The following is a 72,089-nucleotide window of genomic DNA, read 5'->3' on the forward strand; positions in this document are numbered from 1 at the left end:
ATTGTTTTTCTGTTCTCTAATTCATTTAGTTCAGCTCTAATTTTTATTATTTGTTTTCTTCTGGTGCCTGATGGGTTCTTTTGTTGCTCACTTTCTATTTGTTCAAGTTGTCGGGACAGTTCTCTGATTTTGGCTGACATACAATCTTAACCATCACAGTCCACCCCTTGTCAGCTTAGCATATGTACACATCTCCTTAAACCATACATAATCTCTGAAGAAAGAGAATTGTAGTCATACTTTCACCTAACATGACACTATTAAAATGCATATAGCCAAAAATGCAATAGGCCCATTTTACACCATATATTTTATAAGTGAAGAAAACAAAAATATTTAATGCACACATGTTGTTGTTGTTAGGTGCCGTGGAGTTGGTTCCGACACATACCAACCCTATGCACAACACAATGAAACACTGTCTGGTCCTGAGCCATCCTTACAATCATTGTTACGCTTGAGCTCATTGTTGCAGCCACTGTATCAATCCACCTCACTGAGGGTCTTCCTCTTTTCCACTGACCCTGTACTTTGCCCAGCATGATGTCCTTCTCCAGGGACTCATCCCTTCTGACAACATGTCCAAAGTATGTAAGACTCAGCCTCGCCATCCTTGCTTCTAAGGAGCATTCTGGTTATACTTCTTCTAAGACAGATTTGTTCGTTCTTTTGGCAGTCCATGGTATATTCAGTATTCTTCACCAATACCACGATTCAAAGGTGTCAATTCTTTTTCGGTCTTCCTTATTCATAGTCCAGCTTTCACATGCATATGATGCGATTGAAAATACCATGGCTTGGGTCAGGCGCACCTTAGTCTTCAAGGTGACATCTTTGCTCTTCGACACTTTAAAGAGGTTCTTTGCAGCAGATTTACCCAGTGCAATGCGTCTTTTGATTTATGGACTGCTGCTTCCATGGCTGTTGATCATGGATCCAAGTAAAATGAAATCCTTGACTTCAATCTTTTCTCCATTTATCATGATGTTGCTCACTGGTCCAGTTGTCATGATTTTTGTTTTCTTTATGTTGAGGTGCAATCCAAACGGAAGGCTGTGGTATTTGATCTTCATTGATAAGTGCTTCAAATCCTCTTCACTTCCAGCAGGCAAGGCTGTGTCATCTGCATAACACAGGTTGTTAGTGAGTCTTCCTCTAATCATGATGCCCCGTTCTTCTTCATATAGTCCAGCTTCTTGGATTATTTGCTCAGCATACAGATTAAATAGGTATGGTGAAAGAATACAACCCTGACGCACACCTTTCCTGACTTTAAACCAATTAGTATCCCCTTGTTCTGTCTGAACAACTGCCTCATGATCTATGTAAAGGCTCCTCATGAGCACGATTAAGTATTCTGGAATTCCCATTCTTCACAGTGTAATCCATAGTTTGTTATGATCCACACAGTCTAATGCCTTTGTATAGTCAATAAAACACAGGTAAACATCCTTCTGGTATTCTCTGCTTTCAGCCAGGATCCATCTGACATCAGCAATGATAACCCTGATTCCACGTCCTCTTCTGAAACTGGCCTGAATTTCTGGCAGTTCCCTGTCGATAGACTGCTGCTGCCATTTTTGAATGATCTTCAGCAAAATGTTGCTTGCGTGTGATACTAATGACATTGTTCTATAATTTCCACATTCGGTTGGATCATCTTTCTTGGGAATAGGCATAAATACGGATCTCTTCCAGTCAGTTGGCCAGGAAACTGTCTTCCATATCTCTTAGCATAGATGAATGAGTACCTCCAGCACTGCATCTGTTTGTTGAAACATCTCAATTGGTATTCCATCAACTCCTGGAGCCTTGTATTTTGCCAATGCCTTCAGAGCAGCTTGGACTTCTGACTTCGGTACCATCGGTTCCTGATCATATGCCACCTCTTGAAATGGTTGAACATCAACTAATTCTTTTTGGTATAATGACTCTGTGTATTCCTTCCATCTTCTTTTGATGCTTCCTGCATCATTTAATATTTTCCCCATGGAATCCTTCACTATTGCAACTCAAGGCTTGAATTTTTTCTTCAGTTCTTTCAGCTTGAGAAACACTGGGCATGTTCTTCCCTGTTGGTTTTCTATCTCCAGCTCTTTACACATGTCATTATAATACTTCATCTTCTCCAGCCACTCTTTGAAACCTTCTGTTCGGTTCTTTTACTTCGTCATTTCTTCCTTTTGCTTTAGCTGCTCGACATTTGAGAGCAAGTGTCAGAGTCTCTTCTGACTTCCATCTTGTTCTTTTCTTTCTTTCCTGTCTTTTCAATGACCTCTTCCTTTCTTCATGGATGATGTCCTTGATGTCATTCCACAACTTGTCTGGTCTTTGGTCACTAGTGTTCAGTGCATCAAATCTGTTCTTCAGATGGTCTCTAAATTCAGGCGAGATATACTCAAGGTCATATTTTGGCTCTCATGGACTTGCTCTCATTTTCTTCAGTTTCAGCTTGAACTTGAGTATGAGTATTTGATGGTCTGTTCCGCGGTGGGCCCCTGGCCTTGTTCTGACTGATGATATTGAGCTTTTCCATCATCTCTTTCCACAGATGTAGTCCATTTGATTTCTGTGTGTTCCATCTGGTAAGGTCCATGTGTATCGTGGCCGCTTATTTTGGTGAAAGAAGGTATTTGCAATGAAGAAGTCATTGGTCTTGCAAAGTTCTATCATTCTATCTCCAGCATTGTTTCTATCACCAAGGCCATATTTTCCAACTACTCATCCTTCTTCTTTGTTTCCAACTTTTGCATTCCAATCACCAGTAATTATCAATGCATCTTGATTGCATATTTGATCTATTTCAGACTGCAGCAGCTGATAAAAATCTTCTATTTCTTCATCTTTGGCCCTAGTGGTTGGTGCGTAAATTTGAATAATAGTCGTATTAACTGGTCTTCCTTGTAGGTGTATGGATGTTATCCTATCACTGACAGCATTGTACTTCAGGATACATCTTGAAACTTTCTTTTTGATGATGAATGCAATACCATTCCTCTTCAAGTTGTCATTCCCAGCATAGTAGACTGTACGATTGTCTGATTCAAAATGGTCAATACCAGTCCATTTCAGCACACTAATGCCTATGATATCGATGTTTATGTGTTCCATTTCATTTTTGACGATTTCCAATTTTCCTAGATTCATAACATCATACTTTCCAGGTTCCAATTATTAATGGATGTTTGCAGCTGTTTCTTCTCATTTTGAGTCATGCCACATCAGCAGATGAAGGTCCCAAAAGCTTTACTCCATCCACGTCATTAAGGTTGACTCTACTTTGAGGAGGCAGCTCTTCCCCACTCATCTTTTGAGTGCCTTCCAAGCTGGGGGGCTCATCTTTCAGCACTGTATCAATGTTCCGCTACTATTCTTTTTTTTTTTATTAACTTTTATTAAGCTTCAAGTGAACGTTTACAAATCCAATCAGTCTGTCACATATATGTTTACATATATCTTACTCCATACTCCCACCTGCTCTTCCCCTATTGAGTCAGCCCTTTCAGTCTCTCCTTTCGTGACAATTTTGCCAGCTTCCCTCTCTCTCTATCCTCCCATCCCCCCTCCAGACAAGAGCGGCCAACACACTCTCAAGTGTCCACCTGATATAATTAGCTCACTCTTCATCAGCATCTCTCTCCCACCCGCTGACCAGTCCCTTTCATGTCCGATGAGTTGTCTTCAGGGATGGTTCCTGTCCTGTGCCGACAGAAGGTCTGGGGAGCATGGCCGCCGGGATTTCTCTAGTTTCAGTCAGACCATTAAGTATGGTCTTTTTATGAGAATTTGGGGTCTGCATCCCGTTGATCTCCTGTTCCCTCAGGAGTTCTCTGTTGTGCTCCCTGTCAGGGCAGTCATCGACTGTGGCCAGGCACCAACTAGTTCTTCTGGTATCAGGATGATGTAGATCTCTGGTTCATGTGGTCCTTTCTGTCTCTTGGGCTCCTAGTTGTCGTGTGACCTTGGTGTTCTTCATTTTCCTTTGCTCCAGGTGGGTTGAGACCAATTGATGCATCTTAGATGGCCGCTTGTTAGCATTTAAGACCCCAGACGCCACATTTCAAAGTGGGATGCAGAATGTTTTCATAATAGAATTATTTTGCCAATTGACTTAGAAGTCCCGTCAAACCATGTTCCCCAGACCCCCGCCCCTGCTCCGCTGACCTTTGAAGCATTCATTTTATCCCAGAAACTTCTCTGCTTTTGGTCCAGTCCAATTGAGCTGACCTTCCATGTATTGAGTGTTGTCTTTTCCTTCACCCAAAGCAGTTCTTATCTACTGATTAATCAATAAAAAACCCTCTCCCTCCCTCCCTCCCTCTCCCCTTTGTAACCACGAAAGTGTGTGTTCTTCTCAGTTTTTACTATTTCTCAAGATCTTATAATAGTGGTCTTATACAATATTTGTCCTTTTGCCTCTGACTAATTTCGCTCAGCATAATGCCTTCCAGGTTCCTCCATGTTATGAAATGTTTCACAGATTCATCACTGTTCTTTATCGATGCATAGTATTCCATTGCCGCTACTATTCTTAAGGTTTTCACTAGCTAATGCTTTTCAGAAGTAGACTTCCGGGTCCTTCTTCCTGGTCTGTCTTAGTCTGGAAGCTCAGCTGAAACCTGTCCTCCATTGGTGACCCTGCTGGTATCTGAATACCGGTGGCATAGCTACCAGCTTCACAGCAACACGCAAGCCCCCACAGTACGACAAACTGACAGACACATAAATGTGATGCATGCATACAAAGCAGAAACACTCATAGCAATTACAGTCCTCATTTCTGCAACTGGTTGCATGGCCATAACTGGTGTTTAAAACTACCTTCTTCAACCACCCATTCCATATTCCCTTTGCCCTCAGCTAGTTCCTCAGCAGGTCATGGTTCTTTGCCTGGTGGGGTGACCCAAACCTTCATTCCTGAAGGGTCTGGGTCATTAGTAGCCATTCTGGAATTGGGTTGCTGTAGTTTTCCACTGACTTTAATTACAGGGCATGATAATACTGAGAGACACCCTAAGGCATCTCCTGCATTTCAGACATACTCTTTTTTACCTCCATCATGTAATATCAATTCAATTTCCTCTTGGTAATCAGGATCAACCACACCAGCCAGTATGGTAACTCCCTTCTTTGCCTGTTGGTCCAGAGGCATAAGGAGCCCAAAGTGGCCAGGTGGCATTCTTACCTTCCAGTTTAATGGAATCAGTGATGGTTTTCCAGGTGGGAACATTCTTCTCTTTGGAACTAAGACCTCTAGACTTGCAGAGTATAAAGTTATGGGGACAAGAAGCAAAAATCTTGTGAGTGGGTCATTAGGGGTAATAGTGAGTGGTGCCACTTCCATTTCCATCCCTTGATTCCTGGACCCATGAATCCTGGCTATTGGAGAAACAGCAACATATGTTTGATGCTGGTTTAGAGCATATACAGCCTCCTGGAGAACATTGCCCCAATCCTGGAAGGTATTGCCACTTAGCTGACACCGTAATTGTGTCTTTAGAAGGTCATTCTGTCATTCTATCAAGCCAGGTGCTTCAGGATAATGGGGATCATGGTAAGACCAGTGAATTCCATGAGCATGGGCCAATTGCCAAACTTCATTTACCATGAAGTGAGTCTCTTGATCTGAGGCAATGCTGTTTGGGATACCATGATGGTATATAAGGCATTCTGTAAGTCCATGGATGGCAGTTTTGGAGAAGCACTGCATACACAGAAGGCAAATCCATATCCAGAGTGTCTATTCCAGTAAGGACAAAACACTGCCCTTTCCATAATAGAAGTGGCCCAATGTAATCAACTTGCCATGAGGTTGCTGGCTGATCACCTCAAAGGATGGTGGCATATTGGAGATTCAGTGTTGGTCTTTGCTACTGGCAGATTAGACACTCAGCAGTGGCTGTAGCCAAGCCAGCCTTGGTGAGTGGAAGTCGGTGCTGCTGGGCCCATGCATAACCTCCATCCCTGCCACCATGGCCACTTTGTTCATGAGCCCATTGAGCAATGACAAGAGTAGCTGGGGAAAGAGGATGACTGCTTTCCACAGAATGCATCATCCTATCCACTTGATTGTTAAAATCATCCTCTGCTGAGATCACCCTTTGGTGAGTGTTCACATGAGGTACAAATATCTTCACTTCTTTGGTCCATTCAGAGATGTCTATCCAAATGCCTCTTCCCCATAAATCCTGGTCTCCAATTATCCAATCATGTTCATTCCAAGTCCTTGACCATCCAGCCAAACCATTGGCCACAGCTGAAGAATCAGTATACAATGGCACAAGTGGCCATTCCCCTCCCAAGCAGAGTGAGGTGCACTGCTCAAAGTTTTGCCCATTGAGAGGATTTCCCTTACCACTGTCCTTTGGGGAGGTCCCAGAAAGGGACTGTTGTGCTGTCACTATCCACGTTTGAGTGGTACCTGCATATCACGCAGAACCATCTGTAACCAGGCATGAGTTTTCTCTTATTCAGTCAAGTGATCATAAGGAACTCCCCATGAGACCATAGGTGCAGGCTAGAAGATGGAAGGTAATGGGACAGGAGTAGAGGCCATGGGCATTTGGGCCACTTCCTTGTGTCTTAGTTATCCAGTGCTGCTACAACAGAAATACCACAAGCGGATGGCTTTAACAAAGAGAAATTTACTCTCTCACAGTCAAGTAGGGTACAAGTTCAAATTCAGGGTATCAGCTACAGGGGAAGCCTTCTCTCTCTATTGGCTCTGGAGGAAGGTCCTTGTTATCAATCTTCCCCTGGTCAAGGGGATTCTCAGCACACGGACCCTGGGTCCAAAGGATGCACTATTCTCCTGGCTCTTGTTTCTTGGCAACATGAGGTCTCCGTGCCTCTCTGCTTCATTCTCTCTTTTATATCTCAAAATGGATTGGCTTAAGACACCCTAATCTTGTAGATCTCATCAATATAACAGCCACTAATCCAACTCATTAACATCATAGTGATAGGATTTACAGCACATAGGGAAATCACATCAGATGAGAAAATGGTAGACAATGGTACCATACTAGGAATCATGACCTAGCAAGTTTGACAGATACTTTGGGGGAGACAGTTCAATCTGTGACACTCTCATACACAAACGATGGGCGTAAAAGGGTACAATCCCTTTGGAAAATAGTTCCATTATTTCTTACAAAGTTAAACATGTACCTGCCATATGACTCAGCCTTTCTACTTTTAGATATCTATGCATGAAAAATGAAAGCATCTGTCCATTCAAAGGCTTTTGCATGTACATTCATAGCAGTTTCATTTGAAATGGTCAAAAACTAAAAACAACCTAAATGTTCATCAACAGTTAGTGAATGCATAAAAAAAAAAACTGTGGAATAGTCTTGCAATAGAATACTTCCAATGAAAATAAATGTTTTGAAACATCCAACAACATGGTTGAATCTCAGAATTACTACACTGGTTGAAAGATGCAGATGGTAAAAGATTTTATTTATATAAACTTCTAGAAAATGCAAACTAATATATAGTGACATAAATGCAAACTAACATATAGTGACATAAATATGATCAGTGGTTGCTTGGAGGATGAAAGAGAGCATGAAGGGACAAAAAGAATGGTCTAAAAAAGGGGGCATGAGGAAGCATTTGGAGTTGTGGTAATGATTTCATGGGTGTATATGGATGCAGAACTTATCAAATTATGTATTTGAAATATATTTAACTAATTGTATTTCAATTATACCTCAATAAAACTGTCAAAAAATCTACTGGGTGCACTTAACAGTATATTGGAGATGACAGAAAAAAAGTGTCAGCAAATTTCTGGATAAATTAATTAAAATTATCTAATATGGAGAATGGGAAAAAGAGGTGAAACAATGAAAAGATCCTCACAGATATATGGGAGAAAATCAAACTATAATACTCAAAATAATAGTTCCAGAAAGAAAGGGAACAAAAACAATTTTAAGAAGTAATTGCTGAAAATCTCCCCCATTTGGTCAAAGACATAAATTTATAGATATAAGAAGCTCAGCAAGCTTAAAGAAAGATAAATACAAAGGAAATCACATCTAGGCACATCATATTAAAACTGCTGAGGTTCAAAGATAAGGAGAATATTTTGAATGTACCCAGAGAACCAAGGCATATCATATACAGGAGAACAAAATATGAATGACTGCTGATTTCTTGTGGGAAAAAATGGAGGCCAGAAAAATATGGTGCACAACCTTTGAAATTCTTGAAGGAAAAAAAAAAAGTTATCAACTCATACTCCCACATGCAGCAAAAATAGCCTTCAAGAATAAAAGCCAAATAAGCACACTTTTTAGACAAATAAAACTAAGCTGATTCATCACCACAAACCTGCACCAAAAGAAATACTTAGAAGTCCTTCAGGCTAAAGGAAAATGGTACCAAATAAAAACCTGTATCTTTAGAAAGGAATGAAGAGCACAAGAAATGGTGAATATGTAGATTATAAAAGAATTAAAGTGGTGAATATGTAGATAATAATTTATAAAAGAATTTTTTCTTTAATTTCTTTAAAATACATATGACACAGTAAAGCAAAAAATATAACATTGTATAGCATAACATATACTGTGGTGGTTGTTGTTGTTAGGTGCCCTCGAGTCGGATCTGACTCGTAGCAACCCTATGCACAACAGAACGAAACACTGCCCAGTCCTGAGCCATCCTTACAATCATTGTTATGCTTGAGCTCATTGTTGCAGCCACTGCTGTGTCAATCCACCTCGTTGAGGGTCTTCCTCTTTTCCGCTGACCCTGGGCTCTGCCAAGCATGATGTCCTTCTCCAGGGACTCATCCCTCCTGACAACATGTCCAAAGTATGTAAGATGCAGCCTCATCATCCTTGCTTCTAAGTAGCATTCTGGTTGTACTTCTTCCAAGACAGATTTGCTTTTTCTTTTGGCAGTCTATGGTATATTCAATATTCTTTGCCAACACCACAATTCAAAGGCATCAATTCTTCTTTGGTCTTCCTTATTCATTGTCCAGCTTTCACATGCATATGATGCGATTGAGAATACCATGGCTTACTCCTGAGGTTCACCCTTCTGCCAAAGATTGAACAGGCCCATGGAACAAAACAAGACCAAAGGGGTGAACCAGCCCTAGGGCAGGGACTGAAAGGCAGGGGGAAGAGGAAACCTGGTAATAGGGAATCCATGGTTGAGAAGGGAGAGTGTTGACATGTCATGGGGTTGTTAACCAATGTCCAATATCATACAACAATGTGTGTACTAACTGTTTGATGAGAAATTAGTTTGTTCTGTAAGCCTTCATCTAAAGTTCAATTAAAAAAAAAAAAAGAAAGGGAAAACAAAAGAAAATAGCATGGCTTGGGTCAGGCGCACCTTAGTCTTCAAAGTGACATCTTTGTTTTTCAACACTTTAAAGAGGTCCTTTGCAGCAGATTTGCCCATTGCAATGGGTCTTTTGATTTCTTGACTGCTGCTTCCATGGCTGTTGATTGTGGATCCAAGTAAAATAAAATCCTTGACAACTTCAATCTTTTCTCCATTTATCATGTTGTTGCTCATTGGTCCAGTTGTGAGGATTTTTGTTTTCTTTTATGTTGAGGTGCAATCCATACTGAAGGCTGTGGTCTTTGGTCTTCATTAGTAAGTGCTCCAAGTGTTTTTCACTTTCAGCAAGCAAGGTTGTGTCATCTGCATAATGCAGGTTATTAATGAGTCTTCCTCCAATCCTGATGCCCCGTTCTTCATATAGTCCAGCTTCTCGGGTTATTTGCTCAGCATACAGACTGAATCGGTATGGTGAAAGGATACAACCCTGAAGCACACCTTTCCTGACTTTAAACCAGTCAGTGCCCCCTTGTTCTGTCCCAACGACTGTCTCTTGATCTATGTAAAGGTGGTTCCTCATGAGCACAATAAAGTGTTCTGGAATTTCCATTCTTTGCAATGTTATCCTTAATTTATCATGATCCACACAGTCGAATGCCTTTGCGCAATCGATAAACCATAGGTAAACATCCTTCTGGTATTCTCTGCTTTCAGCTGGGATCCATCTGATATCAGCAATAATGGTTCCCCATCCTTTTCTGAATCTGGCCTGAATTTCTGGCAGTTCCTTGTTGATATACTGCTGCAGCTGCTTTTGAATGATCTTCAGCAAAATTTTGCTTATTTGTGATATTAATGATATTGTTCAATAATTTCCACATTCGGTTGGTTCACTTTCTTTGGAATAGGCATAAATATGGATCTCTTCCAGTTAGGTGGCCAGGAAGCTGTCTTCCATATTTCTTGACATAGACATATGAGCACTTCCAACAATGCATCCATTTGTTGAAATATCTCAGTTGATATCCCATCAATTCCTGGAGCCTTATTTTTCGCCAATGCCTTCAGGGCAGTTTGTACTTCTTCTTCCCCCACCTTTGGTTCCTGATCATATGCTACTTCTTGCAATGGTTGTACGTCGACTAATTCCTTTTGGTATAATGACTCTGTGTATTCCTTCCATCTTCTTTTGATGCTTCCTGCATCATTTAATATTTTCCCCATGGAATCCTTCACTATTGCAACTCGAGGCTTGAATTTTTTCTTCAGTTCTTTCAGCTTGAGAAACGCTGGGCATGTTCTTCCCTTTTGGTTTTCTACCTCCAGCTCTTTGTACGTGTCATAATACTTTACTTTGTCTTCTCAAGCCGCCCTTTGAAATCTTCTGTTCGGTTCTTTTACTTCATCATTTCTTCCTTTTGCATTAGCTGCTCGACATTTGAGAGCAAGTTTGAGAGTCTCCTCTGACATCCATCGTGGTCTTTTCTTTCTTTCCTGTCTTTTTCAATGACCTCTTTCTTTCTTCATGTTTGATGTCCTTGATGTCATTCCGCAACTCATCCGGTCTTCACGTCAAATCTACCCTTGAGATGTTCAACACATCAAATCTATCCTTGAGATGGTTTCTAAATTCAGGTGGGATGTACTCAAGGTTGTATTTTGGCTCTTGTGGACTTGCTCTGATTTTATTCAGTTGCAGCTTGAACTTGCATATGAGCAACTGATGGTCTGTTCCATAGAGAGAGAGAGAGAGAGCCCTGGTGGTGCAGTGGTTAAACATTCAGATGCTAATCAAAAGGTCTGCAATTCAAATCCACCAGCCACTCCTTGGAAACCCTATGGGGCCATTCTACTCTGTCCTATAGGGTCCCTATGGGTCAGAATTGACTTGACAGCAATGGGTTTGGTTTGCCAAGAAACCAAACCCACTGCCCTTGAGTTGATTCCGACTCGTAGCGATCCTATAGGACAGAACAGAACTGCCCCATAGGGTTTCCAAGGCTATAAATCTTTACAAAAGCAGACTGCCATATCTTTCTCCCTTGGTGCAGCTGGTCAGTTTGAACTGGGTTTGAGCAGGCAAACTTTTGGTTAGCAGCTGAGTGCTTTAACCACTGTGTCACCAGGGCTTCTTAAAAAATATGGAAACCCAAACAAATTTGGCAGCACATATACTCAAATTAGAAAGATACAGAGAAGATTAGCATGGCCTTACACAAAGGATGACACATAAATATGTGGTATATGTATGTATATATATATATGCACATTACCACTATATCACAATAAATATACATATGTATATATAGATATATTTACCACTATATATATACATACATATATAGAGAGAGAGTATTATCCAACTATATGATGTCTACAAGAGATGCACTTTAAATACAAAGGCACAGATGGGTTGATAATAGTTATTAAATAAATAGTCATAGTGACCCTATATGACAGCGTAGAACAGCCCCATAGGGTTTCCAAGGAGTGGCTGTTGGAGTGGCTGGTGGATTTGAACTGCAAACTTTTTGGTTAGCATTTGAACCCTTAACCACTGCACCACCAGGGCTCTCTCTCTCTCTCTATATATATATACATATGCATGTTTATTGTGATATATATATATATAAAACAAAACGTTTGCCATTTCAACATTTTTTACATGTACAATTCCATGACATTAACTAAGTTCATCATGTTTGCAACAATCACCACCGTTTATTATAGTTATGCGAACACACATAAGAAGTCTGGCATGGCTATATTAATATCAGATATAGACTAAGAGTACTACCAGAGATAAGGAGAGAGATTTTATAGAAATAAAGGGGCCAATTCATCAGGAAGACACAACAATTGTAAAAGTGTACCACCCAAATAACAGATCCTCAAAAACACATGAGGCAAAAATTGTCAGAATCAAATGAAGAATAGACAAATCCACAGTTACAGCTGGATATTTTAACATATCTCTCTCAACTATTGATAGTAAGCTCCATCTGTCCACCTGTTGAGGTCCTTCCCAGAAGCCAGAAAGCAGCCCACACAGTCTAACCAGTGGAGATTATGACAGGACAGTCTTACTTCATTCTGGACACGGACTTATTAGTAATGAAAGAGCTGCCAGTTTTGAACATCTACTGTGGGCAGACACTGTTGTGTTAGTCACTTTAGTTTTATTACAATGATTCTCAGCATGACTGCACATTAGAATCGTGTGGTAAGATTTTTAATAAGACTTGTGCCTGTGTCCTACCACTAATGAATTTGATTCGATTGGTCATTTGGTGGCCCCAAGCATCTGTGCTTTTCTTAAAGCTTCTCAAGTGGTATTAATGTGCACTCATTGCTATATTAAGGAGCACTGGTGGCACAGTTGTTAAATGCTCTGCTGTTAACGGAAAAGTCAGGAGTTTGAACCCACCCATCACTCCATGGGAGAAAAATGTGGCAGTCTGCTTCTGTAAAGATTACAGCCTTGGAAACCCTAGAGAGAAGTTCTACTCTGTCCTCTGGGGCTGCTACGAGTTGAAATCAACTTCATGGCAATGGGTTTAGTTTTTTGTTGCTGTTGTTGCTGTTTTGGTACTGCACCCCATTTAATGACTCCTGAGCACAACTTAGACTTGTCGCACACATCATCATACTGGGTATATGTCGAGTTTTTCAGTATATTCCTATGTTTGGCACTGTCTCCTCCACACTTCTCATGGACAGTTGAGGTTTTGGATACAAGTCCATAAGTTTATATTTTTTCATGTTGCATGTTTTTTATTACAACCAATGCTTCTCATTGTCAAGATCCTCTAAGATCTTGCTTCTACTATACTCAGTCCTCTCGTCTTGTTTTATGTGAAACATACAAGTATCCAATGGTCTTTCCTACCTCAGAGTTGCTAAAATTGCTAAATTCTGCCCCGAATCAAACTCCTCCACACTTGTGTTCTCTTCCTATTCAGGACCAAGGGTCTGTTCTCCATTCTGCCACAAATTTCCTTCGCTCCTCTATATCTTTCTGGATAATTCTTTCAAAATCAAGTGTAAGATCTATTTTATTAAGAAGGCCTTCCTGGGCCCAACCTGTATTACTCCCTCCTTTGCCCAATCTTTAAACCCAGGGCATTCCTCTGTCATAGTACACATCACGATTTAGAATAAATTATTTGTTTACTACTTTCTGTCCCTCACTAGACTATGAGCTGTAGAAAGGAAAAGACCTGGTCTAGTTCTTCTTAGCTTCCCCAGTATCAAACCCAAAGTAAGTGTCCATAAACATGTCTCTTTCCTGGAAAAAGAAACACACAAAGGTTATGGTTGCAAAAGGAGGCTTCATGGGAGATGGAATGTGAGATGAGTCTTAGTAGATGGTTAAGTGGCTACTTGGAGAGGAATGTGGAAAGTACTTGAGGCAGGAAGAAAAATTTAGTAAAACAAAATTGCCAAGGCAGCAAAGTCCATAATTGGCCCTCAGGGTTTATAAAGACTATCACAAGTTGCCCCCACGTGTCTGTCAGTTTATCATACTGTGGGGGCTTGTGTGTTGCTGTGATGCTGGAAGCTATGCCACTGCTATTCAGATACCAGCAGGGTCACCCATGGAGGACAGGTTTCAGCTGAGCTTCCAGACTAAGACAGACTAGGAATTAGTCAATGTTCAACCATTTCAAGAGGTAGCATATGATCAGGAACCAATGGTACTGAAGGAAGAAGTCCAAACTGCTCTGAAGGCACTGGCAAAAAACAAGGCTCCAGGAATTTATGGAATATCAATTGAGATGTTTCAACAAACAGATGCAGTGCTGGAGGTACTCATTTGTCTATGCCAAGAAATATGGAAGACAGTTTCCTGGCCAACTGACTGGAAGAGATCCGTATTTATGCCTATTCCCAAGAAAGGTGATCCAACCAAATGTGGAAATTATAGAACAATGTCATTAGTATCACACGCAAGCAACATTTTGCTGAAGATCATTCAAAAATGGCAGCAGCAGTATATCGACAGGGAACTGCCAGAAATTCAGGCCAGTTTCAGAAGAGGACGTGGAACCAGGGTTATCATTGCTGATGTCAGATGGATCCTGGCTGAAAGCAGAGAATACCAGAAGGATGTTTACCTGTGTTTTATTGACTATACAAAGGCATTAGACTGTGTGGATCATAACAAACTATGGATAACACTGCAAAGAATGGGAATTCCAGAACACTTAATTGTGCTCATGAGGAACCTTTACATAGATCGAGAGGCAGTTGCTCAGACAGAACAAGGGGATACTGATTGGTTTAAAGTCAGGAAAGGTGTGCGTCAGGGTTGTATTCTTTCACCATACCTATTTAATCTGTATGCTGAGCAAATAATACTAGAAGCTGGACTATATGAAGAAGAACGGGACATCAGGATTGGAGGAAGACTCACTAACAACCTGTGTTATGCAGATGACACAAACTTGCTTGCTGAAAGTGAAAAGGAATTGAAGCACTTACTAATGAAGACCAAAGACCACAGCCTTCAGTATGGATTGCACCTCAAGACAAAGAAAACAAAAATCCTCACAACTGGACCAATAAGCAACAACATGATAAATGGAGAAAAGATTGAAGTTGTCAAGAATTTTATTTTACTTGGATCCACAATCAACAGCCATGGAAGCAGCAGTCAAGAAATCAAAAGACCCATTGCAATGGGCAAATCTGCTGCAAAGGACCTCTTTAAAGTGTTGAAAAACAAAGATGTCACCTTGAAGACTAAGGTGCGCCTGACCCAAGCCATGGTATTTTCAATTGTATCATATGCATGTGAAAGCTGGACCAAAGGAAGACCAAAGAAGAATTGACACCTTTGAATTGTGGTGTTGGCAAAGAACATTGAATATACCATGGACTGCCAAAAAGAATGAACAAGTCTGTCTTGGAAGAAGTACAATCATAATGCTACTTAGAAGCAAGGATGATGAGGCTGCATCTTACATACTTTGGACATGTTGTCAGGAGGGATGAGTCCCTGGAGAAGGACATCATGCTTGGCAAAGTACAGGGTCAGGGGAAAAGAGGAAGACCCTCAACAAGGTGGATTGACACAGTGGCTGCAACAATGAGCTCAAGCATAACAACGATTGCAAGGACGGCTCAGGACCGGGCAGTGTTTTGTTCTGTTGTGCATAGGGTGGCTATGAGTCAGAACTGACTCGATAGCACCTAACAGCAACAACAGCACAAATGGGGCTACTATGGGTTAAAGAAGCCCCACACTCCATCCCCAAGACCACCATTTTGATCTCTCTTCCCAAACATGTGTTGTCCATTCACCTTGGAGATGAACCTGAACGTGACTTTATTCAAACAGGTAGCTTTGGGGGAACAAGAATGTCTCCAGCTGTTGATTCAAAGTCAGAGGAAGTCCCCACCTTTGAACAAGAAGCTCCCTGCTGTACCTGTACAAGTATCAGCTTGAGTCATCCTAATGAGTCAGCAGGTGCTCACTCTCCCAAAAGGAAGCCCCAAAACTTTATGGAGCATTTCAAAATGTTCAGTCATTTTTTGAAAATTCCTGCCTATGCACTGAAACCTACCTGCATCAGAATCACTATGGGAATTTTTTTTTAAAGTATACACTTTCCCAAATTTCTCCTATGGTAATTCTGACTCAATAGCTATAGAATGGATCTTTCAAAAATATAGATTCTCAGGCCCCACACCAGACAAGAATACAACTGGAATGTACCTTAGTAGTGCACATGATGAAACTTTGACTCACTTACTTTGGACATGTCATCAGGAAAAGCCAATCACTAGAAAAAGACATCATGTTTGGTCAGGTAGACTGCTAACAAAAATGCAGGAAACTCTCAAAGAGATGGACTGGCAAAATGTCTACAACAACGGACTCAAACACACCAATGATCACAAAGATGGCACAGATCCAGGCAATGTTTTGTTCTATTATATGTAAGGCCATCATGAGTGGGAGCTGACACAACAGCGATTAATAACAGCAGCCAGGGAGAAGAATGTTGTTGTTGTAATTGTTAGGTGCCATCAAGTCAATTTCAACTCAGAGCAACCGTAATGTACAACAGAAGGAAATATTGCCTAGTCCTGAGCCATCCTCACATTCATTGGTATGCTTGAGTTCATCACTGCAGCCACTGTGTTAATCCATCTAGTTGAGGGTCTTCGTCTTTTTCGAAGACCTTCTACTCTACCAAGCATGATGTTATTTTCCAGGGACTGATCCTGCCTTATAATATGTCCAAAGTATGTGAGACAGTCTCACCCTCCTTGCTTCTAAGGAGCATTCCAGTTGTACTTCTTCCAAGACAGATTTGTTCACATTCTTTTGGTAGTCCATGGCATATTTGATATTCTTCACCAACACCACGATTCAAAGGTGGCAATTCTTTTTCAGTCTTCCTTATTCATCATCCAACTTTCATGTGCATACAAGGCCGTTGAAAACACCACGGCTGTGTCAGGCTCACCTTGGTCTTCAGGATAACATCTTTGCTTTTTAACACTTTAAAGAGGTGTTTTGCTGCAGATTCGCCCAATGCAATGCATCTTTTGATTTCTTGGCTGCTGCTTCCATGGCTGTTGATTATAGATCCAAACAAGATGAAATCCTTCACAACTTCAATCTTTTCTTCATTTATCATGACATTGCTTATTAGTCCAGTTATGAGGATTTTTGTTTTCTTTATGTTGAGGTATAATCCATACTGAAGGTTGTTGTCTTTGATCTTCATCAGTAAGTGCTTCAAGTCCTCCTCACTTTCAGCAAGGAAGGCTGTGTCATCTGCATAAGGCAGGTTATGAATGAGTCCTCCCATAATGCTGATGCCTCATTCTTCTTCATATAGTTCAGCTTCTCAGATTATTTGCTTAGCATACAGACTGAATAAAAAAAAATTTTTCTTTTTTTTTTTTTTTAAAGGATACAACCCTGACCCACACCTTTCCTAATTTTAAACCATGCAGTATTCCCTTGTTCTGATGACTGCTTCTTGGTTCCTCATGAGCACAATTAAATTAAGTGTTCTGGAATTCCTATTCTTTGCAATGTTATCCATAATTTGTTATGATCCACACAGTCAAATACCTTTGTACACAGTCAATAAAACATAGGTAAATATCTTTCTGGTATTCTCTGCTTTCAGTCAAGATCCATCTGACATCACCAATGATATCCCTGGTTTTACATCCTTTTCTGAATCTGGCTTGAACTTCTGGCACTTCCCTGTCAACAGACTGCTGCAGCCACTTTGAAAGGATCTTCAGCAAAACTTTACTTGCATGGGATATTAATGATATTGTTCAATAATTTTCACATTTGCTTGGGTAACCTTTCTTGGGAATAGGCATAAATATGTATCTCTTCTAGTTGGTTGGCCAGGTAGCTGTCTTCCAAATTTCTTGGCGTAGATGAGTGAGCACTTCTAGTGCTGCCTCCATTTGTTGAAACATCTCAATTGTTATTCCATCAATTCCTGAAGCCTCATTTTTTGCCAATGCCTTCTTTGCAGCTTGAAATTCTTCCTTCAGTACCATCGGTTCTTGATTATATGCTACCTCCTGAAATGCTTGAACACTGACCAATTTTTTTTGGTATAGTAACTCCATGTATTCCTTCCACCTTCTTTTGATGCTTCCTGCGTTGTTTAATATTTTCTTCATAGAATCCTTCAATATCACAACCCAAGCCTTGAATTTTTTCTTCAGTTCTTTCAGCTTGAGAAATGCCTAGGGTGTGCTTCTCTTTTGGTTTTCTGTCTCCAGGTCTTTGCACATGTAATTATGATACTTTGTCTTCTTGAGCCGCCCTTTGAAATCTTCTGTTCAGCTCTTTTACTTCGTCATTTCTTCTTTTAGTTTTAGTTACTCAGCGTTCCGTAGCAAGTTTCAGAGTCTCTTCTGATATCCATTTTGTCTTTTTTTTTCTTTTCTGTCTTTTTAATGACCTCTTGCTTTCTTCGTGTATGATGTCCTTGTTGTCATTCTACAACTCATCTAGTCTTCGGTCATTAGCATTCAATGCATTAAATCTATACTTAAGTTGGTCTCTAAATTCGGGTGGGGTATACTCAGGGTCATACTTTGGCTCTTGTGGACTTGTTCCAATTTTCTTCAGTTTCAACTTGAACTTTCACATGAGCAACTGATGGTCTGTTCCCCAGTTGACCCCTGGCCTTTTTCTGACTGATAACATTGAGCTTTTCCATCAGCTCTTTCCACACATTATTATCAATGCATCCTGATTGCACATTCAATCAATTTCAGACTGCGGAAGTTGGTAAAAATCTTCAATTTTTTCATCTTTGGCCTTAGTGGTTGGTGCGTAAATTTGAATAATAATTGTATTAACTGGTCTTCCTTGTAGGTATATGGATATTATCCTATAACTGACAGTGTTGTGCTTCAGAATAGATCTTGAAAAGTTCTTTTTGGCAATGAACAAAACGTCATTCCTCTTCGAGTTGTCATTGCTGGCATAGTAGATCATATGAGTGTTTGATTCAAAATGACCAATACCAGTCCATTTCAGCTCATTAATGCCTAGGAAACCCTGGTGGTATAGTGGTTAAGACCTACAGCTGCTAACCAAAAGTTTGATAGTTTGCATCCACCAGGCACTCCTTGGAAACTCTATGGGGCAGTTCTACTCTGTCCAATAGGGTTGCTATGAGTCAGAATTGACTCGACAGCAATAGGTTTAGTTTATAGGTAATACCTAGGATATCACTATTTATGCATTCCATTTCATTTTTGATGATTTCCAATTTTCCTAGATTCATACTTGGTACATTCCACATTCCGATTATTAATGGATGTTTGCAGCTGTTTCTTTTCATTTTGAGTTGTGCTGCATCAGCAAATGAAGGTCCCGAAAGCTCGACTCCATCCACGTCATTAAGGTTGACTCCATTTGAGGAGGCAGCTCTTCCCCAGTCATATTTTGAGTGCCTTCCAACTTGAGGGGCTCATTTTCCAGCACTGTATCAGGCAATGTTCTGCCGCTATTCAGAAGGTTTTCACTTGTTAATTCTTTTCAAAAGTAGACCACCTGGTCCTTTTTCCTAGTCTATCTTAGTCTGGAAGCTCAGCTGAAATCTGTTTGCCAAAGGTGATCCTGCTGGTATTTGCATACCAATGGCATAGCCTTTAGCATCACAGCAACATTCAAGCCCCCATAGTACAACAAACTGATAGATGCACGGGGGAAGAGAAAGGTACAGATAGTGGTAATTTTTAAACCTTCCCAAGTGGTTCTACTGCTCAACCCAGTGGGAACTACTAAGTCTCTTCCTGGTCCCTCTGTCTGTCTCCCCTTGCTTTGCCCTCTGCAGCTACCATGGAACCCAGTACTTCCTCTTCAAGACAGCTGCTCAATGTTTGAAAAATAAAAGCCATCATTGCCCCCCTAAATCTTTTCTTTTCAAGACTAAAAAGAACATCACAGCAAGAAAAGGAGTGATTTGCCTACCAGGAGCCTCCAGAAATTAGTCTTAAAATAGTATTTGCTTCAGGGACATTTTTAGTACTATTCAGAAACAAAGTGTTGAAAGTGTAGGGAAAATTCAAACTGATTTGTGTCACCTATGTATCAGTGTGTTCAAAACGCTAACCAATTTCTTTTCTCAGCATCAGTTTTGTTTTGGCAAGTAACCCTGTAGAAAATCAAAGAAGTGGTTCAGGCAAATCCATCAATTGTCCCCAAGAAAGGCCATCATTTGATGGGTACGGGGCTCCTGGTTCTCTCAGCCTGGAAGGAGCTCCATTTTTTCAGAGGCATCCTTGGTGCAGAGCCACAGTACCGCAAGGTGAGATGTCCAACTTCATTAGGGTTGAGCTCTGGATCTTGGAAGAGAGATCATCAGTAGATTCATGCCTGGGAACCTAACTGGAGTGGAAAGCTGACAGGGAAAGCCAGGGGCTGCAATTTACCAATCTCATCTCTCAACCAGAGCCCTGGTGTGTGAAAGTTAACTAGTACAGGGAAGGGAAGACTTGAAAGGCACAGTTACCTTTAGGCAGCTGTTAAAATCACAATGGTACAACGTTAAAAGCAGGTTACACCTTACACTGTTATCTGTTCATTGGTTGAGCATTGGTCCAATAAATCCCAAATGTGTGCTGGCCATGTTTTTTCATGACGAGCTTGATGTTTACCCATTACTCATTGCCACTGAGTCAATTCTGACCCTACAGGACAGAGTAGAACTGCCCCATAGGGTTTCCAATGCTGTAATCTTTACAGAAGCGAAATGTTAAATCTTTCTCCCATGGAGTGGTTGCTGGATTTGAACTGCTGACTTTTCAGTTAGTAGACAAGCACTTGACCACTGTGCCCCCAGGGCTCCCTTTAGTAGGGACTTAACACCAAATGTTGAAGAAATAAAGGAGGACTTTAAAGTAAGTCATCAAACATAAACAATATTTCTGCTCTGTGACCTCGGTGAAGAAAGTCAATCTAAATCTAAAGCTGCTAGGCCTCAAAATTGCATTACTGCCTGAAAGAGGAGGGGAAGAGGAACAGTTAAGAATTTCTGCCATGGATATTGGCACTAATCACCATTTTACAATTCTCAAAACTCTTCCCCATGCTTTATCCCAACTTAGCCTCATAAAAATCCCATTCTACAGGCAAAGTAAATACCATTATCTCATATTACAGATAAGAAACTTGAGGTTCAAAAATTATCACTACCAAAGTTAAAACAGATGGAAAGTAGCAGAGCCAGGACTCAAACACTAGCTCTCTAGCTGCTAGTCCAATGCTTTCTCCAAAAGGTTATCTTTTTCATGAAGGTTACAGGGACTATATATTAGGGCACACCCAGGGCCAGAGGGTCCATCCTTAAAAGAGTGCCCTTAGTGTGGTGAACAGGACTATGTTTCTGAAAATTAGCTGGGGCTATAACCTAGATGGATGTGGAAAATCCTAAAGAGACAGAATCTGGCACCTCTTCTTGTCATCAGTTAATCTCATCCAAGGCTTCTGGATCCATAACCAACCATAGTGTCGATTCTGACTCATGATGACCGCATGTGTGTCAGAGAAGAACTGTACTCCATGGGGTTTTCAGTGGCTGATTTTTCAGAAGCATATCACCAGGCCTTTCTTCTGAGGTGCATTTGGGTAGACTCAAACCTCCAACTTTCATTAACAGCTGAGTACATTAACCGTTGGCACTGGCCAGGGACTCCTCTGGACCCTTGGTGTTGTTGTTGTTGTATGCCACCAAGTCGATTCTGACTCATAGCAACCCTATATCAGTCTGCTCCCATAGACCCAGAATTACCACTTACACACATAAGAGGACCTCTTTTCTGGAGTCAGGAATGCCTATGGAGGATGGGCTTTCCTTTTGGAAGGGAGAGGAGACTGAAGTCTTTTCAACCCCAAGAATATTTGACAAAAGAGACTAGATAAGGAAGGAAGGGCTCCTATTTAAGAAATCAGAAAGATGAGAGGCCAGAAATGAAAACTGTCAAGGAAGGGACTCAGCTCCATTACATCCTCCCAAACGTAAGTAAAAAATGAGATAGGGAACACGTTACTACTTCTTGTAGTTGTATATCATCCCCTACGCCTATTAATTTTACCTATCTGATCCTTATACTCACTAAGTGAAAATCTTAGAGGTAAACCAGGATTCGAGGGGCAAGGGGGAGAAGGAAGGATGATGTGGCAGGGGTCCTGGAAGGGGAGGGAGTGCAGCCAAGTTTGGAGAGCAGGATGGCAGACACAGACCTGGCCTGAGGGGTGGCAGCAAAAGGAAACCCAGACTCAGAGGACTCTTTTAATGCCCCACGCTAGCCAATATGGTGGCCTCGTGCAAATTATAAAAGAAGAAAAGGGCCTTGCTTTCTCAAGGGACTTTATGGCCATCTGCTAGAAAATTGTCATAATGGTGTTATAAATTTAGGGTGACTACAAATGGGTTTTACACAAATGGGAGTGGTGTCTCTAAGGTTGTACTAAGTGTAACTTGAGCAAACAAGAGTGGAGTCCTGCCCCTTCGGACCAAAGTTGTACCTGCCAGGGGTAAAGTCACCAAGGCACAGCTATGTTATTTATTGGGCGGGAGGGGAGTTCCTGGATCTTGGGGTAGCTCATCCTTTAGGGTTCCCTACAGTCCTTCCTCAGATAAGGGCACTGTGTCCCACAGCAATGAGCCGTGACCTGGAATTCTGAGATCTCCATCTCTGGTTCTGCTTAGATTCCGTCTTTCCAAGCTCTTCCTCACCAGCCCAGCCTGCTGTTTCAGGTACTTACCTCTAGATTCACTCTGATGTTCAGTTTCTGCAAAGCCAGAGCCACAAGATGCTCAGAGGACAGAACACACTTCAGCTACAGTAAGATCCCCCAGGGTACACACCATTCATCTATTGTTTCCTACCTGCTAACATATTCTCTTTAGAAGGAATGGAAAAGTAGGACTGTATAAGTGGTGGGGAAAGTGCAGAAAAGAGAGACCAGGAATGCATCAAAACTTAGAAATCATAGAACCTAATGAGTGGTAGAGTTGTGAGGGATCTGGGGTTCATCTGGTCCAACCCCTGGTTTTACAGATGATAAAATTAAGGCACTCTGAGGAAAGGGGTCTTGTCAGAGCCCCAGTTTCCCCTGGTGAGGAGCCAGGATTAATTCAGGTCTTTTAACTCCCCGGCCAGAGTTCTACCCTGAAAACTGAGTTTTCTGAATACACCAGGCAGCTCAGTTCCAGGAGAGATGTGAACTGTACTTGAAGATTTTGAAGGAGCTATGAAGAAGCCTGACTAAGCCTCAGGTTCCAGCCCACAGACAGCCAGCAATAAACATATGTACCAAATCTGAGCACCTATGTAAGACATACTAGATTCGAACAGCACACAGGCACACATATAGATACATACAACGCATGTTTTCACAAGCTAATTAAAATAACAATAAAAAACCCTGTTGCCATTGAGTCGATTCCAACTTATAGCAACCCTATAGGACAGAGTAGAACTGCCCCATAGGGTTTCCAAGGGGTGGCTGGTGGATTTGAACTGCTGAGTTTTGGGTTAGCAGCTAAGCTCCCATTTATGGAGCTTTTTTGGTTCACCAGCCTTTGTACTGAGGAATTTATATCCATCATCTCATTATCCACACAACCATCCCCCTTGTAGCCCCGCTGCACAGATAGGAAATTGAGGCTGAAAGAGATGAAGTAATTCATCAGAAACCACACAAATACTAAGTGTCAGAGTGAGGTTTCAAACTTCCTGTGTCCAAAGCCAGTGTCCTTTCAATGACACCATGAGCTTCATACATATAATGATAATCATAATTGCTAACTTTTTAAGGCACTGTTCTAAGCCACTCTTCGTTCTATGCCCTTTCCATGAATTAAGTCATTTAATCCTTACAGCAACACTATAAACTGGATACAATTTCATAGTTGAGAAAACTACAACCCAGAAAGGCAAGGTCATTTTCAAGGTCCCAGAGCTGATAAGTGGAACCCGCACATGAACTCAGTTACACTGCTTCACAGAGGATTGGGAGGAGAAGCTCAGGTCAGTCCTGAGGATCACCCCTTCCATCTGCCAAGGCCATCCTTCTTGGGAGATGTCACTCTCCTACCCTTGTCCTTGACCCCTGCTCACCTTTGCTGGACTTGCAGCTCCAATAGGCCAGATCAAAGACAGAACTCTGAGTCTCCTGGGAAGGGAGCTGCAAGGCAGCCACAATGAGAGCCCTGGAGTCTCAGCATCCCCTGGGAAGGGAGTCAGCACTGCTTGGCCAGCACCTGAGGGCTTTAACTCTTCAGAAAACAGAAGCACAAGGCCATGTTCCAGGCGGCTGAGCCCAGGCCTAGGGAAAGCAAGGCTGCTGGCTGGGCTGTCCCCTGCTCCAGCCCCGGCTCCAAACCGCTGCCCCCCTCTGTTGCCCTTTCCTTGCACCTGGCCTCTCAGCTTTTTGTTTTCACACCCTCCCCTCTCTTACTGAGACAGCCCCTCTTCTGGCCCTTCTCTTTCAGCAGATCAATCCATTTTGTATGAGCAGAAGAGTGAGGAGGAGATCAAGCTACAGAGACCGAATGCACGGCCCCGATAAGAGAAGCAAGGAGAACCATCTGTGGCACAAGGGGTGTGGAGGGAATAATAGCCCAGACCCTGTGTTCTGTTCGGCCACACAATGGACCGCATTCAGCAGGCGCCCTCCTGGTCTCTAATCTAGCGGGAAGGGCATATGTTCAGTCTATTAGCATTTATTATTTTCCCTTTCTGCATTGTACTGATAACCCAGTTTCTGACACAACCTCTCACTTTTCTTTTCACTCCACATTATAATTCTACTTTCTTAAAATCCTATTCAGCTATATTTAAAAAAAAAAAAAAACTCAAACTCTACCTTTTCAAAGCACATCAGTAATTATTTTCCAGCTGAACCAAGGTGACTCCTACAAAGGATTTGCCATTCTGGATCATAATGATGGTTCAAGAGCTAAGGGGCAGGCAGCATTCCTCAGGCTGTATTTACAAATGCACTAATAGAAATCAACATAAAAGATGAACCTCCGCAGAGAAATGCACAGCTGTCGCAGCAACCAGGTACCCAGGACAGGCAAGAGGTCCACAATTCGCTCAGCTTTCCAAAGAGCCTGAAATTGAGCACAGCACAAACTCAGGCCGGGCGGGCCACCCAGCAATTGCTCAGTGGTCAGCGCTGTTATCCACCATGTTATTTGTTTTTAACAGACCTTGACCAGAATAAAGTGGGGAGTTTAACCCATGGTTAATGATTCTCCAAGCAGACGTTTCATGAAATCCTACTAAGCCTCTTCTTCTGAGAAAACTAGGAAGTTGCTTGTGACCCTAGAAAGTGGTATCCTTCCTAGCCAGTGCCTTTTATTCATAACGGAGCCTCCATATTGGTCATTGGAATGTTATAAAACAGCAATAGGATAAATGAGAAGGTGGATGGGATGTGACCACCGTGTGCAATGTCATATTTGCACTGAGCAGGTCAGATGTGGACCTCAGACCATCAGTATGCAGCCTTGGTCCAAACAAAAAAAGTCCATGCTCTTTATCTTTACCAGACATCTCCTCGGTATTCATTTGGACCAACAACTTGTTTCTCCAGAAAGGTTGGTTAAATAATTCCGCCTTCCTAGAGCTTGGTGTCCCATGTGTAGAAGATATTTAATTCCCAACTATGATCCCAGGTATTTTCTTTCAGGGTTTATTCAGAGATTCATGGTGTTCTAAGCACCGAATACAAAGTTGAACAGGATAGACAAGGTCCTTGTCCTTACAGAGCTCATATTCTAGTGGAGAGGGTGGGAAGAGAGGCATAAACTATATATCCATCTATACATATATATACATGCATAAACGCATACACACATATATATACACACACACAGATGTGCACCCATATGCATACACATACATACATTCACTTAGTAGGTCAATTGTGGTATATTTTGTAAGTAAAGCCAAAAATAAAATACAAATGTTTTGACTATGGAGAATGAAAGAAGTAAGAAAATCAAAGATGGTGCCTAGATTTGTAGCTTTGAAAAAGGCGAATGAGTAAGACTGGGGCATGAAGAGCATTGAGGGAGAAGCAGGAGTTCAATTTTGAACTTGTCCAGTCTGAGTTGTGGATTGGACATCCAAGTGGAGACATCAAGTAGGACTCTGCAGACCATGCCTATGAAAATAGAAACATGGTTGATGGTGTCCTCAAAACTGCCTAAAATGTCAGTGGAAGTGGACTGAAAATTCACAACATTGTAATAACACTGACAATCATCATATCTACTGGCAAAATTGACACAGGAGTTCATGCTCTGTATCACCGGCATCTCAATCATGTTATACTACCAGTAGTACCAGAACATTTTATAAATGTTATGATAAAGTTATGGGAAATATGCCTATTTAAGCTTTTATGGATCTATTTAGACATTTTACTAAAGAAACTGTATCTGTCCTTCACTAGGAATAGGCCCTGGAGATAGCTTTTCTTCCTTCATAGTCATAGGTCAAACCCAAGTCATAGAGTCACCTTGACCCTATGAGCCATGGACCAACAGAAATAAAGGGTAGACCTCTCTGTCCTGCTTGTCTCTAGAAGCACATCCTCCTGAGGTCTGAGTGAATGGCCATATCTGTGAGCATGAAAAGGTACACATTGATCATTATTAATTAAAATTATTATTACTCTACAAGGAAAAGAGGCCCATTAGCTCTGGCATTGTAACCATGCCTACAGTGTTTCTACCTAATAGCACTTAGGGATTTACAGTAGCTACAGTGCTCTTTGCAGTAGCTGCTATTTTTGACAAGAGTACACACTCACTGCATCCTCCTAGTCTACTGAGCCTTTTTGCCCTCCAAGGTACCTGGTCAGTGTTCAGTGGTGTCTCACCACTCCTCCCAAAAGAACATTGGGATGTCAGGGTACAATGGAGTGGAGTTCTAAACCTGAACAAAGGCAGATTGAGCCTCCAGAAGAAGACAGATCCTAGAAGAGAAGCTATTCTTATGTCAGATGGGTGGTGAATATTGGGAATCATTAGAGTCAGTTGTCACAGACCACAGAGCAAAGAAAAACATAAGAGGGCCTAGACAGCTCTTCTATTTTGTGAAACTGTCCTTCTCCCCAGATAGTAGGCCTAGTCTTAGCAGAAAGGGGCAGGATGAGTGCCCCAATCTTTACATTCCTGCAGAATTGGTTCAAACCACTGCTCAAAGTTAGGGAAAAAAAAAATATTTGCTGTATTAAAACCCTCTGGAAAAAAAAAAAAAAAAAAAAAACCAAAGCTGGCCTATTTAGATTAACATTGCTTCCTGATACTGCTTTCCAAATGTTAGGAGCAATGACCTGGAAAAGTGAAAAGTTTTATTTAAGAGTGTTGATGTCTGCTTCTATATGGATGGACCTTTGGATGTCAGAAGAACACAACATCCATTGGTTGGAGTTTAATAATGGTTCATTGTCCAGATATGAAACTTGCTATTGCCTCAGTGAAGGCTTTTAGGGAGCAGAGCTATAACACATGGCTGGCCTTTTTAGGATGTAGACAGTCTCAAGGGAGTATTACTCCCATTCTAACACTAGAGCAGACCAGATTAGCGAAAAAGTTATAGTGTTCTTTTTTTTTAACCCACCAGAGAGCTGAGGATGCCATAAGCCTAACGAATTAAATTCTATAAAGCTATGCACCATTACATGGAAAGAAGAGACCCACAGCTCCTCTCATCCTTGGTGGAATGGTAGAAGAAGGAGGAATTCAGCCTAGACAAAGGTAAGAAGAAATCAGCCAAACATTTTATAAAACTTTCACAGCCATTCAAGCTGGTTGAGACAGGAAACAAATGGGTCCCAGAAACACAGAACAATTCTGCACCTGTGTCCCTCATATTTCCCATATGCCTTCACCAAGTGCATGGGAGTTGTATATAAAAAGCTGGGAGTGGAGCAGAGGCCTGAAAGAGATGCCTCCTGTCTTAGTTACCTAGTGCTGCTATAACACAAGCACGACAAGTGGGTGGCTTAACAAACAGAAATTTATTTTCTCAGCTTTGTCAGGCTAGAAGTCTGAATTCAGTGTGCCTGCTCCAGGGGAAAACTTATCTCTCCGTCAGCTCTGAGGATGGTCCTTGGTGATCATGTGGCGTGTATTTTCCATTCTGTTTGTGCTTACTTGTTTGCTTAGTCTGATCTTTTATATCTCAAAAGAGATTGATTTAAGACACTCCCTACACTAATACTGCCTCATTAATATAACAAATAAAGCCCATTCCCAACTGGGATTATAACCCCAGGAATAGGGGTTAGGATTTACAAAACAATTTCTGGGGACAAGATTCAATCCATAACACCCCCCAAGCCATGTGGGGCCTTCCCTAAGTGAAGGCAATGGCCCACTGCAGGCTGGGGCAGAGCAAGAAAGCTGAGAAACATCTCCCGGAGACACCATCGAGTTTCATCCCTGAGATACCATGGTCTTTCATCAAGTGCATATAGCAGTCCACTGGAGGCTAGGAATGTGGCAGGAAAGCTGGTAGAAATCCCTTCAAGGTGCTCTGAGTCTTCACTTAGTGCACAGCAGTAGCCCTCCAAAATCTGGGAGCAGGGAAGCAGGATGGAAAGAAACTTCTCAAGGAGTAGAAAGCCAGGACAAGGACTGGAGAAAACAGAAGATTCTCCAGTCACCCAAAAAATTGGCAAGTGGCTTATAAAATAGATTGATACCTTGCATTGTTCAGAAAGCTATAAAGCTTACTCTGCTCAGATCCCCAGTCGAGCTAAAGGGAAAGGGCTGATCACACCCTCAAAACATTTAAAGCTAAAGGTGAACTGAATCTAACCAAAGCTGCAAAAAAGCCCAAGCCCAGCTCAAATACATATTGGCTTAATTTGTAACTTCACACCATCAGGCTGACAGCAAATGGATCTCCTTTTTCTGGAAATAAAGTTTATTTTCGTCCACCTGTCAGATCCTTTTATATATAGTTTCTGATATACAGTAAAAAAAAGAAAAAATTAAAATAAAAAAATTAGAGACATACAAAGAAGCAAGAAAAACTGTCAACATGTGGTCAAAATAAGAAATAATCAATGGTATTAGATGCAGAGAAGGTCCACATGGTTGCATCATCATACAAGGAATTTGAAAGAAAAAAAAAAACTATAATAAATATATTTAAAAAATTGTGGAAAATATGTGTGAAAAGATGGGAAATTTGATCAGAGAGATGAAAACTATAAAATTGAACCAAATGGAAATGCTAGAAATAAGAAATACTATATTAGAAGTGAATAATCCACTTGATAGGTAAAAAAAAAAAAGGCACAGTAGAAAAGAGGATTAGTGAAGTTGAAAACAGGACAACAGAATTTACCCAGGCTAATTTTTAATATACATGGGGAAACATGGGGAAACCCTGGTGGTGTAGTGGTTAAGAGCTATGGCTGCTAACCAAAAGGTGGGCAGTTCGAATCCACCAGGCGCTCCTTGGAAACTCTATGGGGCAGTTCTGCTCTATCTTCTAGGGTTGCTATGAATCGGAATCGACTTGACGGCAATGGGTAATGTACATGGTAGACATCTTCTTGTGAATGTGGCTTGAATTTCTGGCAGTTCCCTGTGGAGGTACTGCTGCAACCGGTTTTGAATTATCTTCAGCAAAGTATTACTTGTGTGTGATATTACTGATATTGTTTGGTAATTTCCACGTTTTATTAGATCATCTTTTTCTGGAATGGGCACAAATAAGGATCTCTACCAAGATAGCTTCTTTGGTAGCTGTCTTCCAAATTTCTTGACATAGATGAGCAAGCACCTCCAGCGTGACATCTCAGTTAGTATTCCATCAATTCTTGGAGCCTTATTTTTCACCATTCTTCAGTGCAGCTTGGATTTCTTCCTTCAGCACTACTGGTTCTTGATCGTATGTTGCCTCCTAAAATGATTGACTGTCGACCAATTCTTGGTACAGTGGCTCTGTGTATTCCTTCCATCTTCTTTTGATGTTTCCTGCGTCATTCACATTTTTGCCCATAGAATCCTCCAAAATTGCAGCTTGAGACTTGAATTTTTTCTTCATTTCTTTCCAGCTTGAGAAATGCTGAGCGTGTTCTTCCCTTTTGGTTTTCTAACCCCAGGTCTTTGCACATTTCATTATAATACTTTACTTTGTAATCTTCTTGAACTGCCGTTTGAAATCTTCCGTTCAACTCTTTTACTTCATCATTTCTTCCATCCACTTTAGCTGTGAGAGCAAGTTTCAGGGTCTCTTCTTAAATCCATTTTGGTCTTTTCTTTCTTTCCTGTCTTTTTCATGACCTTTTACTTTCTTCGTGTATGATATCCTTGATGTCATCCCACAAATCATCTGGTCTTTGATAATTAGTGTTCAATGTGTCAAATCTATTCCAGAGATGGTCTCCAAACTCAGGTGGGATATACTCAAGGTCATATTATGGTTCTCATAGAGTTGTTTGTTTTTCTTCAGCTTCAACTTGAATTTGCATAACAGCAATTGATATTCTATTTCACAGTTGTCCCCTGGCATATCACTGGTGATGTCAGATGGATCTTGGTTGAAAGCAGAGAATACCAGAAAGATGTTTACCTGTGTTTTATTGACTATGCAAAGGCATTCAATTGTGTGACTCATAACAAATTATCGATAATATTGCAAAGAATGGGAGTTCCAGAACACTTAATTGTCCTCATAAGAAACCTGTACATAGGCCAAGAGGCAATAACTCAAACAGAACAAGGGTATGCTGCACGGCTTAGAATTAGGAAAGCTGTGCATCAGTGTTGTATCTTTTCACCGTATTTATTCAATCTGTATGCTGGGCAAGTAATCTAAGAAGTTGGACTATATGAAGAATAACACAGTATCAGGGTTATAGAAAGACTCATTAACATCCTGCAATATGAAGATGAGACAACCTTCTTTGCTGAAAGTGAAGAGGACTTGAAGCACTTACTGAAGAAGATAAAAAAACACAGCCTTCGATATGGATGACACCTCAACATAAAGAAAACAAAAATCCTCACAACTGGACCAATAAGCAACATCTTGAAAAATGGAGAAAAGACTGAAGTTGTTAAGGATTTCATTCTACTTGGATCCACAATCAATACTCATGGAACCAGCAGTCAAGAAATCAAATGACGTACTGCATTGGGCAAATCTGCTTCAAAAGAGCTCTTTGAAGTTTTGAAAAGAAAAGATATCACTCTGAGGACTAAGGTTGGCCTGAATCAAGCCATATTTTCAATTGCCTCTTAATGCATGTGAAAGCCGGACAATGAATAAGGGAGACTGAAGAAGAATTGACACACTTGAATTATGGTGTTGCTGAAAAATATTGAGTAGTCCATGGACTGTCAGAAAAACTAACAAGTCTTTCTTGGAATAAGTACAGCCAAAGTGCTCCTTGGAGGTGAGGATGGTGAGACTTTATTCATCTCGTGTACTTTGGACACATTATCAGGAGGGACCAGTCCCAGGAGAAGGGTATCATGTTTGGTAAAGCAGGGGGTCAGTGAAAAAGATGAAGACCCTCAAAGAGATGCATTGACACAGTGGCAGCAATGATGGGCTCAGACGTAGCAATCATTGTGAGGATAGTGCAGGACTGGTCAGTGTTTCGTTCTCTTGTATATAGGGTCACTATGAGTGGCAATCAACCACATGACAACTACCAACAGCAACAATATATATGGAGCTAAGATTGGTGGAAAAAACGGGAACAGAGCATCTGAGATTTGTGAAACAATATCAAATGATCTACTATATGTGTTCCAAAAGAAAAAGAAAAAAATGATTTAATATACTTGTCCCAAAAGAAAAGGCAACAGATAGGAGCAAAATAAATATTTGCAAAGATAATGGCCAAGGATTTTTCAAAATCAATGAAAGACATCAACTCAAAGACAAAAAAAAGTTCAGCAAACCACAAGCAAGACAAAAACCAAGAGAACCATCGTGTTGGCACACCAGGTCAAAACGCTGGAAACCAAAGTTGAAGAACAAGTTTTACAGCAATCATAGAAAAAGACACATTACATACATGAGAAGAATAGTCAAATAATGTCTGACACTTCATGAGAAACAATGGAGGTCAGAAAACAATGCAATAACATTTTTGAAGTATTAAAATTTAAATTACAAAAAAAAAAGACTAGATTTCTATTTTCCAGCAAAATATTCTTGAAAAATGATGGCGAAACACAGGCTTTTCCATATAAACAAGATTTGAGAGAATTTTTTGCCAGCTGGCTTGCACTAAAAGAAATATTAAAGGAAGTTTTCCTTGTTGTAGAAAAATGACACCAGATGTAAACTTGGATGTTTACCAGGGCATAAAGAGCATTGTAAAAGGTAAGAATATGTGTAAATATTTCTTTTAAGTTTTTTTTCTTAATTTTCTCTCTCTCAAAATAATAAGAATGTATTGTGTGGTGTATAACGTAAGTAGAAGTAAAAACACAGAAATACACAAAGGAGTAGGAGTAAATGGAATTATACTGTTTTAAGTTTCATGAAATAATGTATTATTTGAAGGAGCACAGCCAGAATGTTTCTTAGAAGCGAGGATGGTGAGATTTTATCTCATGTACTTTGGATACATTATGAGGAGGGGCCAGTCCCTGGAGAAAGACACTAAGCTTGGTAAAGCAGAGGGTCAACAAAAAGGAAGAAGACCCTCAATGAGATGGCTTGACACAGTGGCTGCAACAGTGAGCTCAAATGTAGCAATGATTAAGAGGATGGTCAAGAACTGGGCAGTGTTTCATTCTGTTGTGCATAGGATCACTATGAGTCAGAACCAACTTGATGGCACCTACCAATAACAACAATTTGAAGGCAGACTGTTATAAGTTAAAATGAGTATTTTAATCTCAAGAAAAATAATTTTTAAAATACTGCAAATAGCTATAGATTAAAGGTCAATACCAAAAAAAAAAAAAAGAAAACAAAATCCATTGCCATCAAGTCAATGCTGACTAATAGCGACATTGTATTTAGGACAGACTTGAACTACTCCATAGTGTTTCCAAGACTGTAATCTTTATGGAAGTAGACTGCCACATCTTTCCCCCTCAGAGCAGCTGATGAATTTGAACAGCCAATCTTTTGGTTAGCAGCCAAGCACTTAACCACTGCGTCAAAAGGTCGATAAACCAAACAAAAAGAAAAAAACCTGTTGCCATCCAGTTGATTCTGACTCATACAGACCCTGTAGGACAGAGTAGAACTGCCCCACACAGTTTCCAAGAAGCAGCTGGTAGATTCAAACTGCCGACATTTTTGTTAGCAGCTGAGCTCTTAACCACTAGGCTGACAAGTCAACACAGGAGATAAAAAAGGAATACTAAAACTGCTTAATATGCTCAAAACAGGAAAGAAAGAACAAAACGGTAAAAGATACAAATGACAGAATGGAAATATACAAAATAATAACGAGATGGTAGACAACTACTTAAGGGTCACTATGAGTCAGAAACGACTTGTCAGCAATGGATTATAGGGTATTCAATTGCTAATTTATCAGAAGTAGATTGCTAGACATTTCTTCCAAGATGCCACTGGGTAGGCTCAATCCTCCAATCATTTGGTTAGCAGCCAAGTACTAACCAGGGATGACCCAGGGATTTCAAATGTTGGCAAGGATATGAACCAACTGCAACTCTCTCTCATACATTGCTGGTAGGATTGTAAATGGCAGTACCAATTTTGCGAGCTGGTTTATCATTTTTTTTTATAAAGTTAACACACATCTACCCTATCGCCCAGCAATTCTATTCCTAAGTATATACTCAAGAGAAATGAAAACATATAAACATGTGTCTACAATAAGACTTGTACAAGAATGATTATAATAGCTTTATTCATAATAGCAAAAAAAAAGGAAATAACTCAATTGTCCATCAACAAAAGAATGGAAAGCATATTGTGGTATATTCTCACACAATGGAAGAGTACTCATGAGTAAAAAGGAATGAGCTACCAATAAACACAATAACATACATGAATCTCAAAAACAGTATGATAAGCAAAATAAGCCAGAAACAAGAGAATACCTACTGTATAATTTCATTTATATGAAGTTCAGAAACAGATAAATTAATCTATGATGATAAAACCAAAAAAAAAAAAAAAACCCATTGCCATCAAATCGATTTTGACTCATGGCAGCCCTATAGGACAAAGCAGAACTGCCCCATGAGGTTTCCAAGGAATGCCTGGTGGATTCGAACTGCCAACCTTTTGGTTAGCAGCACAATGCTAAACCACTGTTCCAACAGAATAGAAATCAGAAAGAGGTTGCCTTGGGCAGGGAAGACTTAATGGAAGATAGAATGAGAGAATTTTCTGGAATGATGGAAACATTTTATAAGCTGTTTTCAGTGTTGATTATACAAGTGCACACAATTGTCAAAACTAATTGAAGTAGAGGAGGCAGTGCCAAGGCGGCGGAGTAATCAGATGCTTCTGGTGAACCCTCTTACAAAAAGACCCGAAAAAACAAGTGAAGTGATTATATTTATGACAATCTATGAGCCCAGTTAGAAAACAGACTAAGCAGCATGGGGAGGGACAGACAATTCACAAAGAGTTGCCGGACCTGAATTGCCAGGATCCACCAGGCACCATTCCCAGGAGTGGTGCAGCAGGCTGGTGGTAGCATTTGGCCGCAGTTTCCTCAGGGAGAAACAGCCAGCCACACAGCCTACTCACACCTCCGGAACCAGAGAAGAGTGGCACTCTCGGCAAAAGCTAAGTACTTGCATATATTTACCCACACCCCCGGCCCCCAAGCCAGCTTCAGTGGCTGTTGATTTCCCTGGGCCTGAGATATGTCCTGCTGCATGCTCTGAGCCATTCTCCTGGCCTTGGAGAAGGAATAAATCACAGTTGGGGAAAAGATAATCTGCCAGCTCCACCTGCCTGGGGAGCTCAGGACAGAAGCGTCTGGGCATAAATGGTTCATGGACTTTGAATATGTTTCCCCCCTGCATGGACCTGTCTGGGCCTTTATCGTGAGAATAGGCCCTTGTTGGCAGACTGCAACTGTTTCAGCTGTGTAGTGGAGAGGTGGGTGTTTGATGTTTGACACCACTTTGCCTATTAGATCGGGTCTTCACCTACCCACATTACGGGCCTAAGGACTGGTGGCTCCACTCAGGACACCCAGCCACCCGTGACGTGGGTGCAAGGATAACTGGTACCTCCCAGTCCTTACAACCAAAAGCTCCAGGTGCCCATGGTCCATCTGCAGAACCCACTCACCTGTGCTCTCTAGGGAACAGGGACGTGCTTTCCTCACAGACACTCAGGGGATAGTTGTCAGCCCCCCACCTTAATTAGAGTGTGATCCACTGCTACAACCAGACACCAGTACCTACAACAATCACCCCTGCCCCTCTAAGACTGTAGGACAGAGCCTGTGCCACACACTTGATGACCGATTACCTGGACACCTTAGCTGAATTCATGCCTGAAAAGTGAGTGGACTCTAGGCTCATATACCTGATAACAGCTTTACGCATCTGGCGACAGGACTTTAGAGCTTCAAAGGTGAAAATAATCAACCTCGCTCACTCAAGGAATCTATTTGGCATACCAAAACAAAACAAAGCAAGAAGCTAGGATACAGTAACCAAACAAAATAAACTAATACAATAACTTATAGATGGCTCAGAGGCAACAGTCAATATCAAATCACATAAAGAAGCAGATCATGATCACTTCAACAAGCTCTCAGAACAAAGAATCAAGAGATCTTCTGGATGAAGGTGCATTCCTGGAATTACCAGATGCAGAATACAAAAGATTAATATATAGAATTCTTCAAGACATCAGGAATGAAATCAGGAAGGAGATCAGGCAATACGCAGAACAAGCCAAGAAACACACAGATAAAGTAGTTGAATAAATTAAAAAGGTATTCAAGAAGATAATGAAAACTTTAACAAGCTGCAAGAATCCATAGAGAGACAGCAATCAGAAATTCAGAAGACTAACAATAAAATTACAGAGTTAGAAAACTCAATAGAAAGTCAAAGGAGCAGAATTGAGCAAATGGAGGGCAGGATTGGTGAGATTGAAGATAAAGCACCTGGCACCAATATATTTGAAGAAAAGTCAGATTAAAGAATTTTAAAAAATGAAAAAACCCTAAGAATCATGTGGGACTCTATCAAGAGAAATAATCTACAAGTGATTGGAGTACCAGAACAGGAAAGGATAACAGAAAACACAGACAGAATTGTTAAAGATTTGCTGGCAGAAAATTTCCCTGATATTGTGAAAGATGAGAGGATGTTTATCCAAGATGCCCACCGAGTTCCACATAACATAGATCTTAAAAGAAAGTCACAAAGACATATTATAATAAAACTTGCCAAAACCAAAGATAAAGAGAGAATTTTAAGAGCAGCTAGGGATAAACAAAAAATCACCTACAAAGCAGAGTAAATAAGAATAAGCTTGGACTACTTGGCAGAAACCAAGCAGGCAAGAAGGCAATGGGATGACTTATATAAAGCATTGAAGGAAAAAAATTGCTAGCCAAGAACCACATATCCAGCAAAACTCTCTCTCAAATGTGAAGGCGAAACTAGGACATTTCCAGATAAACAGAAGTAAAGGGAATTTGTAAAAACCAAACCAAAACTACAAGTAATACTAAAGGGAGTTCTCTGGTTAGAAAATCAATAATATCAGATATCAACCCAAGACCAGAACATTAGACAGACCAATCAGATGTCAAGTCAGATAGGGAAATCACAAAAATAAATCAAGATTTAAAAAAGCTCAAAATAGGGAAACAGTGAGGTCATTACATACAAGAAAATGACATTAAAACAGTAAAGAGGGATTAAAAAATGTAGTCATAGATCTTTCATATGGAGGGGAAGACAAGGCGATATAGAGAAATAAAAGCTAGGTTTAAACATAGAAAAATACGGATTGGCAGAAACAAAATCAACAACGAATAAAAGGAAAAGACCACATATAAACTACTCAGCACAAAAAATTAAGTGGGAAAAAGAAACTGTCAACAACACACAATTACACTGAAATGTAAATGGACTAAATGCAGAGAGTGGCAGAATGGATAAAAGAACATGATCCGTCTATATGCTGCCTATGAGAGACATACCTTAGACTTAGAGACACAAACAAACTAAAACTCAAAGGACAGAAAAAAATATATCAAGCAAACAACAATCAAAAAAGAGTAGGAGTGGCAATATTAACTTCCGGCAAAATAGAGTTTAAAGTTAAATCCACCACAAAGGATAAGGAAGGATACTATGTATTGATTAAAGGGACAATATACCAGGAGGATATAACCATATTAAATATTCAGGCACCCAATGACAGGGCTGCAAGATACGTAAAACTCTTACAGCATTAAAAAGTGAGATAGCCTCACAATTACAGTAGGAAACTTTGACACAGCACTTTCGGTGAAGGACGGAACGACCAGAAAGAAACTCAATAAAGACACTGAAGATCCAAATGCCACAATCAACCAACTTGACCTCATAGATGTATACAGAACACTCCACCCAACAGCAGCCAAGTATACTTTCTTTTCCAACACACATGGATCATTCTCTAGAAGAGACCACATATTAGGTCATAAAGCAAGCCTTAACAGAATCCAAAACATCCAAGTATTACAAAGCATCTTGTCTGACCAGTAGGCCATAAAAGTAGAAATCAATAACAGAAAAAGCAGGGAAAAGAAATCAAACACTTGGAAACTGAACAACACCCTCCTCAAAAACGACTGGGTTATAGAAGACACCAAGGATGGAATAAAGAAATTCATAGAATCCAATGAGAATGAAAATACTTCCTATCAGAACCTTCGGGAAACAGAGAAAGCAGTGCTCAGAGGTAAATTTATATCAATAAATGCACACATACATAAAGAAGAAAGGGCAAAATCAAAGAATTATCACTACAACTTGAACAAATAGAAAGACAGCAACAAAAGAAATCTTCAGGCACCAGAAGAAAGCAATCATAAAAATTAGAGCAGAATTAAATGAAATAGAGAACAGAAAAATAATTGAAAGGATTAACAAGACCAAAAGCTGGTTCTTTTAAAAAATTAACAAAAATGATAAACCATTGGCCAAACTGACAAAAGAAAAACAGGAGAGGAAGCAAATAACCCAAATAAGAAATGAGATGGGCAATATTACAACAGACCCAACTGAAATTAAAAGAATCATATCAGAATACTATGAAAAATTGTAATCTAACAAATTTGAAAACCTAGAAGAAATGGATGGATGTCTAGAAACACACTACTTACCTAAACTAACACAGAGGTAGAACAACTAAATAAACCTATAACAAAATAAGAGATTGAACAGCTATTTAAAAAACTCCCAACAAAAAAATCTCTAGCCCTGACGGCTTCACTGGAAAATTCTACCAATCTTTCAGAGAAGAGTTAACATCTCTACCACTAAAGGTATTTCAGAGCATAGAAAAGGATGGAATGCTCCCAAACTCATTCTATGAAGCCAGCATAACCCTGAAGCCAAAACCAGAAAAAGAAACCACAAAAAAACTACACACCAATATCCCTCATGAACATAGATGCAAAAATCCTCAACAAAATTCTAGCCAATAGAATTCAACAACATATGAAAAAAATAATTCACTGTGACCAAGTCGGATTCATACCAGGTATGCAGGGATGGTTCAACATTAGAAAAACAATCAGTATAATCCATCACATAAATAAAACAAAAGACAAGAACCACATGATCTTATCAATTGATGCAGAAAAGGTATTTCACAAAGTTCAACACCATTTCATGATAAAAACTCTCAGCAAAATAAGAGTAGAAGGAAAACTCCTCAACATAATAAAGGGCATTTATACAAAGCCAATATCACCCTAAATGGAAATAATCTGAAAGCATTCCCAAGATCAGGATCAAGACAAGGACGCTGTTTATCACCACTCTTTTTCAACATCGTCCTGGAGGTCCTAGCCAGAGCAATTAGGCTAAACAAAGAAATAAAGGGCATCCAGATTGGTAAGGAAGAAGTAAAAGTATCTCTATTTGCAGATGACATGATCTTGTACACAGAAAACCCTAAAGAATCCTCAAGGAAGCTACTGAAACTAATGGAAGAGTTCAGTAGAGTATCAGAATACAAGATAAACATACAAAAATCAGTTGGATTCCTCTACACCAACAAAAAGAACATCAAAGAGGAAATCACCAAATCAATACCATTTACAGTAGCCCCCAAGAAGATAAAATATTTGGGAACCAATCTCACCAGAGACGTAAAAGACCTATACAAAGAAAACTACAACACATTACTGCAAGAAACCAAAACAGACCTAATTAAGTGGAAAAGCATACCTTGCTCTTGGATAGGAAGACTCAACATTATAAAAATGTCTATTCTACCAGAAGCAATCTATAGATACAGTGCAATTCTGATCCAAATTCCAAACATATTTTTTAGTGATATGGAAAAACGAATCACCAACTTCATAGGGCCCCAGATAAGTAAAGCATTACTGAAAAAGAACAAAGTGGGAGGCCTCATGCTACCTGCTTTTAGAACCTATTATACCACCCCAGCAGTCAAAACAGCCTGGTACTGCTACAACAACAGATACGTAGACCAGTGCAACAGAATTGAGAATGCAGACAAATCTATCCACATATGAGCAACTGATATTTGACAAAGGCCCAAAGTCAGTTAAATGGGGAAAAGACAGTCTTTTTTGACAAGTGGTACTGTCATAACTGGATATCCATCTGCAAATAAATGAAACAAGACCCATACCTCACACGATGCACCAAAACGAACTCAAAATGGATCAAAGGCCTAAATATACAATTTTAAACAATAAAGATCATGGGAGAAAAAATAGGGACAACATTAGGAGCCCTAATACATGGCACAAACAGTATACAAAACATTACTAACAATGCAGAAGAGAAACTAGATAACTGGGAGCTCCTAAAAATCAAACACCTAGGCTCATCCAAAGACTTCACCAAAAGAGTAAAAAGATCACCTACGGACTGGGAAAAAGCTTTTAGCTATGACATTTCTGATCAGCTTCTGATCTCGAAAATCTACACGACACTACAAAAGCTCAACAACAAAAAGACAAATAACCCAATTAAAAAATGGGCAAAGGATATGAACAGGCACTTCAGTAAAGAAGACATTCAGGTAGATACATGAGGAAATGCTCACAACCCTTAGCCATTAGAGAAATGCAAATGAAAACTACAATGAGATTCCATCTCACTCCAACAAAGCTGGCATTAATCCAAAAAACAGAAAATAATCAATGTTGAAAAGGTTGTGGAGAGACTGGAACACTTATATACTGCTGGTGGGAATGTAAAATAGTACAACCACTTTGGAAATCGATTTGGTACTTCCTTAAAAAGCTGAAAATAGAACTACCGTACAATCCAGCAATCCCATCCCTTGGAATATATCCTAGAGAAATAAGAGCCTTTACACGAACAGATATGTGCACACCCATGTTCATTGCAGCACTGTTTACAATAGCAAAAAGATGGTAGCAACCAAGGTGCCCATCAATGGATGAACGGATAAATAAATTATGGTATATTCACACAATGGAATACTATGCATTGATAAAGAACAATGATGAATCCATGAAACATTCTATAACATGGAAGAATCTGGAAGGCATTATGCTGAGTGAAATTAGTCAGTTGCAAAAGGACAAATATTGTATGAGATCACTATTATAAGAACTTGAAAAATAATTTAAATAGAGAAGAAAATATTCTTTGATGGTCACAAGAGTGGGGGGTAGGGAAGGAGAGGGGTTTTCACTAATTAGACAGTGGATAAGAATTATTTTAGGTGAAAGGGAAGACAACACACAATACAGGAGAGGTCAGCACAACTGGACTAAACCAAAAGCAAAGAAGTTTCCTGAGTAAACGGAACGCTTCAAAAGCCAGCATAGCAGGAACGGGAGTTTGGGAACCATGGTTTCAGGGGGTATAATAAAATCTGTTAAGAAAACATTCTGCATCCCACTTTGGAGAGTGGCACCTGGGGTCTTAAATGCTAGCAAGCAGCCATCTAACATGCATCAATTGGTCTCAACCCACCTGGAGCAAAGAGAATGAAGAACAACAAAGACACAAGGTAATTATAAGCCCAAGAATCAGAAAAAGCCACATAAATCAGAGACTGTATCAGCCTGAGACCAGAAGAACTAGATGGTGCCCAGCTACAACCAATGACTGCCCTGACAGGGAACACAACAGAGAACTCCTGAGGGAGCAGGAGAGCAGTGGGATGCAGACCTCAAATTCTTGTAAAAAGACCAGACTTAGTGGTCTGACTGAGACTAGAAGGACCCCAGAGGTCATGGTCCTCAGGCCTTCTGTTCATCCAAGACAGGAACCATCCCCAAAGCCAACTCTTCAGACGGGGATTGGACTGGACTATGGGATAGAAAATGCTACTGGTGAAGAGTGAGCTTCTTGGATCAAGTAGACACACGAGACTAGGTGGGAAGCTCCTGGCTGGAGGGGAGATGAGAGGGCAGAGGGGGTCAGAAGCTGGCCAAATGGACACAAAAATAGAGAATGGAGTTAAGGAGTGTGCTGTGCCATTAGGGGGAGAGCAACTAGGAGTATATAGCAGGATAAAACAAATTTTTGTATGAAAGACTGACTTAATTAGTAAAGTTTCACTTAAAGCGAGATAAAAATTTTTAAAAAAACTAATTGAACTGAACCTTTAGTATCTATGCATTTTTTTGTAAATTAAATATTAATAAAAATATGGGTAGAGGACAATGTGGAAAATGGTTGTGCATTTGTATGTGGCAGATACTTTGCTACTAAATAGGGATAAAAATAGATTCAAGGTATATGTTGCCTTCAAATAATTTACATTCTAGTGGGAAAGCTAAACCCAGAACCAGACAGTAACGGCAGAAATGAGTGCCAAATACTACAGGACAATACTAAAGGAAACAACTAATTTTCCTTTTGGGTAAATCAATAACTACTTCCCTGAGGAGATGGATGAAAACAGAGTCCTGTGTTGTGTTTTGTTTGTTCTGTTTTGTTTTTTGGTTGCTTACTTTTCTGTTCCCACAGAAAATGGGAACAGCATCAATGGCAGAGGTATTGATCGCAAAATCAAAAGCAAGAAAGATCATGATGTATTCAATTCATAGAGACAAAAATTCCTTGAGGATCGAGTGAATGTTTCATGGGAAGTGATAAGAAATGGCTCTGGAAAGACAGACAAGAGTCAGATCATGGAGGGTCTTTTGTGCTATGCTAAATAGTTCTAACTTTATACTACAGCCAATTAAAAGCCATGAAAGAATTGTAAGAAGGGAAGTGCGATGGTAAGGTAAGATAATTGCTGTTACAAATAGTTTCACAAGCCCAGTGGCTTAACACTATTGTGGTAAAATGTGTTGCTTTATGCTCTTGCCTTGGTTCTTTGGAAGATCACCTTGAAAGATTTTTCTCCTAAGCCCTGAGGAGTTACCTTTGCCCTAGGGTTTGTTACATTTCCTGGGTAAGCTGTAAACAACTTGGTTTGATACTTTTTGTCTGGCCCTGGGCTGCCGCTTGCCAGGTGATTGGCATGCATGTTGCAGGGATTGGTCGATATATTAGGCAAATGAAGTGAGTTGAGACTATGCAAATGAGGTGACCATAGCCTACTATGCAAATGAAGTGTCTGTGACCTACCAAAGGGATTGCATAGTTTGTACCCCCATTGGGAGGGCCCATGGCTTGACACTGACAAGGAATTTTGTATATATTCAGCCAACCCCACAAGGGTTTTTCAGACAGAAAGAGAAGCAGAAGGAAGAAAGAAGAGAGAAGATGCAGAGAGAGAGGATGCAAGGAACCTTCTAAAAGAGCTGTAACAAGGGTCAAGGGCTGTAACACTGAACACAGCGGCAGGCCTGGGAAGGACCCAATGGCAGAGCCAGCAGTGACAGGTCAGGGATGGGACCAGAGGCAGAGCCAGCAGGGACAGACTTGGAAAGGTCACTGCAGCAGAATGGGAGGTGACAGATGGCAGGGACAAGAAGAGCCTGTCCCAAAGGCCAAAAGAAGGCCTGTCCTCAGGGGGCCCAGAGGAGGCATGCCCTGAGGGGACTGAGAGGAGGCCTGAACAGCTGAGAGGAGCTGAGAGAACTGTCCTGCATTGAAGAAGGGAGACTTTGCCTGTATGCTTCCTGATCCTGATCCTGAGTTATTGCCTATTGATCCTGATCCTGAATTGTACCCTGTTACTTCTTTACTAAACCACTGAACTGTAAGTATGGTCTGTGAGTTCTGTGCGGCCATTGCAATGGATTATCAAACCCAGAAGGGATGTAGAGAGTGTCGTGGGAGGTAGGGCTGGTGTCAGAATTGCTAAAAAAAAAAAAAAGATTGGAGAGTGCAGGTATGACTGATCTTTACCTCATAAGCATCAACATTGGGTTGATCTTGATTTGCATTATCCCCGCTGAAGTTAGACAGGTTCTGACAATACTACTCCTCCCATCATTTTATAACCATATAAGTTTATTTCTTGCTTACATCATAGTCTGATACAGGTTAGCTGTGAGAAAGGAAGGCCCTGATCCATGTGGTCATTCAGGGATTCAGGCTTGTTTCAACATATGACTCCAAAATCTTCTAAGGCCTCATCCTTCTCTGCATTCAGCTTAGTAGACATGAAAAGAGAGACTGAGACAGAGATAGAGATACTGATAGAGATAGAGATGGAATTGTACATAAAAAACAAGGCGTGCAATATTGCATTATAAATTTCACCCACTTCATTAATTAGAACTTAACTCCATAGCCACACCTAACTGCAAGGTAAGTCAGAAAATGTTAGCTATGTGCCCAGGAATAAGAGAAACAGATTTGCTGAGCATATAGCTAGCCTCTATGGTAAGATTTACTAGAAAGGTCATCTGAAAATCCTATAGGTCAATATTTCTCAGAGTTTAAACTGAGAATCACTTTCATCAGAATCACCAAGAGATTCTCCATTCATATTAATATTTGAAAAGCATTACTATCAACTGGTTTTTAAATTTTAGTGTTAAATTCTAATGACAAACTCATTGGAAATGCTGATTCCTAGGCTTATCCCAGAGACTATAATTCACTGGTCTGGGATGGGGCCTGGGTATCCATACCCCGGCTAATTTTGATGCAGCTCATCCTCAGACCATACTGTGAGAACCACTTGAAGAATTTGGATTGGAGGGGTAGAAACAAGAATGAGGGATACCAATTAAGCATTCATTTGGTAATCAGGTGAGATACGGAAGTTGGCGACTGACAAAATATTTGGCTCAAAATGACTAAGCTTTCTAGAGCAACCAATTAGGTGAACAGTGATACTACTGATTTAAAAAGAAATATAAGCAATGGAACAGATTTTGAGGGAAGATAAATAGTTTTGTTTTGAGCTTGAGGAAACTGCAAGACATCCAGGAGAACAGAAAAGACATTGTTCTAATGTCTCACCAACTTACTACCTAGGGCTTCCTTTTCTTCCTTTGTAAATCGGACACAGCATACTGTCCTATACCCAGTGTATATGTCTCCCTGGATTCATTCAGCCCTGTTTGCCCCATGGGCCTTGGCCACGTTCTCAGTGGAGAACCCTGGCTATTGTCACAATGCTTCATTTTCTAACATAGCTAGTTTCCTCAGTCTCCTCCTGAGATGCACAGTCCCCCATGCCCACGTCTCACCCACCTACCCACAAAAACTCTGGCTTTCACAGAACCTGCCCAGAGAGCTGGTTAACACAACCTGGGCTTATTCCCCAGGATTAAATTCACCAAAGAGAGACAGGAGGAGGGAAGGGACCAATGGATAAATTTTCTGCCCATTCTTCCTCCCTAACAGCCTGCTTCAAGGTGCAAAGATTCCATAGAGTCTCTCCAAGAACATCAAGAACATCACCTATGGAATAAGCAACATGGATTTCCTCTCCTTAAGGATGATCTAGCAACTGCTGCTGCTAGAAACCTAACCTGCCAGCAAGAGACAAATGCGGAGCCCTCAATATGGCGCATTCTTGGGAATACCAGCCAGGCATCTCTGGGCAGGTCAATCAGAACATATCACCCAGGCTTCAGCTACATGTTCAGTGGAGAACCCTAGCCACTGTTTCCACTGCCTCCCTAATGCTTGGGTGCAAGGGAGACCTTTGTAAGGCTTTCTGGCTACAGCATTCAGGTCTGACCTACCAGATCCACACTTCCCCTGCAGCTGCCAGGAGGGATTGAACTCCACAGTCCAGAATTCAAGAAAATCAATGCCCCACGGAGCAATCTTTGAGCAATGAGACAGAGATAGGAAGGATTCAACAGATAAATCCCATTCCTTCCTCCTCCCCCACGTCGACTATTCCTAGATGCAGTGACTCCAGATGGCCCCCCTGCAAAAGTCTCCAGTGACAAAGAAACAGGCTGTGTTTTTTATGAAGCTGGGGCAAATTGGTGATGCACCACTGGCATTTGTTTTTCTTCTTTCCCTGCCTCACTTCCCTTTTCCCTCATTCTTGCTGCCTCAGGATTAACACTTTCTCTTCCCAATAATCTGGTAGCACAGAAATTTGGCCCCAGGCTCTGTTTTCTAGGTACCTTCATACAAACACCAAACTATTTTGAAAAGAATAATACTACTAATTTTTAATATTTATCGAGTTTTTACCATGTGTATTTTTTTTTTATCTTTCTAAGTGCTTTACCTTAATTAATCCTATATAATTCTCACGACAATCCTAAACAGTAAATATTCATTATTATCTATATTTTACAGGGGAGAAAGCAAAGATAGTAAGAAACAGAGAGGTTAGTAAACTACCCAAGGCTACAGAGTAAGTGGCAGAAGGATTAGACTAATCCAAGCTGTTTGGTTCCCAAATACACTTCTTAACCACAATGCTAACACTTTCTCCTTAATATCAAATGAGATTGTATTCATTTCCTGTGTGGCCATAATAAAATACCACAAATTAGGTGGCTTTAAACAATAGAAATTTATTCTTTTACAGTTCTGGAGGCTGAGAGTCCAAGATCAGGGTGTCAGCTGTGTTGATTCCTTCTGAGGCTTTCAGGGAGAATCCGTTCCATGCATTTCTCCCAGCTTTTGTAATGCCAAGCATTCCTTGGCTCACAGCTGCAGCATTACATGATGACCTTCCTCCCCCTGTCTCTCCTTCTCTTTTATATGGATGGCACTCAGATTGGATTAGGACTCACCTTACTCTGGTATGACCTCATGTTAACTGATAACATCATCAAAGACCTTATATCAATGACATTCGCAGGGGTTACAAGGGATTAGGACTTCCACGTATCTTTTCGGGGTGACATAATTCAACCATAACAGAGACCAAGAAAGTGACAGCAGGAGTTTATTAAAGGATCTGAATGTCCCATAGGAAATTAGAAATATGAATCTGAAGCTCATACTGGACCTACACATTGCAACCAAGGGCCCACAAGTATTGCACCTCATTTCTTTAATGTAGCTTAATTTGGCACTGCCCACAGGTGACTGTGCACACCCATGCATGCTCTCACACGTACAGGCGTCCCAGTGAGGCAGTTTACAGTTAGGATATGGGAGCAGAGGACAGCTGTCCTCCTTTCTGTCTCCACCTCTCTCTGCTCCCTGCAGTCCTTGCAAATGCTCTAAGAGACTTGTCACACGATAATGAAAAACTGCAATGTGACAGATTCGATTACAATTTATATTTTCACTTAACAATCAATTACCTTTCCCTTACTGGTGGAACATCATTAAGCTATTATACCAGCTCTGGAGGGAAATCCTCTTGGTTGGGGGGGCAGGGGGAGCAGCTGGCCCAGAGAAAGCTGAACGGGCTTTTAGTCTCCCAGGAATCTCGGGGGAGGGAGAAGAGGCACTGAGCAGGAAGAGTGGATGAGGATGGGTTGGCTTTCCTAGGCTGCACAGGGGTAAAAAGCGGTGTTCTGTGCCTGCCTGTCTGTGCTAAGAGAGAAGGAGATCCCCTCCTTCCTCCTGCCGCTGTGGGTGCTTCCCCAGGCTCTAAAATGTACAAGAAAGCTGAAGGCCCCATTGCCTATCATCCAGCAACAGCCGATTTCTGAAGTTCAAATGTTTGTAGAATGGGATAAAGGGCCTTGGAGGCAGCACTGAGAAAACAGAACCACGAGGACCAGACAGCACTGCACTAGCAGCTTCTGTGTACAGCTGCTACAGACAGCCTTCAAGAGGTTTGGGTTGGATCGATGTGCTCACTCCCTAGGTGGGCTCTGTAGAACTCAAGAGGCTCTCTGGGGTTCTGTGTCTGGGAAGCAGCAGCGAGATAAGCCCTGCACAGATGGAGCGGCCTTTGAACAGCAGCTGCCCAGGAGGATGGAAATTGAAATCCCCCCTCTTCTTCAGGAGGAGGACAAGAAGGGAGAAATTGGCCTTCCAAAGCAGGTTCCCTCTCTTTCCCTCTCTTCTCCACAGGGATGCAGCCTAGACTGGAGACTGGCCTCCCAGCTTCTAGCATCTCTCCTTCCAAAGCTTTCTCCAACTGCAGCCACAATGAGTGTTTAAGTATACAAATCTGAAAACATCACTTAAGGCTTAAAACCTCCCATGGCCTATTAAATAAAACCTAAATTCCTCAGCGGAAACCCTGGTGGCATAGTGGTTAAGTGCTATGGAAGCTAACCGAGAGGTCAGGCACTCCTTGGAAACTCCACGGGGGCAGTTCTACTCTGTCTTATAGGGTCGCTATGAGTTGGAATCGACTCGACAGCAGTGGGTTTAAATTCCTCAACAAGGCATTCAAAGCCCTCCCCAATCTTGCCTCTGTCCCATACACCCTCCACCTCACCAAACTTGACCAGCTTCCCCAACTAGTGTGGCCTCTTTCTGTGGCCCCTGGAATTTATACACGCATTTTCCCATCTTCTCCACTGGACCCAATCTTTCAAATCTTTCAAATCCTTTTTCAATATTTCCCTTTCCTGAAGTCTTCCTTCTGTTACCGGAATAGGTTCTTGCCTCTCACTGGTCAAGAATGAGCAGGTAAGGCACCTGGTTTTCCACACGGACAAAGCTTTATTGAAGAGTCTTGCAAGCGGAGAGGAGGAGTGCTTAGAGCAACGCTTACCCTCATCCCACAGAGCAAAAGACTGGCCTGTGTTTTTAAAAGTTCTTGGGTGGGAAAAGATTCATGTTTATTCATAGGCACTGGTGGGGATATGTCAACTGAGGTGAGGGGGCAACAGCTTTCCAAGATGGCTCCTGTCCCAGAGGCCTCTGGGATTCGTAGCAGGACTTATGGGGTGTCGCACCTGTGCAGTCTCTCGCTCGCTCCCCAGGTCCCATTCCTGGGCTGGGGCTGTAACCCCTCACTGCCCCTGGTGAAAGGTCACACAGCGGTCACAGGTGGATGTTTTGCACACGTCCCTGGGGCTGGTTTTTTCCAGCTGCTTCTGAAAGGCAACTTTAAAGAAGTTTGCGGGCTATTTTTAGATACCCTCCCCCATTGTTCTGGGGAATGGCTTTGTTTCTGGTGCCCCGGCCCATTTCTTACTATTTTGCAGATTGGGGGCCCCTCTGTTCTCTGTCTTACTAAGTCTCTAGGTTCCACACTCAACCCCCTATTACCTCCCTGTTAGTATAGTGTATTTCTCTTTTACTTGCTTCTCCTCTAACCACACCAGCTTCTTCACTATTTCTCAAACAGGCACCCTCCGATCTCAAGGCCTTTGCTCCGTGTCTAACTTCCACACCCCCCAGGCAGTTAATGTCTTCTTACCTTGCTCCCAAAGCACTTTGCTCACACACTCTTATCATCGTTATGGTGTAACACATGGTACACAGTCCATTTTGGACTGCTTTTCCATTTAGTACTTCAGTTTCCTAATCTGTAAAATTAATATAACCTACCTCTTAGGGTGGTTGGAAGGATTAAATGAGTTAGTGCATGAGAAGCACTTGGATCGATGCCTGACACATAGATACCCAATGCCGTTGAGTCGGTTCTGACTCATAGTGACCCTACAGAACAGTGTAGAATAACCCATAAGGTTTCCAACCAGTGACTAGTGAATTCAACTGGGGATGTTTTTGATTAGCAGCCAAGCTCTTAACCACTGCATGCCAGGGCTCCCTGACACATAGATCCAAGTGGATACAAAAAAAAAAAAGTCCTCAATAAATGCTTATTATTAGTTATTTGATTTCATGGTGCACTAAAATTTGTTTTAAAGTATCAGTTAAGTCACAGCGATCTTTGCAGTTCATGTCAAAAAATGTCTATCACTGTGCCTGGTATTTCATTTTAAAAAAACCCGTTGTTGACTCATGGTGACCCCGCATGTTTTGTAGATTCTCAAAAAAAAAGGTGTGTTGGATGAATGAATGAGCAGTCACTACGAGCAGATATTGTGAAACCAGTAAATACACAGTTTTGTGGAATATTTCAACTGCTGATCCTGTCAAATGTGGTTACGTGTAAGTATTGTGAAACATTTTAAGGGCTGATACTGTCAAATACATTGAGGAGCCACTATGAATGCTGACATTGTCAAATGTGGTGTCAAGTATGGTTTTATGAAAACAAGGTAACACAATATATGTGACATATAGATGTATATTAAAGATATTTTACCAAAGAGTGAGGCTAAAGCAAAGCACAGTCCAACTAAAATACAAGGCCCTACCTTTTTATTCATTGTCTTAAAACTAAGATGAACCTGAAAATTAGGCATATACTAATTCTGTTTAAAACATTATGTCCTTCGGGGTGCCAGGTGGAACTTAAGATCTAGGGTCTGAAGCTAGGGGGACCCTGTAGGGGTGGCATCCAGGAGGACCAAAAGCATGGCCCCTACCCTCATTCAGTGAGGATAGCCTCTCCAAGTGAGACTTCTGCATCACTTTTTCTGTGTGGTATAAATGTATGTGACACAACATTTACTGTTTCGACATTCTTCACATGTACAACTTGGTCACATTAATTGTATTTATTATGTTGTATAACCGTCACCATGCACCACTTTTTTATCTGACTCCATGGAGCTGGGGGCATGCAAGCAATGAGATAGGAGTGGCCTGGGTGCCCTGATCTCCCTCTGGGCCTTTGTTGTAAATCTTGGAGGTGGCCATTGCTCTGGCTAGCCTAGTGAGTGTCAGAGATGAGATGTCGTTTATCCCCTTGAGTGGACCTGACCTGGCAATGGCAGTGGGGATCCAGTATAATAGCCTGGACAACATAACCCAAACCCACCCCTCATCCAGAGCTCCAGTGCAATGCCATGGCAAATTCTGGGACACCGGGATACACATCATATCACTTGTTTCCAAAAAGTAGCCATTATTTGCTAGTGAAAAAGCAAAAGAAACAAAGATGAAAATACCCAATGTCTGGACTGTATTAACTTGAATATTGAATCCAAGAGAGTGAAATTATAGTTTCCTTTTACCTCTGCTGGTCACGTTCTATCTGAAATCAGTGTCCAGGTTAGGAAAAGTAATAATAGTTAAAATTGCTAAAATAGTAAAAATTGCTGACATTTTTTTCAGTATGTATCAAGAATCACAAAGAGGTCATATCCTCTGTTCCACTAATTCCAAGTCTCGGAATTAACTCTTAGGAAGTAATCCACAATGTGACATAGACATCCATACGAAGATTTTCATCATAGCATTATTTACAGCAGCAAAAAATAAAACAAGAAACCAGGCACAACAAGTATCCAACAATACTGGACGGGCTAAGTAAGTTATGGGACTATAGTATATGATAGCCACAAAAACTGGAGCTTGGGAAATGGTCTTGATATGATGAGGAAATGTTCATAACGCAATATTAAGTGAAAACTAGGAACATGAATTTTATACAAAACTTGGGTATTTGTATATTTATATCAGTGATGTAAAACAACGCACACAGAATGAGGGATTTACACCAGCATGGTGTTTCTCTGGGCAGTAACATCATAGATGATTTTTATGCTCCCCTCTATGTGTTTTCTGTATTTTCTAAGTTTTCTGCAACATTTTTTTCCTGATATGTAGTTTCACTGATATGTAGTTTCTCACATTTTTCAAGTTTGGATGCATCCTTGCAACTGATATGTACATTTAATATGACATGATATATAATATGATTTAATATAGCAACATGATATGTGATTTTTCTCAAAAAAATCTACAATTAAATTGATGTTGCATCCTTATCAGTGGTGTCTTAGAATCAGGGGAATGGAGCATATTCTTCACAATTGATGAAAAGTAATGCATATTTGTGGAAAAAAACAAAAGCCCACTCCCCAACTTCTATTGCTAGAATGCTCTGGTGGCCTGTCTAACCCATCCCTGACCATCCCAGAGGCCTGGGCACAGCCAGCCAATGGCATGATAGACACAGCATGTCTCTTCAACCAGAGTACCTCCCCCATTCACAAATGGCCCCCAGCCTACTGCCTCAACAATAACACAGCACTCTACCCGCCTACTCTGAGAACTGTCACAGAGTGCCCCAGGCCTACATTTTGGCTGCAGACATTTCAGTCTTGTATGATAATTTAATTTTTCCTGAGTGAATCTTTTATTTATTTAACCACCAGGTAACCTTCTCTGACCTAACTCTTACTTCTCCTTAAAAGTTTGGCTCAGTCATCATTTCCTCTGGGAAACTTTATTTGACCTTTCCCTCTCCTTCTAAGCTTTCAGTGTCCCTATAAGGTTTGTTCTGTCTATTTACTGATCTATTACCATCCTACACATACCTGTGCACACATGTTCATGCACACATGCACACACACACACACACAATGTGAGCCCCTTAGTCACAGAGACTCAGTCTTAGCTTTTCACCTTCATGGCCCGATACAGCTACTTACTAGCTATGTGAACTTGGGCAAGTTATTTAGCCTTTGTGCCTCAGTTTCCTCCTCTGTAAAATAAGCACAATCATAACACCTACCTCATAGGACTGCTGTGAAGGTTAAATGAGATGGTGATATTTAGAACAGTGCCTGGCTCAGGGTAAGTGCTCAAATGTCACCATGATGACTGTTACTGCAACAGAACAGCACCCCAAGAGGACAGAAGGAAGCTTCATCTAAGCAAAGGTTGTGTGTTCTCCGCCTTTCCCCTCCCCCATGGGAGTTACCACTGGGATCATTTCTTTAAAAAGATCTAAGGTGAATAAGTGACTCGGACTCAGTCTTACTTAGGGGGGTCACGAGGTTCTATAGTAACAAACGGTAAGTGAGCCCTTAAGAGTTTAAATATAATTGAGCGTGGGTCAGTGGAAGAGATGAATTAATGGTCTAGATTAGGTATGAAAAGTCAACCCTGCTTCACCCCAGATTCTTGAACCTAAACAGTACCTTCAAGCTCCTTATCCTGGTCAACAAGTTGCCCACAAATATCTAAGTATTTCTGTCTCCCATACTGTGTGCCTCTGCTTGCAAGGTACCTCACGGGGTGAACACCCCCCTTACACGGCACCTGTTGTGTAAGGCAGGACCAGCCAGAAGGACAGCACCACCACAGGCAACGACGGCCCCCACCCTGACCCTACATCCCACCTCTGGGAATTTATCTTCATAACATAATTCTAAAGGAGGAAATTCTATGCACATGAAGATGTTCATTGCAGTAAGCATGTATAATATTTAAAATATTAATAACTTCATAACTATAGTTTATTGTGTCCTGACATTTACAATAGAATATTATACAGCTATGAACAGAAGTAATTTGAGGCCTATGTTTACAGCAAAATCAGGGACCGAAATTTTATCTGCATTATGATTACAGGCACGTGAAAATATGTATGCTGTAGTTAAAACATAAAATATGCAAAGAAGAAGCCAGTTATTCTGTTAAGGAAGGGAGGGAATTGGAGAATTAGAAATTTGTTTTCCATCTTAAAAAAAAAAAAAAGAAAAAAGGTCCTCAATACCGCCATAGGGAGATAGTTAAAGGCTCAGCTGCTAACCTAAAGGTCGGCAATTCAAACCCACCAGCAGCTCCATAAGAGAAAAGGCCTGGTAATCCGCACCAGTAAAGATGACAGCCTGGAAACTCTATGGGGCAGTTCTACTCTGTCTCTTAGGGTTGCTATGAGTCGGAATTGACTTAATGGCACAATACAAGTACACTGAGATGCCCCTCACAGCCAGTTCCCAGCTGCCTGGGAGTGCCCCTGACTCCAGAGAATTTAAAATCCAGGCAGACCCCATGGCTGTCATTGTCCCAAATATCCCATCAAAGTCACAATCACAATGGGTCTCCCAGGAATATTTTCCAGTGTGGAAGAGGCTAGTGTCAGATGGCTGGTTGCCTGCCCCCTGCTTCTGAGTTTTCCCGTGGTTTCAGACGCTTCGTCTTGTTTCCTTTTATTTTTTTTAAATACTTTTGTTATTCATTAAGCTAATCAATTGGTGCTCACTAAATGTTTTTGAAGCACTTCCCCCTTGTTTCTGTGACTGGGGTGATGTTTGATTCTCCTCTGTGGCTCGACACACTCGGGGGTCCAACGCTGCCCACGCAGACGAACGTATCCAGGTGCTGCCAGGTTCTCAGTGTTCCCCACTACTTAGGTGGGTGCAGGGCAGATTTGAATAACTGATATTTCTCTCATATTAGTTCTGCTTCAATGACTTTATGAAACGTGTGCACCTAGCCCATTGAGCAGTCTCAATGGGTAGAATATAAGCATGAATTTTCTCCATTCATTGCCTTTAATCAAGTCGCATTGAATCTCCCGTGCCCACACCTTAACATCTTGGTCAAATTTCATCACTTTCTGATGGCTTTTGGTTATTAAAAGCCAGACACGTTTTACAACTTCAATCTCAGACTTAATTTAAATCCTGTCTGATTCCCTCCCCACTGAGCATGGCGGACTGGGACCCTGACTGCTTGGAATGGGGACTCTGGCCCATTAGGCCTGCCTCTCGCCCCCTCAAGGCCTGGCTGCTCTGGTGCTAGAGGTGGGAAGAGAGCGGAACAGGAAGGCAAGCATCACTACCGAACTCTCTGTTGGTGGCCTCCGGCTCTCACCAACACACTCTTCTGCAGAGTGCAGGTGGCACTTCTTTGGGGCCACCACCTGCACACTTCCCTGAGATGAGAGATTCAACTTGAGCTCTGATCTCTTATCTTACCATATCACATGCCATAGTCTGCTGCTGCTGGGATCTGCTACCCATCGGGCAGCAGTTTCCATAAGAAGCAAGACATCTTGAACACAGTCAACTTCCACATTGTCCATTAGACCCATGGAAAACTCATGCCTTTTTGTATACCAAACACAGACGCACAGGCTCCTCCTGGGCCCCTCCTGGGTTCGCTGTGCACTCTCTGCCTAGTTTTCCCTTATCCTGCTCTTTCAGGCATAGGAACGGATCATAAAGTTAACCATCTACGCATCATTTAATCTAGGAGTGGAAATGTGAGCTGCTTCTTCTTATAGGCATCCCCAATTCTCTTGAGCTCCCTCACTTGACTTGGGGGGATGGAGAAAGGAAGGCAATGGGGAACCAGCTGTCATAATGAACCACGTGCTATGATGACTTCAACTTAAATCTTCTCTCCCATCCCTCCTCATTTCTAAACTAGGGAGGGGCTGGGTGCAGTGGCATGTGGAAACAGGACTAGTGTGGCCCTGGAAGTTGGCAGCTCTCTCTAGCACAGACAGGGCTTAGCATCTCTTGGTCCTTAGTTTAGCCCTAGTTGCCAATTCTGGGTGAACAGGAAAATCTGATCAACTTCCTGTTAATATGTGTAAGTTTAGATTTGGGTACAAATTGGCCTGCTGTTTCTTTTGGGCTAATTTCCCATTTTAGGAAAGGGTAAAATTAGGTTGTGCTTGGTGCAGGCTTCAGTTAAAGAGTGAAGTTCAAGGGCCAGCTAAAAATAAAGCAGGGCCAAGAGGAGCCTACTCAGGGTACAGCTGTAGAGTGGGGCAGGTGCCTCAGGACACAGCATGGGTCAGGCAAGGGGGTGGGCGGTGTACAGGGTGAGGGAAGCACCAGGAGACCCTCCACTGTCTCTTCTCAGCATCTGTGGAACCACTCAACACGTGGACATACCCAGAGACCTCCAGGGCTCCATAAAGGCTCATCTTTCAGACGCGCCCGGCTGAGTCATAGCTGATCTCATCCCGGCAGAGCACCAACATCCTTCACTGGAAACAGAAACAACCAAACCTTCTTCAGTTTGGGTGAGGATGGGGAGTTTAGAAGGGCAGTGAGTGGGCCACGTATTCACCTCTCTGGGCTTCAGCTTCTTCCGTGAAATGGGAAAAAAAATATCTACCAGAGAATTAAATGGGACGCTGTGCTTGAAGAATACAGGACTGTGTTTGGCACATGGTGGGCAGAATAAATTCCCAATCTACCCTCTCGGGAGAGACCACAGTGGGAGAGGGTACATGGTCCCTCTGCGTTCAGACGTGGCCGTACTCCAGCCTTCCCGTCACAGCTACTGAACCACTCTGGTCCAAGCTACCATTACCTCTTACCTGGACCACTGCATTGCCCCAGTGCAATCCCTACTTTCACCTTTGCCACCGACCATCTGTTAAACCATTTTCTGTCAGGCGGGTTGCAGCTGAGGGCAACCCCATGTGTGTCAGCGTAGAACTGTGCTCCGTAGCCTTTTCAGTGGCTGGCTTTTCAGAAGCAGATCACCAGGCCTTTCTTTTGAGGCAACTCTGAGTAGACTCACACACATTAGCCATCTGCACCACCCAGGGACTCCTATTACAATGAATCTAATAAAAATAAGCCAGAGTATGGCACTCCTCTGCTCAAAAACCCTGAAAGGGCTCTTGTACTCATCAGAGCAAATGACTAAGTCCTCATCTACAAGGTTTTCTATTTTCTTGACCCAGCTGCTCTCCTGTCCTGCTACTTTCCCCTTCCTTTTCTCCACCCCCCCGGCCTGTTCCCCCAAAATAGCAGGCCTGTTCTTGCCTCAGGGTCTTTGCACTGAATATTCCCTCCGCCTGGAATATTCTTCCTCCTGGTGTCTACTTTACTAACTCCCTCACTTCTTTCAGATCTTGCCTCAAACATCACCTTCTCAGTGAGGCCTTCCCTGACCACCGTATTCGAAATTGCATCGTTGCTCTACCCATCTCGCTGGCATGCCCTATCCTGCTCCCCAGCTTAATTTGCTTTGCATAGTATTCTATCTCCTGCTAACATACCACATAATTTACTGATGTATTTGGTTTGACGCATGCCCCCACAACTATCACCCCGCCCCCCACACACACACACAGACTCGGGCGCGAGCACGCTCCTGCGCTCGCTCGCTCTCTCCAATGTACGCACCGTAAGGGCAAGAATTTGTTTTGTTCCCTGCTGTGAGCATTCCCAGCACCTAGGACAGTGCCCAGCACATAGTAGGTGCTCAATAAACCTTTGCTGAATGCATGACTAGATGAATGAAAGGACCTGAGCAGGAAGTGTAAGGCCCAGTTAACTGCTCACAACACTGACTCCCGCCTATCCTCAGCTTGGGAGAATGCTGAGAATGAATCAGAGGAAAGATGAAGTCAGCTGGGAAGAGCATCTCCGATCTCCAGGCTGAGTAATTGGTCTCCACCCCACCCCATCTCACTTTGAACCAAACACTGGAAATTCATTTTGAAAGCATCCTTTTTAGTCATTCCAATCACTTACTTCCTCTAAATTTCAACCTGTCTCGGGACCAAAGTCCAAAGCTCTCTAGAAGTGAAAGCTGTATTCAGCACAAAGCAACAGTTCAATGGTCTTTTAACCATTTAGAGTTCATAGAGCAAATGTGCTGCCTCAAAGCCTCGCAGCTACTCCCCGTGGCTCTCTCAGGTACCTGCTGCCTCAGATACTGCCAAGCCTGTACTCATGCCTTGAATTGAAGAGACACGATGCTTTCATATGTGGGAGACTCTACTTACTCTTCACATGAATTCTAAGTAAAGCAATGGCTGAGTTAAGACGACTATGATTAACTCGCAAGTGCTTGCTCCACCTAAAGGCATTTAAATGAACACACATACATACATACACCCACTCAAGTCAAAGGAATCACTTTAGACTCACACACTGCTGTTTGCTGCCCCAGTCTTGATTGCAAGCTTAGCCCCTACAGCAACGTGGAAACATAGACGCACTTAATGAATATCTGTTAACTGATTACTGACTCTCTTGGTATAAAGTTCTCACCCAGGTGATTGAAAGTAGCCTAGACCAATGGTAAAGAGTCTCAGCGCCACAAGTGATTTGTGATTGGCTGCTAACCTAAAGGTTGGCTGTTTGAACCCACCCAGCAGCTCCATGGAAGAAAGGCTTGGCTAACTGCTTCCATAAATATTACAGCAAGAAAAGCTTATGAAGCACTTCTACTGTGTAATACGTGGGGTCACCACGAGTAGAAATTGACTCGAAGACAATGGGTTTGGTTTCAGGGAGTAATTCTTCCATTTTGAGGACTTGGTGTGTAGAATACTCTGCTCCTCACCTCTCTTCCATGGTTTCTGCTCCAGAAGGGACATGGGGATTCAGGATAAAAATCCACGAGCCCACCAATCAGTGGGACCAAGCACAAGGACGCACTCTCTCTGTATGGAGGCACTGTGAGCCCAGAGTACAGAGGTGAGAATGGGGGTGGGGAGGGAAGAGACAGGGGTTCTCTTTCCGGTTTATCCTCAATTCCACATTGGGTTTTTAATTGGTGCTCAAAGCACTTCCATCGAAACTGCAGAGTCCATGCCACCCACCACCCATGGGGTACATGTAGGAGCACATCCTCACTCCCAACCTCTCTGACCAGCCTTGTTTCTTGCCTTTTCTAACTCCATTTTTGCTTAACCTACTCAGTAGCCTTTAGAAATCCTCAGGACATTTGCTGTGTTTAAACAAGTGTATTTCCATTTTATTGCACCTGTATTTCTTGTAAAGAGCAATTTCATTTTGTGTCTCCATTGTATTCAATCTGACTTTTGCACTCTGAAACTTCTTCAAACAAAGCTCTTCTTGTGAAGCAGGAAACACAGCTGACAGCCTCCTGCTCTCCAAGTATTTTCTCAGAATGAGAAAAATTCACAGGGCGCAGCCTGGAGCACGCCAGCCCAGGAGCTGCTTTATCCCAGCAAGGGGAAGAGAAAACAGCCTCCACCAGCTGCAAACAGGAGTTACAAAGGGATCGTACCCCCTTTCCAGCTGCTCTTGTGCACCACAAACCCAGAGAAGAGACTTAGGAACTAGTGAGCGAGTGAACATTTGGATTATTACACAGCCCTTTAAAAGGCCTCTGACTGTAATCTTACCTCCCTCCAAATCACTCTCCGCCTTACTTCCAGAGTGATTGTTCATGTTGCTCTTGTTAGCTGCCACAGAGTCAACCCCTGACTCACGGGGACCCTATGGATTATTTTGACCCGTAGAGATTTCCATGACTGATTTTCAGAAGCAGATTTGCAGGCCCTTCTTCCTGGTTTGTCTTAGTCTGCCAGCTCTGTTGAAACCTGTTCACCATCATAGGAACATGCAAGCCTCTATTGACTGCACGTGAGGTGCATTGGCCAGGAATTGAACCCCAGTCTCCCTCACGAAAGTTGAGAATTCTACCGTTGAACCACCACTGCCCCCTCTTTGGTTCTAGGGTGAGCTTAAACCAGTAGTCATCAAGTCAACTCCACTTCATGGTGACCCTGCGTGAGTCAGAGTAGAAATGTGCTCCACAGGGCTTTCAATGGCTGATTTGTCAGAAGCAGGTTGCCAGGCTTTTCTTCCAAGATGCTTCAATGTAGGCTTGAACCTCCAACTTTCAGTTAGCCACCAAGCATGTTAACCATTTGCAGTTAACCATTTGCCCTCAGGTTGAATCCAGTCTTTTTGGAGTGAACTTTCCTGACCTGGATACCAAACATTTCTCCATTTCATCCCCTCCGCTCCTCCCCCTCACCCTACCCTCCAGCTCAATTCACCTTCTTACACTTTCGGCACGTCCTGTTCTCTTGCACTTTTCATCCTTTGCATATGTTGCTTCTATGCCCAAAACACTCTCCCCTCCCCTTCTCTACCCCATTTCAGCCAATCTCATCATTTATCGAATGAAGAAACCAGTGAATAAATAATAAGATCAAGTAGCAATGTCCAGGCTGGGAGTTCAGAAGAAATATTTGCATCTCAGATTGAGTTTGGGAAATTGTCATTTGTTCCCTAAGACTTTCAGCCTATGATTGAAAGAGTAGCATCTACTTATGGAGGGGAAACACCAAGGGGCCCTCCAGGGCCTGAAGAGTGTGCTCCTGAGAGAAGACACTGTGACAGCACATGCAGGAGAAGCAGCACCAGAAACCAGGCAGCAGCCCCCACTCCTTCCCAGCCTCTAACCTCTTGTAGCCTATGGGGTACAAGAGTAAAACATGGGGTCACCATGAGTAAAAATTGACTCAGAGGCAATGGGTTTGGTTTCAGGGAGTGATTCTTCCATTTTAAGAACTTGGTGCGTAGAATGCTCTGCTCCTTACCTCTCTCCCATGGTTTCTGCCCTAGAATGGACATGGGGATTGAGGGTAAAAATCCACAAAACCACCAATCAGTGGGACCAAGCATAAGGTATGTCCAGACTCAGGCTCTCTCTGCATGGAGGCACTGTGAGCCATATCACTCAGGGCAGAGCTTTTAACAGCCAGATTAGCAGCAGCCACAAGTTTGGACAGAACTAACCCAACCATTTTATCTGTGCTGGGGGTTTGCAGAATACCAAAAAATACAACCCACTGCCGTCAAGTAGGTTCTGACTCATAGTGACCCTACAGGACAGAGTAGAACTGTCCCACAGGGTTTCCATGGAGCAGCTGGTAGATGTGCACTGCCAACCTTTTGGTTAGCAGCCAAGCTCTAAACCACTGCACCACCAGGGCCCCAGAGCACAGAATATTCCGAAATTAAAAATCAAAATATAGCCCATCAGAGAAGAAAACCTTGGGGTGGAAGAGGGAAACGGCACTGAAAGAAAAGCCACATGCAAGGGACAGAAGCCTGAAGAAGCTTAGGGATCTGAGAAAGACACAGCCAGCTGACCTAGGAAGCAGCTGCAAACGACAGCCTGGAGCAGAGAGCACACGTCTGCTTCGTTTTGATCAGAAGTTGCAGTGCAGAAGCTTTGTAACGGTAGAAAGAACTAAGATTTTGCCTTAAATAGTTTGTCTCAGTTTGAGAGTTCATATGACCAAACCCGAGCAATACATCTAGAAAATCTTCCTAGTCTATGCCTATCCCACACACAGGAAAACCACCTTTGAAGGCTATAAACCAGTACCACAACTCCTTTGGTCAAGGCCTCAAAATGCTGTTGGACAACCTGTGGGTGCTGTGTAGCTCAGGTGCGATGCCTTGCTCCTGATAGTCATGGTGTCTCCTTGAAGTGCCCCATGACAGGGGGACCATGCAGTGGAGTCCTTACAAGCGTCAACTTTGAAACCAAGCAGACCTGCGTTTAATCCCTCTCTTGCGTCTTACTAGCTGTGTGGTAGGGGCACAGCTGGCCACCATTCCTTATCAGTAAATCAAAGCTAATAGCAATGTCTCCTTTATGGGTCGTTGGGAAGGCACATGCGGCCAGCCTTATTAGGGGCATATCAGCCCCAAGCCATGGTGAGCAATCCCTGAATGGAAGCTTCTATCAGGTTGGATCACTCAGAGAGAACCAAAGAGGATAACATTAAATTAGGGATCACCCCTTAGATCAGCTAAGCCCTTAAATTTAAAAGAAAAAAAAAGATTCAGGAGTGCAACAAATACCAGTTACTTACACAACGCAGTGAGCCCTCTGCAGTGTATACCAGCCCAGCAGAGGGTCCACCCTGAGAGCAAGGAAGAGGGATGAGCAGATGGTGGTGATCAGCCACAGGGCCAGGGAGGAAGACACATGTGGGTGGGAAGAAGGAACAGGAGAGGTTGGAGGTCAGACCAGCTGCACCAAGAGGACCACGGCCATCACCTGAAGACCGATGAGGTTCCCCTGAGCTGAGAGGACACAGGCGTCCCACCTGGCAGGGCAGACCGTAGCTGCTGCACACCTGGCAGAGCAGAGAGAAGAAGGGAGAGAGGTCAGGACAAATCAAGAGAGGGGGTTGCCTGAAGTTGCCAATAGGAAATATGTAAGTCTCAGTGAAATCCAAGGAAGGCTCGCACAGCCTGGGAGGACATTAGGCTAAGAAAATGCTTCTTCGGGGTAAACTTAAGCAGTCGTGTGCTGGTAAGTGTTTAATAACTGGTTCTGTGGAGAGAAGGCAGCCTTGATATGTAACCGCTGCTCATTTTCATGATGTCAACATTCCCACCATGGCCAAATTGAAGCTAACAACAAGATATGAATCAGTTTGCCAAATTCTTGAAAACGTAACAAAAGTTTCTTGCAAGCCTAGGAGCTGGATCCATCACACACTGAACCCTAAGAAACAACAGAGCAAACCCTTGACACTAGTTAAGGTGTCAATAAAGATGGTGCTGATTTCAGTGGCTGCCCTTCCACACCTGCCCTCACTGCCTGCCCTCACTGCCCACGGCAGGCTCACAGCAGCATTTTCTCCTCTGCTTGGTTCCTGACCTGCTTTGGTGCCCTTGTTGTTATTGTTAGGTGCTGTCAAGTTGATTCCAACTCACGGCAACCCTATGTGACAGAGTCAAACTGCCCCATAGAGTTTTCTAGGCTGTAATGTTTACAGGGACAGATCACGAGTTCTTTTTCCCGCAGAGCCACTGAGTGGGTTTGAACTGCCAACCTTCCAGTTAGCAGCCAAGCTAATCATTGCACTACTAAGGCTCCTTTTGGCTCCTGTAAGCCAAAAACCAAACCAAGCCCATGGCCATCAAGTCAATTTCGACTCACAGCAACCCTATAGAGCAGTGTAGAACTGCCCCTATAGGGTTTCCAAGGACCAGCAGGTGGATTCGAACTGCTGACCTTTTGGTTAGCAGCCCCAAAGCTCCTTTGGGGCCTGTACATGCTGCTAAACAACTTCTTTTGTCCCTCCCCAGAAGGTGACTTGGTAGCTTAGAGTAACAGACAGAGCTGCTCTTGGGTCTGAAATAAACTGGGCTCCGCCCTCGCTCTGCTGGGGCAAGCCCTCCTCTGTCAGTGCTCAAGCAAGGCCTTGTTCCATGCAGGCTTATGGAGCTCTCAGGGATGTCTGTAGGGGTTGGGTAAGTAGACCCCTGAGGGACCTTCGGCCTCCTGCCCTGCATTCTTCAGGTCCAGTTCAGAGGAGGTGATGTATTCATGAGTCCCCTTTCCACAACACCATCTCCCCCGCCTCCCAGAATGGGCCGCCACTCTCCAGCCAGTCCTCATTCAGCACCACAACCTCAGGTACACTGACTACGTGTGGGAGAGGCCCCTCGGTAGGGACGACGAGAAACTTGTTGAGTCGATATCCTGGGCCCACCCAGTCAGCATTAGGTCACGCTGCAGCAGACTCTTCACACTTTATTCCCCCTTCCTGGGCAAGGCCCTCCCAGTTTACACCTGCCTGTGGGCTTCCAGAGGGCAGCTCAGTGGATTACAGCAAAAAGTTCTTTTCTTCTCAGGTAATTAGGTCCAGGGGAAAATGCACTCTCCTGCCAGCGGGCCCAGACAGCAGTGAGGTAAGCCTTCTGCTCTGACAACATTCGTGAACTTGCAGCTGCCTGCAGCCCACCCACTGGCTGGTACTCATCAGGTTTGTGGGGGGCCCTGACTCAGATCAGAAGAGCTTCCAAGCCCCAAGTTAACTGAGGTGCCAGAGACAAACCAGGCAAGGCATGCCACCCCCGGGCCAGGAACTGTAGGACTGGGGTTCTAATCCTGCCCCCACACTAATTCACTGTGATCTTAGGCAACTCACCTTATTCCTGTGGGCTCCAGCCTCCTCACTGGCAAAAAAATCCCCGCCTTGCTACCGTATGAAATTATTAGGAAGAACACATGGCGTGAAGGGTGTAAAAGTGTGCTGGAGATGATTTACCATCAGCACTCCTTAAGATGTTGTTTACAAAGGCAAAGCAACGCTGGGAATTTGCTTGAGGGAAAAAATGGAGTTTTATCTGAAATGCTTTATTGATCACCCTACCATTGCTGACCTCAGTAAATCACCCGCCTGTACAGATGTAGCCAAAATGTTGAGGTAGCAAACGCTTCCCCAAGTATGTCTCTTGGTTCAATAATACTGTTAGGGCTAGTGGCGTCACTAGGGCTTGTGTCACCCAGTGTGGTAACTCAGGGCATCACCCCCCGCCATTAACCTCCTCCTATACCAGACCATACAGAATCCTTAGTAATGTTTATTATGAATTTTAATCATAGACTAATATGTGATAAATATAGTTGCAAATTTCTTAAAGGTAACATTTCTGATTATATGAACACTAACAACAAAATTGATTTGTAAAATCTTTCTACATTGAATTACATCATTAGTTACACCATTATCAGTAACTGAGTGGAAGCTTTTTTTATTTTCTCCTTCTTTTCCTTTAATTAGTACTTCATTCTCAAAAACAGTTATTAATATAGATTCACAAATCCTAATGATCACAATATTGTAGCTAAAACACCAGAAAATCTGACAAAATCAGCAACTATAAGAACATCAGCGGCAGTGAATACCACAGCCCGTGCTTGTAGCAGGAGCAGACAAAACCACGCTATCTGAAGCATTGTTATAATCGGGTAATAATGCCAGCGGAGAGTTTTAGCCTTGTACGTGTATTGATACATGTAACCTAGGCTTAGGAAAAAATGTTTTGGTTGTCATAATTAACTACAGGGGTATTTTTATAAAAAAATAATAAATTTCTGCTGAAATAATACACAAAAATTTTACACTCATTTTGGTGTCACCCCCTCCGACAGTGTCCCTCGGTGTGGCCTACATCCCCCGCCCCTCTTTAGTGATGCCACTGGTTAGGACTACTACAAATACCCCCAGAGTGCCTGACACATCTAAACGAAAAAATTTTAGGAAGTGAAAACGGGCCACGATGCAGAGCCTAAGTGAATTCTTTCCTCCCAGCACTCACCGTCTTCCCCAAGTCAGCCACCGAAACAGAAATCACCGTTCCGTAGTCGTGCAAGTAGGGAAACAGACTTCATTACACAAGAATGAAAATTGCTTGAGGGGGTGGTGGTAGTAGTTGTTGTTGTTAGGCGCCACTGAGTCAATTCTGACTCCCAGCCACCCCACGTGACAAAGTACAACTGCCCCATAGGGTTTCCTACGCTTTAATCTTTACAGAGGTAGGTCGCCAAGTCTTTCTCCCACAGAATCACTGGGTGGGTTCGACCACCAATTTTTCAGGTAGCAGCTGAGTGTTTAAGCACTGCACCACCCAGGCTCCTTAAAAGGGAGGTTGCGGGTGCTCTTACTCCTTCGGTTGTAAGATGAGCTTAGCAAAGAACAAAAACCATGCTGGAAGGTAAAGCAGCCCAGGAAAATGCCAGTCTATGGCTTCTGTGGACACTGGCCAGCGCAGAGTTGCTCTCCAGCCACACTGAAGGTGGTTGTCCACCCAGGGCCTTGTTTGGCGCGGCCTCTGGCCATCAGAAGATGTTTGCGTAGTAAAGACTTCTCCTATGCGCACAGCCTGAAGCAACTCTTAAGCCCGCTGGCAGCTGGGGATGCAGAGGATGATTAAGCAGCCCCAACCCCATTGCCCTCCTGGATTTCCTTTAAGCCAAACCATACAGGAGCTTTGCCTTGTAGCTCTATCCCAGCTGGATTCCCGCTATCTCCATAAATCAGTAGGGGAAATTGCTTTGAAGCAAAATGTCTCTCCCACACAGTGGAGAACAGGCAGATGGCATTTATTTACTGTAATTAATAATAATATGTAACTTTATTAAGAATGTGCTATGGGCCGGGCACTGTTCTAAATGCTTTGTGTGAATTGATCTCATTTATTCATTTTAACAATCCATTGAGGTAAAGACTATTATTATCCCCTGTTTATAGATTAAGAAACTGAGACAATAAAAATTAAGCAATTTTCCCAAAGTTATATACTTGAAAAATGATTATATTTGTTAAGTAATGCTAGCTGCTGTAACACATAAATCTGGAAATCTTACAGGCTTAACACAATAGAAACATATACCTCACTCACAGAAAGCCAAATTGTTGGTTGGGACAGCAGGTGGTCAGCCCCATGCAGTAATGCCAGATCCCACTGACAGAGGCTCTATCTGCCATCCTCAACATGTGGCCTCCGGGACTGTTCTGAGCATCTACATGCAGACAGTAGATCGGGGAGGGGAAACATGGAGAGTCACATGGGAGGTGTTTATGAGCCACACCCAGAAGGGGCATACATTACTTCCACCCATGTTCCAGGGCCCAGAGCTCAGTCACATAGGCCTACCTGAATGCAAGAGAAGGCTGAGAAACATAGACTCTGACTGGCCAGCTACTTCTCAGCAACCATTTTACACCATGAAAGGATGGTCAGCAAGCCACCTCTGCCACAGGTTTGGAGCTGGGATACAAACCTAAGCATCACGGATCCAGAGTCTGCTCTCTTTATCATTACACTACCTGATCTGCGTTCAAGAACTGTCAGTGAGGCAATTACTGGACTCAGAAGGAACTGTAGACCTGTGCAGGGCTGAGATGGGATGGGGTAGCAGTCTTCTCTCAAGTGCCCAGCACTAAAAGCCTTCCACAGAAATAATCTCTGCATGCCTGTCATAAGGTCAGAAACTCCATCACTGGCAAGATGAATCTTTTGGTCATGGGTTCAACAACATCTAGGAGTTCCTACAAAGTTGCATATACCCATGGGAGGGGACAAACTTCAAAACTTTTTTATTTTATAACTTCCCTGAATGAGATTATAAGATACTTGGGACTAGAGACAACGTTGGCATCTCCTGCCTGGAGGGGAGATGCGAGGATAGAGGGGCTTAGAAGCTGGCAAAATGGTCAAGAAAAGAAAGAGTGCAAGGAGGGAACAGGCTGTCTCATGGCGGGGTGGGGGGGGAGTAATTGGGAGTATGTAGAAAGTTGTGTACGGGTTTTTGTGTGAGAGACTGACTTGATTTTAAACTTTCACCTAAAGCACAAAAAAAAATCATTTAAAAAAAAAAAGTGACCACTGGGTAAGGACACGGTCCAGTAGGAATGGAATAGAGTCTGGAAGATGGGTGAAAGTACTGTGGTTAGCAGGAGAGGAAGAGTTCAAAGTCTAGGAATAATCTTGGGGTGGCTAGGATTGGTGAGCAGGCCAGTATGCCTAAGCAGAGGAACCTTTGTGTCAGGAAGTGTTATAGTTTCAAAATACATCCACAGCCCTTTAATATTTCTTCAAGAGGCAAAGGCCAATTTCCCTTCCCTTGAATATGAGCTGAACCTTGAGACTTGTTTCTAATCAGTAGAATGAAGCAGATGTAATGGTAAGTAACTTCAGAGATTAAGTCATTAGAGGCACTGTGGCTCCCTCCTTGCTCTTTCTCACTTGGATTCACTTGCTCTCAGGAAATTAGCCACCATGTTGTGAGGATACTCAAGCAGCCTATGGAGATGCTTAAACAGTGAGGAACTGAAGACTCCTGCCAGCAATCAAGTGAGTGTGCCATCTTTGAAATGAATCCTTTAGCCCAGCCAAGCTTTTAGATGACTACAACCCTACTAACATCCTGACTGCAACCATATGAGAGACTCTTAGGCAGAACCACCCAGAAAAACCACGCCTGAATTCCTGGTACACTGGAACTGTAATATAATAAAGTATTATTGTCTTAAGACACTAAATTTGGAGTAATTTGTTTGGCAGCTATAGATAATTAATATGGGAGAAGGAGGAAATATGATGGAGACAGCACATTTCTACTTATGGAGAACCATGAATGTCGAAAGTCAGCTTTGGTCTTAAAGTATTATGAGGAAACAGTGAATGGTTCAAGGCATGATATGAAGTAAGAAAAAGTGACCACAGAAAAGAGGAAAACTTATCCTTCAGATGTCTCAAGCTAGGGATTTGCCTTTTTCTAGCCCAGTATGGATTAACATACAAATAACAAAAATCCTCACAACTGGACCAATAAGCAACATCATGATAAACAAAGAAAAGATTGAAGTTGTCAAGGATTTCATTCTACTTAGATCAATGCCCGTGGAAGCACCAGTCAAGAAATCAAAAAGATTCATTCCATTGGGCAAATTGGCTGCAAAAGAGCCCTTTCAAGTGTTGAAAAGTAAAAATATCACCCTGAAGACTAAGGTGAGCCTGACACAAGCCATGGTGTTTTCAATCACCTCATATGCACGTGAAATGCATAGACAATGAATAAGGAAAACCGGAGAACTGATGCCTTTGACTTGTAGTGTTGATGAAGAGTATCAAATATACCATGGACTACCAAAACAACAAACAAATCTGTCTTGGAAGAAGTATAGCCAGAATGCTCCTTAGAAGCAAGGATGGCAAGACTACTTCTCATATACTTTGGACATGTTACCAGGGGGATCAGTCCCTGGAGAAGGACATCATGCTTGATGAAGTCGAGGGTCAGCGAGAAAGAGGAAGACCCTCAATGTGATGTGTTGACACAGTGGCTGCAACAATGGGCTCAAGTACAACAACGATCTAGGGGGGAAAGGACAGGGATGCTGGTAAACATCCCACAATGACAGGTTAGCCTCGGATAACATAGAATTATCTGGCCCAAAATGTCACTAGTACCAAGACTGAAAAACCCTGCTCTAGTCGTTGCCTTGATATCACCATCTTCCTCAATACATCTACTGGTCTGAGTTCTTCCTGAGTTGGAATCATCATTATGACATTCACAGTGAGACATTTCCCAATGTTGAGGGTTAGGAAGAAAAAAATAAAGCTCTGGTCAACCAGATGGACCTTGGCCAGTTTCTGAGAACCCAATGCATAGCTCTTGGACATAGTATTGATCTCTTCTAGGGCTTTTCAGAACTAAGAAGTCAGGATAAGCTAGATTATGCTGAACTAACGAATGAATCCTGAAATCTCAGTGCCTTGATACAAAACAAAAAGATTTCTCACCCACATCTCAGCCCAATATAATCATAGAAGCCTCTCTTCCATGCGGTGACTTAGCCTCCAAAAGGCTGCTTCCATCTTGTGGGTCTTTCATCTTGTTGCATTGGCATCCTCCACTGGGAGGCAGTGAAAAAAAAAAGAGAGAGAGAAGATCGTATGCGGGCAATTTTATGGCCAGTCCTGGAAATGCCTACATTCCATTGGCCAGAACAAGTCACATATCCCCATCTAACTGCAAGGGAGGCTGGGAAATGTAGTCTAACTATGACCCTGAGGCAATGAGCAGTAGCAGATCTGCACTTTAGTCTTCACTCAGGAATCAGGCCTGGCCCCAGGCCACCGGTACAATTCCAAGAGAATCCATCATTAAAGCAATAGGATTAACCTGTAGCCATCAGCAGGTCTCAATGAAGAAGAAGGACACAGCACAGGGAGACGGACTCCTATCCATTCAGGAAAATAACAGGAGACCCACCCCTTCAACCACAGCTCTGGCTACTGGAAAGCCTTCTTATCCACCATACTTGACTACATCTTGTATCTTGGTTCTCAATTCCACATGAAGGGCTTTTTACTTTATATACTTTTCCAAAATGAGAAGCAAATCCTAAAGTTACTTCATAACACAACCTTTTTGAGGCCTTTATACCCTCAGCACTAGAACATCATGCAGAGCCTCAAAACTCAGCTCAAGTTAAGGCACATATGAGCCAATGTGAAAGTGGAACGATTAGCCATTTGATAAAAAGGAGAGACTCCAAAGGTGGGAACTGGAAATAAACATGAGAGTTCAACTGCGCAATATCTATGCACACACTTTAGTGTATGCATTTCATTAAAGTTTTTTTTAAGAGTCAACTCTGCATTCTCAATTTAAAATAGGCAAGTGAATACAATATTCTTGGGATAAAAAAACTAAAGTAACCCCATATAACGAGTGTACCCCAAATCAACTTACCGCAGCTCAATTTTTCTTAGCCTCCATTTAGCAAATTTGGGTGCCTATTCTTTTCCTCTTTCTTCTCAGGCTTGATAAAAGGCCCTCCATGCTAGCTCCGCTATGAGTCGGAATTGACTTGATGGCACTGGGTTTTGTTTATGCTAGCTTGCAGCCACATGGATGTGCTCTATAATCCCATGGCACATTCTGGAATGCAGTTTGAATACAAGATGCCACAGGTAATAAAGTTTATCAGAATGGCTTGTCATTATTTTTGCATCATTATACAGTTACCACAGCTTTGGAAGGTAATAAATCACTGCACTGGTGACAAATTGAGAAGCTAAGAAGGACAGTTAATCTTGCAGATAAAGCCATTGCTGCCACTAACGAGATGTGGTGGCTTGGTGCTTGACCTTTTGAAAAACTTCCTATGACCCTGCTAGGCGTCAGTAGGAAAGCCATCTACTTCTGAAAGTGTGCCAAATCCATTGCCAAGACTCCAAAGGCATTTCAAACTCCAATGGCTCCAGAAATTAGTGACCCAATTTCACTATTTGATGGCCCAGAGGAAGCACTGTAACTCCAGTAACCAAACTCCAACCACAAAAACAAACCCGTTGCCTTTGAGTTGATTCCGACTCATAGCGACCCTATAAGACAGAGGAGAATTACCCCATAGAGTTTCCAAGGAGCACCTGGTAGACTCGAACTGCCAACCTTTTGGTTAGCAGTGGTACCACTTAACCACTGTGCCACCAGGGTTTCCACTGGTGGTGCAGTTGTTAAGACGTCAGCTGCTAACCAAAAGTTTGAGAGTTCATATCCACCAAACACTCCTTGGAAACCCTATGAGGCAGCTCAGCTCTGTGCTATAGGGCTGCTATGAGTTGGAATCAACTCCATGGCAATGTTTTTTTTTTTTTTTTTTACCGAACTCCAGCAAGTCCAAATTTTATAGACTCAGCTGTGAGTGCCCGTAACAATCCATTACGCTTTCGTCCCTACTTAAAGAGGTCTCCAAAGAAGCATGTATGCATATGTGTGTGTGTGTTTACATGTGTGTATACAAGTGTGCGTGTGTGAATTTTAAGTTGTTTGGGTACTAAGAGGCATCTGAACAATTTCCTAACACACTGAGTTTGTTTTTAATTTCTTTTTTTTAATACTTGGGTAGATCAAAAAATAGCAAAACATATTTTCTGTGGTCTATAAAAAATAGATCTCTAGACTAAAGTCAAGCAGGAGATGCTTTAATCCAAGAAGCAATATTTTAGGAGAGAGTGTAGGTGGAACATAAGGAGTTTGGAAAAGGAGAACTGGTTTAACTCCATTCTGATGCTGTTGTCCGCACTAGTTGGGATGGTGGAGACTCACTCCAAAGCCATCAATGGGCTCATAGAGTCTGGGAAGCTGCTGAGAAAAGAGCTAAAAGGAAATCTTCCAGAAAGTTCCAGTGAAACCATATACTTGAGGAACAGCCTGTACTACTAAACAATAAAACACCTTTGATTTTAATGAGTAAGTCATATAACTAGTGCCTGTAAGTGGGAAATTCTGGGTCAAGGAACTATAGATAAGCGGGTCTGAAAATATGGTCCCCAAATCAAGAGTATCAGTATCACCTGGAAACTTGTTAAAAATCCTAATTCTTGGGCCTCACCTCAGACCTACTAAATCATTAATTCTGTGCTTGGGAACTAGCAATCTGTGTTACAACAACCGCTCCATATGATTCTGAGGAATTCCCAAGTTTGAGAACCACTGCTCAGAAAAATGGAAGATCAGTCTCAGAGCTCAAAGGACCCAGGAATCCAGACACTCAGGCTCATCCTCTCCTCTGAAGCACTGGCTCAGAATTTTCCCTTCATTCAGGGCTGCTCCATCTGGTTGTACAAGCTGATCATTACACAAAGGCCCTCTGACCACAGAACAAGCTGGAGGCTAAAATATGGGCCATGCCTGCTACATATGTCTTGAAGAGGCACTTTTTTTCTATTTTTTTCAAAGACATCCTCATGACCAATCTCAGCTCAAACAAAAATGAATTGTAAAGCAGGACTTTTGGTCCCCTGGCCTGCAAGCCATCCTCTAGCCTGTACCCACCATATGAATGGGGTTTTCCTAAAAATCAAAGTAATAATTTGGCCTGTTGAGTCCAGCTGAGGTCCAATACCAAGAGAGCATCCCAGATGATGAATGGGGCTACATGAGGCCCACACAGAGTCTCCTTCAATAGGCCCCTCCTCGCCTGAAGAGATGTGTCAGGGTATATTTTATAGGCCTCAATGATCTCATACAGAGAGCATCAATCCCTTCATCTACATAGCTTCTCAAGGTCCCACATCTCCCAGGACAGGCAGATCGTCCTCTCCAAATTAAGCAAGGTGGATTCATGCACCGTAAAGGATTCAAGTCTTCCTCTGCCACCAGTCCTTCCAGAAAAGAGGCCGTTGGCAGGTGGCCCAGCTCATGTTTTCTCAATCCCACCAAATTAAGAGGGTTGAGGAGTTGGAAGTTACTTCAAACTCTCTACTTCGTTCTCATTGTTCACCACATGCAGAAAAATAATCATTTTGTGTGTTACACACTGGGTAATCAATTCCAATCCCCTGGAGTTTTCCTGGGTCTGCTAAGCACATTTATTTTACAGTTTCTAATCTATTTCTTTGATTTGTACAACTTGAACATATTGGAATCGTCTTGGAGGAGGTGGGGAAGAGGAAATGAGAAAGCAAGGGTAGAGGGAGCAATGGAGAGGGAGGAGAAGGAGCTTGATCTTGTCACTCCCAGCTTTAAAGCTCTCCTTTGCCTACAGGACAACTGCCTGTGCCCCTTATTCAAGGCCTTAACAGTCTGGCTCCAGAACTTGCCTGCACACATCCATGCTGAGTCTTCAAGGCTAAACATAATGACAATGATAATATGACCATATCATCATTATCATCAGAGCTGGGCTGGTCTGGACTAAAAACTAAAATGTGCCTGACCCTCAGCTTGAATTCTCACAATAATTATATGAAGCTAGTGAATATTTTTATCACTATTTTAAAGATGAGGAAATTGTGGCCCAAAGAGGTTAAATAACTTGCCTGAGATCAATTGCCTAATAAGTGAAAAACCTGAGATTTGGACCCCAGCAGCCTTACCACATCCCCATGCTCCTAAGCACTATTTTAAACATCTCCTGACATGAATGCCTGCCCCTGCTCCTTGTATACC

At 42.2% G+C, this 72,089-nt stretch overlaps 1 pseudogene; it reads left to right on the forward strand.

Moving 5' to 3' along the window:
• The first annotated feature begins 11,469 nt into the window (after positions 1-11,469).
• LOC126087611 (uncharacterized) lies at positions 11,470-11,568 on the forward strand (annotated as a pseudogene).
• Positions 11,569-72,089: the final 60,521 nt, after the last annotated feature.

This window comes from Elephas maximus, chromosome 12, assembly GCF_024166365.1.
Source record: "Elephas maximus indicus isolate mEleMax1 chromosome 12, mEleMax1 primary haplotype, whole genome shotgun sequence".
In the NCBI taxonomy this organism is placed as follows: domain Eukaryota; kingdom Metazoa; phylum Chordata; class Mammalia; order Proboscidea; family Elephantidae; genus Elephas; species Elephas maximus.